Source organism: Furipterus horrens, unplaced genomic scaffold, assembly GCF_987537825.1.
Source record: "Furipterus horrens unplaced genomic scaffold, mFurHor1.1.pri manual_scaffold_3, whole genome shotgun sequence".
Lineage (NCBI taxonomy): Eukaryota > Metazoa > Chordata > Mammalia > Chiroptera > Furipteridae > Furipterus > Furipterus horrens.
Window position 1 is genome coordinate 146,382,640 of NW_028327173.1, and position 72,089 is coordinate 146,454,728.

Below are 72,089 nucleotides of genomic sequence, written 5' to 3' on the forward strand. Positions count from 1 at the left end.
AGCAGAAAAAGAGAGCAAGCAAGGGATTGAGAAACTATTTGAAGAAATAATGAAAGAAAACTTCCCTAATCTGGTGAAGGAAAAAGTCACACAAGTCGAGGAAGCTCAGAGAGTCCCAAACAAGTTGAACCCAAAGAGGCCTACACCTAGACACATCATAATTAAAATGACAAGTCTTAAAGACAAGGAGAGAATTCTAAAAGCCATAAGAGAAAAGCAGGGAGTTACAAGGGAGCATCAGACTGGCTACAGTAAGAGACAAAGGACACTACTTAATGATAAAGGGTATCTGATCACTAAACAGAAACATTTGAGGCCAGAAGGCAGTGATTTGAAGTATTCTAGGTGATGAAAAGGGAGGACCTACAACCAAGGCTACTTTACACAGCAAGACTATCATTTAAAAATCAAAGAAGAAATAAGGAGCTTTCCAGACAAGTAAAAGCTAAAGGAGTTCATTAACACCAAACCATTGCCACAACAAATGTTAAATGGCTTGCTTTAAGAAGAAGAAGAAAAAGAGAAAGAATAAAGGAAAAAAACAGAGGAAAACAGTCTAACAATAAAATAGCACTGCATACTTGTCTATCAATAATCACCTTAAATGTAAATGGCTTAAATGCTCAGACCAAAAGACATAGAGTAGCTGAATGGGTAAGAAAACAAGACCCATATATATGCTGTTTCCCAGAGACACATCTCAGATCAAAAGATATACATAAACTAAAATAAAGAGTTGGAAAAAGGACTTCCGGCCAAGATGGAGGCATAGACCGACACGCTCTATCTCCCTCCACAACTAAGAAGACTATGACTACCACAAAACCAAAAATAACAAGAAGTTCCAGAAAATAAAGCTACATGAAAGTCCAACATATGAAGTCATAAACAAGTGGTGCTCATCTGGACGGGTAGGAAGGGCAAAACCACAGCTGAAAGATCTAACTGTGCTGGAGGCGGCAGCCGCAGCAGCGAACAGTGGGATCCGGTAGGCAGACACCCGTATTTGGGGGCAGGAGAGAAGCGCCTGGGAGCTGGCCCTGGCTGCAGACAGACCCATCGGCTTGTGATTCCAACACTGGGGAAGGCAGACCCCATTGTCTCAGACTGTGAGGCCTGGAGGAGGAGGCTCCCAGTCTCTCAACGGAGAGTAACAGCAGAAATCCACCTTGGACCCCCGCCCCCATGCGAAGCGCCACAGTGTGGTGAGAAAGCTCACCAGGTTGTGATGAGCACATGGGGCTCTGCCCAATATAACATAGGAGGTGTGACCGAGCCTCGCACAAGAAGGAAAGATAAACAAAATGGTCAGAATGGTAGAATTAATGATTGAAATATCAATCACACAGCTAACGAAAAAACAAATAAAAGCCTTGACCAATGAACAAATAGAGAATCTTTCTGAGGCTCAGTTCAGAGCAATAGTTATAAGACAGCTTACAGACCTAACAGCGGGGCTGAATCAAGACAGGGAAGGAATGAAGGCTAGTCCTGCTGAAATGAACAAAAATACATACAAGACAAGTGGTGAGGAAGGGAAAGCCATAGATCAAATCAACAAATCAGAATATAGGGAGGGAACAGTCAACCAGTGCAGAGAGAGGAAACAAAAAATGAGGAATATAAAGAGAGGCTCAGAAACCTCTGGGACAGCTATAAGCGAATGAACATTCAAATTATAGGATTGCCAGAGGGTGAAGAAGAATAACTAGAAATTGAAAAATTATTTGAAAAAACAATGAAGCAGCACTTCCCTAACTTGGGGAAGGAAAGGAACTTACAGGTCCAGGAAGCTCAGAGAGTTCCAGATAGTCTGGACCCAGGGAGGACCACACCAAGACACATTATCATCAAAATGTCAAAAATTAAAGATAAAGAGAAAATATTAAAAGCAGCAAGAGAGAAGAGAAGAATTATGTACGAAGGGGTCCCAATTAGACTATCAGCAGATTTCTCAAAGGAGACTTTACAGGCAAGAAGGGTCTGGCAAGAAATATTCAAAGTAATAAAAATCAAAAACCTACAACCACAATTACTCTATCCAGCGAAGCTTTCATTCAGGATAGAAGGACGGAGAAAGTGTTTCCAGGACAAAGTAAAACTGAAGGAGTTCGTTAGATCCAAATCCCTGTTATACGAGATGTTAAAGGGACTGGTTTAGAAGAAGGAGGATCAAAACTATGAACATTAAAATGAAAACTGTATCACAACAACCAACAGCAGAAGCTAGGGAACTGAAACAAAGGCAAACTAAGTAGGCAACAAGAGTGGGAAAAGAATTATAGTTATGGGGAACATAGTGGGAGGAGGTCAGCGGGGAGGGGGAAAGAAGGAAAGGGAGGGAGATGGTACAGGAATTAAGAAGCATAGTAGGAGGGAGTGGAGTAGACAGGAAGATGTTGGGAAGAACTATATGAATAACAAATGGGCATGGACTAAGGGTGGGGACAACTGGAGGGGAGGAGCAGGGGGAAAAGAAATTGGGACAACTGTAACAGCATAATCAATAATAAAAATAAAAATAAAATAAGTAAAAGAAAAATAGCCCAAAAATAAAAATAAAAATAAAAGTGTATCTGCCTTTTGACCCAGTGATCCCTCGTCTGGGAATATATCCAAAGGAACCCAACACACTAATTCAAAAGAACATAAGCTTCCCTCTGCTCATTGCAGTGTTACTTACAGTCTTCAAGATATGGAATCAGCCCAAATGTCCATCAACAGATGAGTGGATAAAACAACTATGCGACATTTACACAATGGAATTCTACTCAGCTATAAAAATGAAGATAATTTTACCCTTTGCATCTGGAGAACATTATGCTAAGTGAAATAAGCCAGTCAGAGAAAGACAAATACCATATGATTTCACTCATGTGTGGAATCTAATGAACAAACTGAACTACCAACCAAAACAGAGACAGATTCATCGATGGAGAGCAGATGACAGCTATTGGTGGGGGGTGGAGGGTGGGGGATGGAGGGATTTAGCAAAAAAAATAAAAGGACTCATGGATATGCATGACAGTGTGGTGATTGCTAGGAGGAGGGGGGTACAGAAAACTAAATGGTAATGGAAAAAATATGATAAAGGTTAAATTTAAAATATCTAAAAATAAAATTTTAAAAAAAATTTTTTAAAGAAAAATTGTGACTCATAAAACCCATAGATATTTATGTTGTACCTGCTGCAAATAATCTCCTTCCCTCTGGGGTAATAACTGAGCCCATAAATAGATCCTAAACTTCTACTCATTCACCAAAAATAAATTGTTAGTATTTTCACAATATCATAGCAAGACACAGCAATAGCCTTATTGGGTCATTTTATTTTTGCCTTCTTCCCATGTCCTGCTTTATTTGAATCTCAATCTAATTTGAAGGCCCATATGATAACAGATCCACACCTATGTATCCATGGTTTCCTAAATCCTGAGTAACCTGGATCTTTACTCTGATACCAGTCAACTTTGGAGGTGGTTTTTTGCTTTTGTTTTTTCATGAGCAGAAACTTTGATTCACCAGCTTCTTTTCTTGCACTGATATAAAAATCTGTTCCAGTGAACTCTGAGATAACAAGATTGGTGTCCACAGGGTGTGTTGTCTATGGAGCCATGGATATTTTTACATAACAGTCTTCTAAATTGAGAGCTGAGGGCATAACCCCCTGAGGGCAAGAGTAGTCTTGATTTACTCAATCAAGAATTCCACATAGCATCATGTTTAATACAAATTTTATTTGAACAATTTGTAATTACTAACTCATTATGACTTGGAAGTAATATTTCCATCCATTTTTTTCAATCAACCAATGGGGTAATTTTTGATATACAAGTTGGGATTCACGTCTGGTAAAGATTTTAGATACCTTGGAAGCTTCATTCTTCCCAATTCTCTGGTGCCGATATAAACTAAGTGATCAAGTTTAAAGCTTGTGAAACATTGAGCATCATCACAAGTGAATGTGGGTACTTAATTTAATTCAAGAATGGAAAGCTGTCGTTGTGGTCCCAGTCCCTACCAGCTCTGAGAGAATTTGGACGAATCTGCACTACCCTTGCCTACAAAAAAAATAGATCTGTTTCTCTTGCTTTCACACCTGTGGCTTTTGATTGAGCAAGTCTTAGATGTGCACTCACTATGTGTTTGATAAGGGCTTACAGAGTGACCAAGCACTGATCAGAAATCCTCCTAAAGTTTAAAAGATGGAATATATTCAATAACTAAATAGAACTAGAAGTAATATATAGTAATTATTATTTTAACAATTGTAATTATATGAATAATAATTAAATATTATTATAGCAATAATAAAGTAAAATAGTGATTAGGCCAGATACAGTAAGCTATTTTCAAAGTGTGCTTTGTGGCATTCTATTGCATTTTTCTTTATTTTTGCAAAAAAAAAAAAATAGACAAACCAGATATGCAGGAATTAACCTGTGAACCAAAGACAGGTGGAGAAATCCACACAAAGCAACCAGCTAAGACCTAGAGATCTTTCCTTCCATTTCCAACAACATGAATAGACCTTGAGAGCATTCTGCTAAGTGAAGTAAGTCAGATACAGAAAGACAAATACCATATGATTGATCTCACTTACATGTGGACTTAAAAAAAATGAGCTCAGATACAGAGAACAGGTTGTGGGGGCAGAATGACAAAATGAATGAAAGGGGTCAAAAGATACAATCTTCCAGTTATAAAATAAATAAGTCATGGGTATGTAATGTACAGCATGATGACTATAGTTAAAAATACTATTCTGTATTTTTGAAAATTGTTGAGAGAGTAGATCTTAAAAGTTCTTGTCACAAGAAAAAAATTGTAACTATGTATGGTGATCAATGTTAACTAAATTCATGTGGTGATCATTTTGCAGTATATACACATATAGAATCATTATGTTGCTTACCTGTTCTGAACTGACCAGTGCACTTCTTGCTAGTCTTAGGAGTTTTGGCAGATTTTCACATTATGATCATAGATGCACCATGTTAGAATTGAAAGGGGCCGTACCCTAGAGATCACCCAGTTCAACCCTGCTCTATTTGCACAGATGAAATTGTGGCTTAAAAGGGGTAAGGAATTGAACCAAGAATATAACCTCTTGATGCAAGTGACAGACTAGAATCTGAGTCAGATCCAGTGCTTTCCCAACTACTTCTTACATAAGTATATTCTTAACTTTTATCTGTTTCTATCTTAGTCTAAACATCACATAAGTAAAAAGTCATAAATTAGTAGGAGACCATATTTACTTTGTTCCTTTTTCCCATCTAGTTCACCAATAGAACTTTTCGTTCATCCTGATGACACCAGTTAGTCTCTGCACAGCCCTGCAACAAACACCCACTTTACTACCATATCGCAATGGCCATACCAAGGGTCCGTTCCTCTACTTTACATAGAATAATATTATTTCTATCAATTAGCTCTGAGTGGCATTGCAGTCATCACTACTACTACTTTCTGGGCTCAATAGAGCACCATCTGTGTCCCTCAAATGTAACAACAGTGGCTTCCAGCCAAGTGTACAACTAAGATTTTTGCCAAAAATACATTCCCCATGGAGTCAAATGACAAAAGTGCATAATAGAGAACTAGCATTCTGGCTGTGGCAGAGAGAAAATCCTCTCAACTTCAAAGAGGCTCAAAGGCTCACACAGGGAAAACTGTTCTGTCCTGCTATCTGGGTCAAGGGACAGCCCGAAGGAGATAGCATGCTTCCCTTGGAAAGAGGGCAGCCCTTACCATTGAGGCCTTTGAAACCTGGCACTGCAGAACCTCAGGGCAACCCCAGCCTGCTGCCCTGAGGCTTCTCAGTCACCTCGGTTGTCATTGACTGTCTAGGACATTCTTCTCCTGCTCATCCCATCCACACATGATCTTCCTTTCCCTGGGCTTGCCTTGTCCCAGTGGCATCAGTGGGGCTTTATTGAAAGAGACACAAAAAACAATAATGTCTCAGCTCTCACCTGAACTAGGAAAAATTCACCTGTCTTCCTCCATCCCCTCACGGTCCATTTTCTCCTATCCACCCCAGTGCTGCCGCCAGGAGCATAGAAAATGCAGATTGGACCATTTGATCCATCTGATTAAAAGCTGAGGTTAGAGTAGCCCTGACAGCAGACTGAGTCCAAACTCCTTCTCAAGACATTCAAGGGCCTTAACAACCTACCTTTCTGGCAATATCTTCACTTAAGACATTGTACATTTTTATTATCTATGATTTTCCTTTTATTATACAACTTACCTAGAACCCATCTTCACACCACACTGCCCACCTGAGAAACTCCCAATGATTCTTTGAGAAATAGCTCAAATGCAACTCAGCTCTCTGATGCCTTCCTCAACTACCTCAGGCCAAATTAACTGGTCCTTCCTCTGTGCCCCTGTATGTTGCAGTCATGCTGACTTTCCCAAGTCAATAAGAGGCAAAGTCAGATCTTCTGACTCCAAATCCTAAGGTCTTTCTGCTATGCCATACTACCAATGGAATCATGCCTTAAGTCTGAATCCCTAGTGGCTGGCCAGCAAATATGCATTGAATGAATGAATGAATAAATGAATGAATGACAATATATAGGTACCCTCTGCTACCCTCCCCACACTCCCTTCACCAAACTACCATTTACAGAAGATGCATCCAACTATGTATCATGCAATAATGCCCCAATTTAAGGATACCACAACCATGCATCATGTAACTATATAGGTCCACCAAAGGAAGCTCATGATGCTTGTTTGGCCAGTGAGAGGGGCGAGGGAAAAAGGAGAGCAATATGTAAAGCAGGGAGAAGCCTGACCCAAAGAAGCATTTCCTTTTTAATTCTCTAACACACCCCTTAAATAGCCTCAGAGCATGTCAGCCCTCCAGGGGCCAGGGGCCAAGTATAAGCTGAAAGCATCACATGCTGTTTGGGAGAAAGAAGTCAGAGTGTCCACAGCAATATAAATACAGAGAGAGATAGGACAAGCTGGCCCTATGGAGAAATGCCAAGCCCAAGAAAGTCAAAAGCTTTGAGTTACGGATCTACTCTCTGCCAAAGAAAAATAAAGTAGGAGATAAAAAATAAACTTCTTGATTTTGCCTATTCACAAAAAAACTCTGCAAGAAGCAGCAAATAAAATTCGCTCAACTAACTGGGTGCTGAGTAAAATGTTGAGACATCAGCCCTTAAAGGAAGAATGAATAAGTAATTCAACATGGGCTTTCCTGTCCTAGGCTGGGAGTCTGAAATCATCCAGTTTGCCAGCAGTGCTCTGTCTGCCAACCCACCTGCAAAGAAAGACACCATTTAAAACTTCACACTCACCCAACAAGACTGTCATATAAAACCCACACGCACAGGCTCCCCTCAAAGCCTGGTTAGGAAGAAGGAAAACGGAAAAAGCAAAGGAAATATTCTGGCAGGTCTTCTGAAGTTTAGGAATTCCACAAGCAAAGACATTGCCAAGATCTACTTGATAAGACATGTAGAGTTAATAAAGTGAGTGTTTGTAGAAATTCTATATTGTTGAAAACCATCTCATAGTTTGCAAAAGGCTGTGTAATTTGAATGTGGGATAATCATGGTGTATTGGAGATTGATATTACAGAGTCTAGGGCTATTCTCACATCTGCACATTTGCAAGGGCCAATCTAACAAGGACATCAAATGATACAGCCTGAAGAGCAGTGTCAGAGCTGGCTTTCATAGACCCTACTGCCACTTTTATTATAAACTATGTAGCACTGGACTGAGGGGTATCTTTTTTTTTTTAAGGACCCACACAACACCAAGTACACTGTTAATACTGAAGTTTGCAGTTGAGTTTGTTTCTTTTCACTGTTTGAGAAAAAAGAATATTGATGCTTACCTTGTTCTTTTATACCCAAAACAGACTACAAATTAAAGATGTACTGACACCTTGCTTGTCCATTTTCATTTAACAAGAAAAAGTGGCACACAGAAAAGGGAAGATCAAATGGATCCTCAATGCCATTAAAAGGAAAACACTATCCCCTGCTCTAATATTATCACATTCCCAGGGAGCACTTCAAATCTTTGCCCTTCTGAGTTCTCAAATCACCGTGGATTAATACAACCCAGGCAGGAACTGCATTTCTTCATCAAATAGTTATTGAGGACTTCTACTAGCTAGAGATGATGCTTTATGTTCAGGATGCAAAGATCAATAGGAAACGTCTCCTATCTCAAGGTTAATTTCATCCAGGTTGACGAGCTACTGCTTTCACTCTGGCCCCTAAGATCTCTGGCTACTGCTCATCCCTCTCTACCCTTACATGGCCTGATCCATCACCACCATGTTAATGCTTCTTGAACCTGTAAATCCGGCCCTGACTTCTAACCTCTCTCAGCATGTACAAACCAAATCATCTGCAGATAGATGTCTTCCATTGCTTCAAGCCTGAATTGATCCCAGGGACATTTCTTTCCCAAATTGCTCACCCATCCAATTACCCCCTTCCCTTAAATACCAGCTCCATTATTTTAGTTTTCCAGACTTTACTTCCTACCTCTTCTTAAGCTCTTTATTTTTATCCTGTCACTAGGTCCTAGCATCTGTCCTTTAGAGTGGCTTTTAGGTCTACTTCAGCTTTCATCACCTTGTAAAGTAATTGGCTCTCTGCTCCTTTTAATTCATTTTTGTGTAACCCTGTAAGATATTTTCTCTAAAAGCATTCATCATTCCTTTCCTGTCCATGAAACTCAGTGGCTCTCTTGACTGTCTTGTCAAACACAGGACACTTCCAAAACTTTCTATAGCCTGCTCTTGCCCTGGCTATATCATGTTATTTCCAACCACTCCATATCCCCAGACTTCTATTCTCATCAGGCTAGTTCCCATTTTGATGCCTGCACTCACACTGGCCTCCATCTCACCAAATCACAGCCATCATCCATGGACATGACTCATTTAAAAGTATTCACCAAGTACATGCTATGCTGGACACTAGGAAACAGCAGAGAACAAAACAGGCACATTTTTTTTTGCCCTTGTGGTTTTTATGTCTCTACTGTTCAACAATTAGCTAACTCCTGGGCAAAAGTTTGATCCTTTTCTCAAACTGTATTCCTTAAAATATATTCTTAATTATTTTTTAAAGCAATGAAACTATTGTAAATTTAATGTATATTTTCTAATCTAACAAAAATGGATTTCCAAAAATAGGTAATATAAAGGAAATGATAGGATATACTTCTTCACAGTCTCATCACCCCCACCCATGAAGCCTTATAAAATGAACCTATTTCTAAGATTCTTTTGTTACAAAATGTTCCTTCTTTAAAAATCTACAGCCCTTAGTCTTAGGAAGTTCAGTGCTTGGTTATGTTCTTTTTTGTGTGCTAGTTTTTCACCACTGGGCACTGGTACTCCAAATAGACACACAGCTTTGCCTGGTGTTTCTTTCATAGCCTTTGCAATAATAAGCAGCCAGTAAGCCTCATAAATATACCAGTGCAAATGAAACAATATCCAGATTTAACTGTTCACATTGAAAAATGGATCTATATTATTTAAAACGTCAGCTTCAATAATCCCAAAATTAATTATAGAAAGCTTTAGCTTCAACATCCATCAATATCTTCAACTAGAAGAAAATCTGACTCTTTTGATATTGGTCTCTTCAAGCCTTTCCTGCATAGAATCATGAGGACAGGAAAAAAGAAAAGGGCAGAAAAGCAAAGGGTAATTACTATGTGCACTAAAGTATATAGAGTCACTTCTTTCTAGCTCTAAATAATATTTTTATCATTTGGGCCTCAAATAAACTTGTCACCAGGCATCTTGTGGGCTTTTAGAGCCAAAACCTTCAGAAGTTTTTGACATAACTCTTAGTTTCTGACACAACTATTTTTAGTAGAATAACATTGCCTTTGCATCTGTGACATTTCCCAGAATGACGGTAAATCTAAGATCAGACAGAAGGAAAATTTACTTTATTTTGCCTTAAAGTTTTGTTCAATGAGAGGGTCAATGGCCAGCCATGTTAAGTATGTGCAAGTCCCAGGAAAAAAGCTGGGGCAATTCAAAAGGAGTCTGTTCATGCTATGCTCTTCCTTGGGACAGCAACTTAACTGTAATACTTGGACCAAAAGAGAAAAAATGGCTTGAATTTTCATTTCTAACTTGGTCTCTAAGAAATGGAAAGCTGTCTGGCCCACTCTAAATGAAACAGAACATTAAGAAAAGCAGGTCTCACCTTGACATTTGCCTCTATGTTTCTTATCCTTTCTCATAGCTACCAAGTACACTCCAGAAGAGACTTAAAAGCCCACAACTAAAGCCAAAATGGAGTGAAAGCTCTGGCAATTCTTAACTATACAACATCTTGTGACTAATTAAGTTTTTCTCATATTTTTTATTACTTGCTGCTATTTAGCATTTGAATACCCATCATTCTATAATTCTGAAGAGTGTTTGTCAACTACTAAATAAGCCATAGTGCAAGCTGGTTTTAAATATTTCCCCAATAGTCCAAAATTGGAACCATGAGATTTTTCAACAAATGTTATCTACAACCTAGAGATATATTTTAATATCATAGTAGTCAAATAATAAAATTATTGGACTTTGCCCTTCCCCAACCATATCTGAAGTGTTATTTTTAAACATATCCATGAGTTGCCTATAATGATATCACTGATAACCTGGCTCAAAACTATGAGCTGAGTCTATAAGTAATGTCTTAGAAATATTGCCATGACTGGTGTGGCTCAGTGGATTGAGCACCAGCCTGCGAACCAGAGGGTCGCCGGTTTGATTCCCAGTCAAGGCACATGCCTAGATTGCAGGCCAGGTCCCCAGTTGGGGGTGCACAAGAGGCAACCACACATTGATGTTTCTCTCCATTTTCCTCTCCCTTCACCTCTCTCTAAAAATAAATAAATAAAATATTTTAAAGAAAAGAAATATTGAAATGGGAAAAAAAATGAAACACTGAATCAGTGGGCTCCAGGAAAGGATCTAAGGATAAGGTGACGCAGGGTCAAGGGGCTGTTATGGACCATGGACAAGCTGAAATCATGGGAATCCTGGCCAGTGGAAAGAAGAAAATGAACTTGAAATGCACAGAGAAAAGCAAAGACACCATAAATTAAAGACCACTGAGCCTTTGTTTCATGAGACCTGACTGTACTTCACTGCCTACTTTGGATTCCAAATAAAATGTTCTTCATCTTTATAATAAATCCTCCTTTCCATGGATTAAAATGAGTGGGTCTCTGTTTCTGAAAAACAAAGAGCTGAAACCTTAATTCATTGGTGAAGCTATAGAAAGACCTGCACACCCTTTGTAATCATGAAGATGTTTCCCGAACCTGTATGATGATAAAAATTATTCATGTTAACAATACAGATTACCTGGCACCTTCCCTGCAGAGTTTGACTCCAAAGTTCTGACTCAGGCCCAAGAATATGCAGATAATTCTTACAATAAGGAAAGTTTGAGTCACACTTGATTAGGAGAATTCTGAGATCCTTTCCATTACCAGGTCAACAAATAAGCACTAACCCTTCTTCATAAACAGCAATAGTTTAAGTGCACAGATGTGGAACCAAAGACATATTCTTTGCCCTTAAGAAAAAGAAACTTTTCTGGAACACAGTAGACTAGGTCAATCAATAACGGAAGGCTTTAGAGACCGAGGAGCAAAGCCAAAATATGTGAGTGCACGCATTTGTGTGTGAGCACTCTTTGATCTAATTTTAGAGATTAGAACAAATTCTCTGAAAAAACATTTGAGCTATGTCTGCATTATATAATTAAATCCACACAACATGGTAAATGTATGCATTCCACCTCCTCAGCACACAGAGCTGAACATTACATAGTTATCTGTTGCAGGGTTTATTTAAAGAGGACCAAGAAGAAAATTGTGCAAACATGGTAGTTAAAAAATTTGAAAGTCAAAATTCTAAGAGGGGTACAGACATTAATTAATTAATTAATTAGAATTCTGCAAAGTTGCTACGAAATTACTAAATCCAAATTCCAGAGATGGTGTGATCCATATCTACAAGAAATGCCTTGAGGGGATTTGGAAGAATGGACAAAGGCTTCAGGTGGATTTGGGCCTTCCCTTTGCTCAGTTTGTAGTTCTAACAGGAGCTACAAATAACTTCCATGACTCTTGCTTAGAGACCTATCTCTCTTCCGAAAGTAATCTAACCTGCTTAGAAGATAGGCCTTCAACCACCAAAGAACCTAAGATAGGCAGTGTTCCGACACAGTTAAAAGCTTAATACTTGAATCAGATGGTTATAGATTAACTAAAACCTTAGTTGGGTGACAGGCAAGACCTGTTTTCTCTGGGTGTCTATTTTCTAATCTGTAAAGTGGGACTAAAACCAGATACCTTTTAGAAGTACTGGGAGAATTAGATCAGATACTATAAGGACATTTAACACAGTATTCGACACATAGTCAAACAACAATAAATGTAGCTATATGCATATTTATGAGATTGTGCCAGAGGTTTCTATGATGATCAATCAAGCCCATCCTCTCATTGTGCAGATGAAGAAACTGAGGTGGCCAGGACAATAATTTGCCAACTACAAATTGGCAGAATTTGGGGGGAAATGCATGTTTAGCCTATCCAGTTAGCATTCTAAAAAGGCCATTCAAATGTATTTGTTTGATAACACTAATTTCAAAAGGAATTAAATCAGAATTACATTCATTTAAGATGTTCTCTAGAAATTGATTGGAGCCTGTCAGATTTTTTCAGAATACTTTTTAAAGGATGTTTTCAGCTTTATGTGTTAGGAATAGCAAACTGCAGATAGGTCCTCTTTGAAACCTTTACTTTTTGTAAACAAAATCTGTTTCTTAAAAACCAACTGAACATGGGCATGTAAAGTTCAGCATAGGAATATAGTCAATAACATCATGATAACTATGTATGGTTCTAAGTGGGTACTTGAATTATCAGGGGGATCACTTTGTAAACTGTATAACTCTCTAAGCACTATGCTACACATCTGAAACTACAATAAAATAATATTGAATGTCAAAAAAAAATAAAACAGAAGTGTACCAAAACAAAAAAAAAAGGACTAAAAATATCATTTAAACATGGGTGACAAGGTAGACAACAGCTTACTGTGGGCGTGGCAGTTAATTAATGTGGTCAGAGAAGAACTCACTGGACAAGGGGCATGTTGTGAAGGAGACGGCAATGCAAACCCATGGGCAGATGGAACAGCAAGTGCAAAGTCCCTGAAGTCAGAAATGCTGAATTTCAAGAATTGGGAAGTATTCCATGGAGATCAGAACGTGCTATAAAGTGTAGGAAAGTGGTTGGAAGGAGGGGTTGTTACAACATCACCAGAGTATGAGAACAGTTTGACACAGCATCTGTACGTGTAAGTGTTTAATAAATGACAATATCACAAATATGCTTTGGAAAGTCAGAGCCAATATGTATAAAATATCAGATATACCTCCGAGCAGACAGTAGACCCTCAATAAAGTATGGTGGTCATTATATAATGAAAGTAATCTACGTAAAATTGTTAATGAACTGCTCAGCACATAGTAAACATTTAAAACCACCTTTTAAAAAATGGAATATTTCCCAGGCTACTGTGGCTCAGTGGATTGAGTGCCTGCCTGCCAACCAAAGTGTCACCAGTTTGATTCCCAGTCAGGGCACATGCCTGGGTTGCAGGCCAGGTCCCCAGTTGAGGGCACGCAAGAGGCAACCACACATTGCTGTTTCTCTCCCTCTTTCTCTCTCACTTCTCCTCTCTTTAAAAATAAAATCTTTTTTAAAAGAACATCATTAGCACTGTTATGTAAAATATTAACACAGTCAATGTTTAATATACATTTGCATATTTGTTAAATGAATGAACAAACAGTAGCATGGTCTACTGGTTAGTAGACTGAGTAGTGGAAAACCTGGGTTCTGTTTTTGCCTATTCCTCACACTTAATTACTGAGTGTTACTACAGTGGCAAAGAGATTTTTTTTCATAAAAAAGTAGCTACTCTTTATTGAGGAACTATGAGTAGCAGGGCCAGAATATGAAGAGATAGCTGTGTGACTAAAGTTGGTACATTTGTTTCATGCTTGGTAGCTAAACCCAACATTTCTTTTTTGATAATATAAAGTCATCCACACTTTATACTTGTTTAATTAAGAAACATAGTTCACGAAGCCCTACACTGAACCTCACTTTCAAGTCAAGCCTCAGATGAGCTCACACGAAGAGAGAGCCCAGAGAAGGGAACCACCGCCAACTGACCCGCCACGACGTCACCTGCCGCCACACCCCACCCCTGGCCGCACGATTGGCATCTTCTCACTTACTGCCCACAACAACTTTGAAGGCGAGTATTATCGTTGCTTTTGCTTGAGGAAACCAATAACCAAAGACATGAAATAGTTTGCCTGAAACTATGCAGTCAGTAGGTGGCAAGGCAGGAATTCAAGGCCAGGCCTCTTGCCTGCTCCATCTTGGTGCCCTGAAAGGCAACCGTGGGCCGCGGCACAATCAGAGAGGCTTGTAACACACAAGCCTCACGTTCATGCCCTGGCAGGATTTCCACCCAGGAGCCTGGCTGCCAGAGGCCACACAGTGAGAAGGAAAAGCCTGCCCCCCTGGTATGAGTCAAAGACAAACCCAGCACATTTTCAAATTTCACATTACATGGTGAAAAGTACTTTAGTGACGTTAGCCCTACAATACTTCAAGCTCCCCCTTCTCCAGCAAACATAGACACAAGCTTCCAATGTCTCCCTAGAGAGAAAATAAACCTCTTGCTCTTGTTTCTTCCAAAGGAAACTCAATTTTTCTTTTTTGGAAAATAAAATTAATCTCTTTCATCAAAAGATTGGATTAAACCAATATCCTTTATCCTTTCCAGGTTTCTTTTTAGTTAGGCACCCTCCCAAGTAAAACCTGGAGAACATGGCCTCCCCCAAAGCACTATCAGGGATCCCAAACACTACCCTTGCTCCAAGTGGGGTCTATGCAGTTTCATCCAGCAGGCCCGCTCTGGTGCGGGTGAGCCAGGGACACATCATGGATGGAAAGGACAAACCAGTAGCTCTTACAATCTCACCTGAGGCCGGATGAAAAGAGCGCAGGAGACACAAGGACTCCAAAACCATAGCTTAAGACTTTCACTCCAAAGTCCTTTCCAAAGGCTCAACTGTCCACTTGGTTAGATGTAGTGGCCACCAGAGGAGACCTAGAAGATTTTCACCCATTAGGAGTGAGAAAAGCCAAGAAAGACATGATAAGCCAGGCACGATCTGCCTAGAAGGTTTTATTCTCACTCAGGCTCATGACAAAGTCATAAATATCATTTGCAACTCTTTTCTCAAAGGAGACAAATATCATGCCAATCTTATAAATAAAATGAGGCTGACAAAGTGACAGGCTCAACACTTTGTGGGAATTTCCTCAGGAAATTAGAGAAAGAACTTATGTTGAACCAAGTCATTTGCTCTGGAGCCAGGAACTCTGATTGAAATCTGAGGATAACCACTTAGACCTCAGGCTACTCACCTGTGAAACAGGACTAATAAGAACACCTACCTCGTAAAGACATCGCTCGGATCAAATGAGATGATCTGGTAAGAGGGTATAATAGTCAGGGTCTTATCAGGAAACAGAAACCAGACAATATGGTAATATGAACAATATGGTAACTATTCATAGAGGACTAGCTACTAAAGAGAACTCTAAATCTGAGTAGGAGAACTTAAAGGGGTCCTGAGACCCATTCCAATATGACTGGAGGTGAGGGTTTCTTCTGCGCCAATAAGCAATTTCATTCTTAGTCTCCAGCTGAGTGTCCTAAAATTCAACTAAATTCTGACACAGTCTACCTGGAGATAACATTAGATTCCACAGGTTCAGGCCTCAGTCCTACAAGACCAGCCCCCTCCACAAACAGTTCAGTTGCCAACTGCCAGTCCAGATTGTCATCTGTGCTTCTGGTTGACCAACTATAAATCAGAGGTTCCCACAACTCCCTATTTGAGTTTGATTAATTTGCAAAAGCAGCTCCCAGAACTCAGAGAAACATTTTACTTACTAGATCACTCATTTATTATGAAATGATGTAACTCAGAAACAGCCAAGTGAAGAAATGCAAGGGCAAAGTGTGGGGAAAGGGCACAGAGTTTCCAAGCCCCCACTCTCCATGAATTTCCTTATGTTCACCAACCTGGAAGCTCTCTGAACCCTGTTTGGGGGTTTTTATGGAGACTTCGTTAGACAGGTATGACTGATTAAATCATTGGCCACTGGCAGTTGTTTCAACTTCGAGTCCCTCTCCTCTCCCCAGAAATCAAGCGGTAAGAGCTAGAAGTTCCACGTCTCTGTTCAAAGTTAGTTCCCCCAACAACCAGCCCCATCCTTAGGTGCTTTCCAAAAGTCACCTTATTAACAAAAACCCAGCTGGGGTGGAGAGGGGTTTGTTGTGAATAAGAAGACACCCATCTCACCTTAAAGGCTCTGAAATAGTTTCAGGAACTGAGAGAAAAAGACCAAATATAATGACAGAAGATATATCCATTGCCCTTACTGCTCAGGGTTTGGAAAGCTATGAGCCAGGACTGTAGGCCAAGACCAAATATAAATGAGAAATACATTTTGATCATTTGAATATATGACCAAAATATATTAAAAATCACAATAGTGTAGAACCCAAGGAAGGAAAAATGTTGGAGGAGAACCCCCAAAGCTGGGGTTCAGACTTCATTTGAGGGCATGGCTGCAGCCCACAGATGGTGGGGAAGCCTTGACAGGTGTCAGAAAACCTCTCCCCTGCAGAGATATTGCCAGTCAGGGACCACAGCTAGGAGATGAGCACCAGTGGGTGTCCAGGAGCTACAGTGTCCTTGAGGAGCAAGCCAAAATCTGCACACCAGGACCAGGGAAGAAAGCCTTTGGGTTCCCTCCACTGCTCTCTGGCAGCAGGAAATTAAGTAATATTCTTGTCTCACAAGCAGGACTATAAGAATGCATTTGGAACTGAGGGATAATAAATTGATAACTGCCACAGAGGCCTAGTCATCATCATCATCATTAGCATTATCATAGCCATCATTACATTATCACTTCTACAGAGTGTGGACAGTAGAGGCAGGTCAAGGATACGACAACAGGTATCCACTTCAACTTGTGAACTGGGCTCCTCGTCTACACTTGGACACAGGTGCAGGTGGTTTGCAAAATAGCACCAGGTGCTGCGGGAAGCCTGGAACCTCGCTCTGTACAGCAGGATCTGTCTCTTCTCTCCCTGCTAAACTCACACACCTCCAGGAAATCTTCCACGGTAACTTGAGTCACCAGCTGTCCTTTCATAGGATTTGCCCAAACCCAGAACTGTGTAAGCAGCATCAATTTTTTTTTTAATCTTCACCTGAGGATATGTTTATTTATTTTAGAGAGAGGAAGTAGGAGAAAGAGAGAGAGAGAGAGACCAGTTGCCTCCTATACACACCCCAGCCAGGGATTGAACCTGCAATCTTATGGTGCATGGAACGACACTCCAACCAGCTGAGCACCTGGCCAGGAAAGCAACATTACTTTTAATTATAGACCCAGAAGAGCATTGGCAAAAAAAGAATCAGCAAAACTGAAATCTCAGACCCCCACTTTCCCACCACAGGGTTCTTCGTAGCCACTACAGATAACGCAGAAAGATGAGTAAGGCAGCTTTAACCCATCATTCCCAAACACAAAGTAATAGGGCATTGACTCACCTTGCAACTAGTGAATTTCAATTAGACACAAAGGAAAGTGTTCACAATTGTGTGAAGATCATATTAGGTTTGATAGCATCTTGGAACAGCTGCAAAGACTTCCTTTTAAAATAAGATACATTCTGATGGCTCGGCGTCATCCAGTGTGTAACCCCTCAAGGTACTTTTCTCCCTAGCTCCTACAGGGAGGTGACGATGTGTGCCATAGCTTGCATAAAACTGAAAGAGGGATTGTGGAGGAAAGGCCCTGAGGCTTTCCTATTTCCATTCCCAGCCTGTGCCAAGGACAGGCCTGGGAGGCAGCAGCTCCAGGGGCCCCAAGTGGGAAGCCATTTCAGGCCAAGCAGTAACCCACCATCAATGGATAAACAGTCCAAGGACCAGAATAAATGGGAAATGATGACATTCTCAAATAAAGTCGTGGGTCTTGTGTCCAGGAATTTCCCTTGGGGTAGAAAACAAGGGGGCTCCTATTTGGCTGTGTGATTGGCAGGAAAAGAATAGCACATTTTAGCTCAGTGTGGATAGCTGCGCTCCAGGCTGGGCTGGGCTGGGCCCCAGCAGTTTTCCATCTACATTTTTGAGGAGCTTCCAATTTCTTCCAAATGAACATTTCCCAAATATCCTGCCTGAAAACTGTTCCTCTCCACTCCAGACATGCTTTCCTTTCTCAACGTGCTGCCTGCCCCCCAGAGAGCTGCCAAGACCTGTAGTACCCAGTGAGCCTGGGGGCACCTGTCTTAAAGCGAAATTCCTTGGAGCTTTTCAGAATTACAAGGCTTTAGAGCAAGGTGGGCTGAGTCTTCCAGAGCCCATGCCTTGTACTTACAAATGAACACATCTCATCCAATCAGCTTACTTTCCAGATGTGGCGCCCAAGGCTCAGTGTGGTGACGGGGCTTGTCTGAGACCCTGCAGCGAGCTAAAAACAATGAGAGAGGATCTGGCATGTCCTTCTGCCTCACCTCAGTTCCCGGCTTTCCCCACCCCACCTGTTTGCAGATACCTAACAAAGGATCCAGAGATTAGTGCCTGACTAATGTTGGTTTCTGCAAGTCTGCTCTGAGTCCAACCATGAGAAATTACTTCAGTTGGATAGGGGACACGGAGGGGCAGTGTTAGGGCTATGGCCAGGGTTAAGACAAGGGCTAGGGTTTGGATGAGGATGAAGAGAGTAGTCCAAAAAAATAGATTAACTTCTTCTCCCAATGTATATACAATTTCCATTTCTACCTGGCCTGCCCTAAGACCATTATTCCTTGCATATTAATACTATGAACAAAATTAGCAAATTGGAATAAGTTGACAGGTTCTAAAGGAAGAGCTCATGTCTTAATCATCTGCAGTCTCATAGTACCAAAGCCAATGTGTATCTGTTATCTATGTCTATGTTGCAAGCTACTTCAAAATACTTAAAATAAGGACTACTTGTTTGCATGAACTTGCACGTAGGTCAGTTTAGGCAAAGCTCAGCAGGCGCAGCTCATCTGTGCCCCATGAGGTGTTGGCTGAGGCAGCTCAGCTAGGGCTGAAGAATCTAAGATGGTCTCACTCACATGTCTGTGGCCTTGGAGTTAGCTGTTAGCTGGGTTCCCCACATCTCTTCTATGTGGCCTCTCTCTCCAGCAGGATGGCCAAGACTGCTTTACATGGTGGCTGCATCCCAAGAGGAAAGCTAGAAGCTGCAAGCCCTCTTGAAGGTCTGGGCTCAGGATTGCCAGAACATCAATCACTTCCTTCCCATTCTATTGGTCAAGGCAAGTCGCAAGGCCAGCTGGATTCAATGAGAGGCTCTGCCTCTTGATGGGAAAGTGGCAAAGTCACGTTGCAAAGGGTATGGACCTAGAAAAGTGGAGTCCCTTGGGGGCATTTTTACAATTTGCTCCACAGTGTTTGTCACAGGGAAGGACAGTCTGAGGTAATGAAGAGAGAACTAGAACAGAGAGTTGATGGTGAGACCTGGGTCTATTCTCTGCCTCTTGCTACAAGCGTGGCCTCAGGCAAATCACCTCCTGAGCTTCCTATGGTAAGGCACTTTCTTCTTTAATACAGAGATACAGTGACTTTGTTGGAGCAAATAAATAAGTGAAATAAAAACACATTGAGACTATGGAGTATGATGCATTTCTAACAATTTTGAATCCATGTATTAAAGCTGTATTATTTTATTTATACCCTTCCTCTTTCTAAAAAGCATGTGAGGCAAAAAGTGAGCAGCTGACCAAGAGACACTTTTAAAAGTCATGAAGAGCTGTCTCCTCTAACAAGCTTAACTTTCATGCCCAGCTTTGCCACTCTAGCAGAGAATCACATCTCTGACTTCGAGTGTCTTCATCAGTAAAATTACACTTTTGTCAGGGTTATGGGCTTTTTTTCTTGATTTTTATGAGGATTATCATAAAATACCTAGCACAATAAGCACTAAAATTCTTTTTATCACCATTATTTAAACATTTTTTTAATCCTCACTCAAGGACATTTTTTCATTGCTTTTATAGAGAGGGGAAGGGTGGTGGAATGAGAGAGAGAGAGAGAAAGAGAGAGAGAGAGAAGCATCAATTGGTCGCCTCCCTTATGCACCCAGACAGGGTACTGAGCGCACAGCCTAGGTGTAGGCCCTGACTGGAATCACACCCGCAACTTTTGGTGTATGGGATGACACTCCAAGCAGCTGAGCCACCTGGCCAGGGATGTTAGTCAAACAATAGTGTAACAAACAAATCTGAAACTCAGAACTTGAGCAGTCAGAATTTCTAGACAAATACTAGTCTGTGCCTGAGTGGCTTTTTAAACTTTATTTTTGAAACAAAACCAAAACTAAAACTTTTCCTTTTTGAAGTTGGAGTCATCTTTTCTTTAAAAAACAAAAGCCCTATTACCTAAGACAGTTTCTGTGCCTGAAAACCCTGGCTGGAGGTGAGAAATCCCCTCAGAAGGAACAGAGTGGCAGACCCCTCACCTCAGGCTGCAGGTGGCCCAGGACTGTCTTCTCGGGGCCCATGGGGCTGGACAGGGACCCAGACACCATGCTTGACATCATTTATTTCACCCCAAGAATTGATCTTTCTGGCCTTTATTCTCCAGCCACTTGCCCAGCACCACTCACAGGTGCCACAGTGTCGTATCCAGCTACTTAAGCCCAGGTCTCCAGTGATGCTGTCCAGCACCTCAGTCAGAAAAGATACAGTGGGGACTCTGCCACTTCCGTCACTTGACCTGGGCGTAGATGCTCTGTTGTGTTTAGTGCAATTTGCTGGTGTTTGGATGGGCTGAAACAGTCTTCCCAGTTCACACTGTGTTCAAATCCCCACACCTCCTCCAGCCGAGTTTTCTTTTCCCTCTGCATGGACCAGACCTGGGCTTGTGACCAGCACCAAAGCCAGCTGGACCCGGCTGCTCACACAGACCCTTGTGGACGGCCCTGAGGCCCAGGGTCCTGGGAAAAGGAGAGAGGTCAAGAAGATGACTAATGAAAAAGGGGGGAGTCATGACAGTCTTGGCTTCCTCCAGCCAAGAAGTGCCTAATCCTGAATGGAACTGAGGGGATGGGCTCCTGAATAAAACATGTGCCAAATATAAGTGGCTTCTGTCTGACCTCTATGTTTCAGTGTACTCGTACTTCCAAGCAGTTCATGCTACTGGAACCACACAGAAGTGGAGAGGGGGCTGGCTTCCCAGGACAGGGGTTGGCCAAAAGAACCTAAGAGTGTCTTGCTCTGACACTTACTGATCATGTGACTTTGAACAAGTCTATTCCCCTTTTCTTCTTTTTTTTTTTTTTTTCTTTCTCTTTTTTTTTTTTTTTTAGCGTGATAATTTTTTTTTCAGATTTAATGTGTTTTATTGATTAAATTATTACATTTGTGCCAATTTCCCTTCCCTCTGCTCCACTCCACCCGGTGGCCCCCCTCCCTCCAGTTGTCCCCCCCTTTTAGATTATGTCCATTAGTTGTGCATACAGTTCCTCCCAACCTCTCTCCATCTATTCCATTCCCTCCTACCTTGATCCCCAATTCCTATATCATCTCCCTCCCTTTCCCCATTCCCCCTCCCTGTTGACCTCCGCCCAATATGCTTCCCGTACCCACAGTTCCTCTTCCACTCTCGTTGCCTATTTAGTTTGCCTTTGTTTCATCTCCCTAGCTTCTGTTTTTTTTTTAAACCAGTCCCTTTAACATCTCATATAACAGTGGTTTGGATCTAATGAACTCTTTCAGTTTTATTTTGTCCTGGAAACATTTTCTCTGTCCTTCTATTCTGAATGACAATTTCGCTGGATAGAGTATTCGTGGTTGTAGGTTTTGGATTTTCATTACTTTGAATATTACTTGCCAGTCTCTTCTTGCCTGTAGGGTTTCCCTTGAGAAGTCAGCTGATAGTCTAATTGGGACCCCTTTGTACATAATTCTTTTCTTCTCTCTTGCTGCTTTTAAGATTCTCTCTTTATCTTTAATTTTTGACATTTTGATTATAATGTGTCTTGGAGTGGTTCTCCCTGGGTCCAGTCTCTTGGGAACTCTCCTTGCTTCCTGGACCTGCAGGTCTATTCCCTTCCCCAAGTCTGGGAAGTTCTCCTTTATTATATTTTCACTCAATTTTTCAAGTTCTAGTTCATCTTCCTCATTCTCTGGCAAACCAATGATTCTTATGTTGGGCCTTTTATAACTGTCCCAGAGGTTTCTGATCCTTTCATTGTTGCTTCCCATTTCCTCTCGCTGCATTGGTTGACTGCTTGTTCCTTCTCCATATTCCAGTTTGTTGAAATGAACTCTGGATTTTATTTCCTTTCCTTCTGTCTCATATGTGGTTTTGTTCCTTTCGTTATGAAAGTTTTTCGCTTCTTTCATATCTTTTTCCTGCTCTTTTGTGAATTCTGTAAGCCACCTGATAACAATGGCCCAGAACTGAGCCTCTGACAGGTTTCTTATCTGTTCATCTGTCAGGTTCTCTATCTGCTGCCTGGTGAGTTGTGTTACCGGTATTTCTAAAGTTGCCTGCCTCATTTTGACAGATGCGTTTTGTTTTCTTGGGCCAGCTGTAGGGGGCAGTGCCTGTGTACGCGTCACAAATTAGCGACCGGCGCCTGCCTGTCCGCGACCTATTTCGCAGCCCTGTGGTGCTTTCTTTGGGGGCGGGGGTCCAAGATGGATTCACACAGTTATTCAGCTAGGAGACCGGGATCCGTCCTCCCGCCCCCCTGGGCCTCACTGTTCAAGGCGATGCGGCGGCCGCTCTCCCCAGCGCCGCAGCCGGGATTCCTCGCCGCCCCGCTCCAGGTGCGACCGCAAACAGCACTGCCCTCTTTAACTCTTACCTGCCCAAATGGCACCGCTGGTTTATAACTTCATATGTTGGGCTTCCGTGTAGTTTTATTTTCTGGAATTTCTAGTTATCCTTTGTTTTGAAGTAGTTGTATTCCTCTCTAGTTGTAGAGGGAGACCTAGCGTGTTCGTCTAAGCCTCCATCTTGGCCGGAAGTCCCCCCTTTTCTTCTTTATCTGTAAAATGGGAGTCTAATAGATCAGAGGTTCTTAATCTAGGGTGTGTGGACCAACCATGATCCCCTGAAATGGGGTTCTAAACTCCTATTGATAAGTATTCTCGATATAAATAAATGCAGTCCAAATGCAGTCTAAGTGACTCAATCTATAATAACTTAGGAACTTTTGCCATCTCATTCTAAAAACACATTCTGAGTCTTTCCAAATCTGGGTGGGGCTTCCCCACTTACAAACTCTCATCCCAGATTGTTCAGCCAGCTTGAGCTTCTCTTGTTCAACATCCAAGCTCAGGGAAAACTGTAGGGCATCAGCTTTGAAAGAAACATAAGGTCAGCATTAAGTTGCTGCAGGAATTGTGAAGAATTCCAATAAAATTACATAGTATGAGAATCTGGCTCATGTCGTCACAAATACACGATTCTTGCTGAGATAAACTGTGACCGTGGAATTCCTATTAGGGAAACAGAATGTTCCTGTCAGAAAATTTATCCATTCCTTCCTCAGAGAAAGCCTAAACCAAATAACCACCCACAAGAAGTTAACATAAATAAAATAGTAACATCATGAGCTTAATCCCCTGCAGGACCCTTCTAAACCCAAGCCAGTCAGCACTGGTTTAAGTCAAGAAACATTTTTTAAGAAAAAAATGTGTCATGCCAATGTAACAGAATAGAATGTCATGCAGGCAGCTCCTGCGATCATGTAGTGACACAAGACAGGCAATTATGGGAGGAAAAAGAGCTGCAGAGCCCACCCGACAAAAAATCCACACCGACAATAAGAGGTAAAGGGGGTGCTTTCCTCAGACTGACCCTCTAGGCTTCTTTCATAATTTACTGGCCATGAGCTGAGGAAGCTATGAGACTAAGTTACTGATGTTCTGCCATTGTCAAAATGCTAGCTTTGGGTGAGGAACCCAAATGCTAAGCAAGCATAGTTCCCACTCTGGACCAGAGCAGCTCCTGCCTCTTCAGCGAAAATAGGTTTGGGATGCCCTGAATGCCGGGACACTCATTCACTAATTCATTCCACAAACATAGCCCATTACCTGCCAGTTCTGTCCAGGCAAGGGGATTACAGAGACAAGCTGTCATCCTTGTGTTCAGGAACTCAGAGTCCAGGGACCAGCAGAGATGCCTGACTACTCAGCAGTCCTGGAAGAGATGAAGGCCATTTACATCAGAAGCTGAAAAGCAGCCACTGGGTTTTTCAAAATTGATTTTTCTTAATTTATTGAATTTGTTGGGGTGACATTGGTTAATAAAATAATAAAGGTTTTAGGGTACTTAATTAATGAATAAAAGCCTGGCTCTCAGGCTGGACCCCAAGTCACCAATCCCTATCACTGGCTGGCAAGAATAATGAAAAGCAAGTTAACTTCGTTTTTTGTTTTTTTAATTGCCAAAATGAAACACGAGTGGGAAAGAAAATTTACCTGCCCCTCCCAAAAAAAAAGCATTCAGAAATCCTGCATTCAAAAAACAAAGGGTCTGTGATTAACTAGGTTATATCTCCCTTAAAAATTGATTGTACTAAAGAACAAAATTTTTCTCTTATGTTCTCACCCTAGAAAAGCGGGCCTGGTGCAGTAGAAGTGTAGAAGCTCAGAGGAAGTGGGAAAATAACTTCAGGTAATAAATAGCTAATATTTACTAGAGGCTTATGTGCTTGGTTCTGTTCTAAGCAGTTATATATGTTGACCTCATTTAATCCTCACACACCCCTATTAGGGGGGTACTGTTATTAGTCTTATTTTGCAGCAGAGGAAACAGGCCCAGAAAGGTTAGGTAACATGCCCAAGGTCACACAGCTAATCAAAGGCAGAGCCTTGAATTGAACTGAGCCGGTGCAGTGGGCCCTGGTTGTCTAGCTTTCCCTGAAGCTTCTTGGCAGCAAAACCTGGTAACAGCAGAAGCTTTAGACCAGACAGCCTGAGCTTGACTCCTGATTCTGCTATTCATTGGTGTGTGATTTTTGGTAAGTTATTTAACTTCTCAAGTCACAGGGTCCTCATTTGTCAAAAGGCACTAGCAACCTCTTTCAATATTGTTTTGAAGATATGAGGATTAAGCGAGATAAAGATAAAACCCATGCAGAATTCCATACTTAAGAGAGAGTAGTTTCACCTGTCTGAATTTTACATTTCATACCCATAAGTTTCAACAGTTTGACCAAGAAGTTGCATGCTGTTAAGACCTGTATCAAAGCAGTGAAGATTCACACATTAACAAGTCTGATTCATCCATACTCTGTGATAAAAAACAAAGCAGATTTTTTTATTTTCCAAAGTTTCTGCTAAATTTATAATGACTTATTTTGAAATACCAGGAATTGCAGTCATTAATTCTAACCAAGGAAACTAACAACCAGCATCACTACAATTGTAGATGAATTTGAGGAGCTATGGTTTGTGCAGGATGACTGAGCGCTTGTATTCAGATCAGAAGTCCCATCCTAGTTCAAACAATGGCTAACCACCATGGGGGTGAAAAGGAGGTCACACTGGACCGATCATGTATGCATACATGCACACAGCAGAAAATGTTATTACCTAGAATTTTCACAGGACTAGATAGAACTGGGAACAACTACATAGAAGTCCTAAAGACTACCTAGTCTAATACCCATCTAATGCTCAAAACAATGAGATGAAATGGGAGCTGAGGACCCTTTCACTTTACTATACCATAATTCTTTATTAAAGCATATTCTTTACTTACACACATTTTCAGTGCTCAGTCACCCATCATGACTGATGTTCAGTCAATATCAAACCAATGATTTCTGAGACTTTGCAAACAGAATAGGGGTATTTAATTGGGTTCTACACAATTCAGAGTATTGAAACTCTGAAATAATACACAAAATCGGTGTGTACATTCTACTGGCGAGCAGGCAGACAATTTCCATTAGCTCCTCAAGGGATCTGTATATAGAACAAAAAATACACATTATAAGAACCATGTTACTACAGGTACAATGGCCAGAATACACTGGTGTAGGCCCCTTGTTGAAATCAGCATATGATGCTTATGTGGAAAATAAAATAAGCTCTGAGAGATATGCAAATAATAAACTTCCCCAGCCTAATACAGAAAATATTTGGAGTTTACTGCTGAGTTGGTTGCTTGAACACAGATGTGCAACATTCATGTACCAACAGGAAAAAGCAGTGTTCTCCTGCATATTTCCTGGCTTCTGTGTTTCTAACATGAGTATCAACAGCTCACTCTGTCTGATTGCTCTTCCACCCATTTAAAGCACATTACTTCTTGTCTAACTACAGAGATATTAAATACCAGAAATACAGTAATAAAAAGTACAAGACCCTTGGTGTCAGACACACATGGGATCAAATTCAAATTCATAATTATTACCCAGATGCCTTGGACAAGCCACTTATCCTCTCTGAGCCTGAGCTTCCTCACCTAAAAAGTGTAGGTATTAATGCCAACCACATAGGGTGCTCTGAGAACTAACAAAATAATAATGTCCAGAACATACTTAAAACATTACCAAGGAAGTAGTCAACACTCAGTAAATGCTGAAATGAAGCTAGGAAAGAAATGTTCTTATCTACTAAAAAATCACTGAGAGCAGATTTAGACTTAAAAATATTATTTAGCAAGAATTACTAGCACCTCTTGAAGTCTGAGGGGAAGGATTTCAACAGATATCACAGTCTTGTGGGCGATACAGACATCTATTCATTCAACAAGTATCTGTTAAGGATTACTCTTTGCCAGAGACATGGTGATGAATAAGCAAACGTTAATCTAATAACAATAAAAACAAATTTAAGAATGATTGTGATGACTGTGCAAAGGGAAGATTACTGACCCCTGAGATTTAATAGTAGGGAGGTGTCATGGAGGCATGGAGGGAGGGATGCTTGGCTTGAGATCTGAAGGATGAGTGAGTGGGCTCTGATTAGGACCGGGGGAAGGGAAGGAATTCCAGACCAATGATTTCAGTGGTGAAGAAGAGGAGAGATATAGGAGGGAGATATAAGACAATAGGAAGAGAGGAGCAGTCAAATTAGGGTGTTATCATTATTTTTACTGGAAGTTTTGAATTGAGTACTGAAGCAATGGATAAAACATTCCAAACATGGTGCGAAACGATCTAAGGAGGGGTTCTGAGGACAGTTACTTTTTTTTTTTAAACCCTTCACTCATACTGGGAAAATAAACAGGTCCGGGGTTGTTGGAGGCCAGATGAGGGATCCTGGAGAAAGCATTTGGTGTGCTGTGAGCCCTACCATATTCCATGGGGTTGGGGGAAGCAAGTGGGCTTTGTCCTCCCTTCAATCCTAGGGAAAGGAGCTTTCCCAAGTCAACTTGGAAGGCTTCATCGGAGGCCCCTCGTGTTCAGGGGATAGCGAAGACCGGCGTCTTAGCCAGCTGAGTGGTGGGTCAGCTGAGTGGCAGGCCAGCTAAGTGGTGGGCCAGCTGCTCTGATGAAACAGCAAATGCATGGCTGCTGCTGCAGGAGGTCAACCTGTGCTCATGAGAAGATCCTGAGAAGCCCCATTTATTCTTGCTTTTGTTTCCCTCGCTCAAAGGGATGTATCCAAAAAGACATTACTCAGACTGATGTCAAACAGTTTACCATGTCTTTCTCTAGGAGTTTTATGGATTCAGGCCTCACATTTAAGTCTTTAACTCATTTTGAGTTTATTTTTGTATATTTATTTTGTATCCTGCTACTTTACTTAATTCTTTTATTAATTCTATTAATTTGTTAATAAATACTTTAGGGTATTGTATGTATAGTATCATGTCATCTGCAAATATTGACAGCTTTACTTCTTCCTTTACAATTTGGATGTCTTTTATTTCTTCAGGGCCTCATCCCTGAGGACCAAAAGCTCCCTGTGACCACAGACCAAACCCACCTTTGTAGCTACTCCTGGCAGGGTTGTTGATTAGCTGCTGCATTGCATTCTGGTGCAGGTTGAATACATATTTGTATAAACACATGTTCCCAAAAAGCCAAATTGGCTGCCAGCTTTTACATTCAGGTTGCCAAAATTTGGGTTAAATCTCTGATTCAATGAACGTTTTCTTTAAACTTGATCATTTAAAAAAGAGAAAAACTATTTTTAAAAATTGTTTTGTATCTGAGCCAGAATTCAAACCCTGATCTGTCTGATTTTTATGGCCAATGATCCCAAACACCAGACCATTCAGCTTTTATGGTCATATTCTCAAACAATTTTTTTATTTGCTTATAATTTGTGAGCAAAAATCTTCTCCCAACTACCCTTCATTATCACCGTCCCCCTCCCCCACACACACAGAAACAACCACACACCACCGATGGTCCTCTTTCTCCCCACCCAGGGAGACAATTCAATGCCTCATCATGTTGCTCAGAGCCCAGACTCACTCTCGTGATGAGGAGCTTCCTCCTGCCTTCTGTTTCCTGTCTCTTTTATGGACTCTTTTCCCTTTACCCAGTCCTTAACTGTGTGGGGTTCCTAGAATTCCATCTCTGACTGAACCTTCTTCCCACCGTACATGTGTCCCACTCTCTCATGGCTTCCACTCACATCTATTTGCTGACACCTCCTAGATCCGTGGCTCCAGGCAAGATCTCTTTCCTGAGCTTCAGGTCCTGCATCATCCACTGCTTTCTCTCCCCCGGTTGCCTCAGTTTATTCACTGGACAGTGAGGTCCTCAAAGATGAGCACCATGTCTTATTTGCTTTAAGACTTGCACTACAGGAAGCATTTCTCATATTTTCTAATATAATGCCTAAATAAGTAAGTGAGTTAATAGATTCAACTAAGTCTGTTGAATAAATAACAAATTAAGGTGAGAAGAAAAAAAGACCTTTAAAAGGAGTAGTCATTGACAAAGTAGGCTTCGCCTTTTCACCTAGAAAAGAATGTGCTGGAAAATAGCTGAAGGAAAGCTGCATTCCCTAAGATAAACAGAGGTGCTAGAAATTGGCACGGTCAAATACGTTCGACAAACAATGGATTTTAAAAACTTAAGCAAGATTTTTGATCCTCTAGTTAATGTGCACTTCAAATGTCAAAAAATATATACTTCTCAGAATTTTTCAACGTATTTGACTACATTTCTCTTTGGGCTTGTTTGTTTAATGCACACCAGTTGTTCTGAAGATTGAGATTCTATGGATAATCAATTGGGGGAAATGATGCTCCAGAACATCAGATTTTAGACTGGTCTCTTCTTACAGGAAAATAACTCAATAAAACAACTTCAAACCTCATCCGGTGGTAGTATTCAGGAACTTATGACCTCTTCTAAGAACAACCAGTAGATCTACGTAGACCACTTGGACAAAAAATCAACTTTAGTCTTGACCTGGTGTGGACCACATCCTGGAGGGTGGGTAGGAGTCATGGCTCTGCTCAGGGCTGCATGGGTTCACTATCAGGCCACCACCATTAGCCCATTTTTTATGTTGAATACTACTTTTCTCCTGCATCCCCATGCAGAGTGGCATCTCAGTCATGAAGCCCACACACACTGGCTCTCAACTGGGAGCCACTTCTCATGCTACAGCAGCTGCAGGAAGTGTTGAGTGACATCACCTCTCCCTAAGCCAAGAGGCCTCCACAAGGTCAGGCCTGGAGCAGCCATCTTGAGACAGAAAACATGCAAATCATCTGCCTCTTTTCACCCTGGAGAGTGAGCTCACAACTCAGGGTATCCCAGCTCTATATGTATGCCAGTTGATTATTGTCCTGACACTCTGACACTGCAGGTGCTTCATTCATGGGACACCACCCAGTCTATACCAGATGGGAACAAGGAAGATGGACATCCACCTCTAGACCTTCCCTTCTTGAAGTTATATGGCCTTTGGGGGAAGACTCGCCCATTTTCTTGGACTGAATTGCGTGGATGTTGGGCCAACCATAATGGGATAGTTACTGGAGAAGGGTGGGGATGGAGAAGAGCTTCTCTAGAGATTTCTCTACAAATAAAAATTCTTGGCAATTGCCTCTCACTTCTATCATCAACTGTTATTCTCTGGGTCTTGTAAAATCCTTCATTGTTGGTCACATAAGGAGATACAGTGGAAGAGCTGAAGAAAAGCTGATTGGCTCACTGAAAGATAAGCAGAGCTCTGTAGAAGCATAGAGAGAAGCTCCTGCAATGATTAGGAAAACTTGACACTTAATCTGGGGTCCTCCAGGCCCTGCCCTCCTTTTCCCAAAGTCAAGAGGCAAAGAATGTCCAAAATCAGCCTATATTTTTGTTCCATGAAAAACAAGCTTTTCTGTTATTGTTGTTCAATAGCTGGTACCATTGGCCTGACTGTACCCTGCTTCCTCTTCACAGATAGGAAATGGGCAAGAATAGAACCAATGTATTTCTTTGAACCCCTCAGAAGAAAAATTTCTAGTTTGATGTCCTTGTTTTAATTATCTGTAATTTCCTCACTTGAATATCTGAGATGAGACTAAGCCTTTACAGAAGGTGTATATTTATCCACCTGATGAGTTTTCAGGGACCCCCACATGGGTACCATAGAAAGATGTACCCTTTAAAGGAAGAAGACCCTTCAAACTTTGAATACCAGAACCTAATCAAATAACTGAGGTGGCTTGTTAAGAAAAGGAAGGGGACAATGAGAGAAAGGAGGCAGAGTGGAAAGAGGGAAGGAAGAATGGGAAGGATGGAGGGAGGGAAGGTGAAACCTTAGGCTAGTCAAGAGCCCATTGGGTTTTATAAATAAGTCATGGAAATAATAAAACCTGTTCTTCTAAAAATGAAAGAGAATGAAAAAGGCTTTCCTCTTTTCTCCTGATCTGTGTCCTGGCCCAGTAGCCTCAAACTGAGGAGAATCGGGCAACTATCTGGGCTTCAGCCTTCAGTCCCGATGGCTGTGTGTCCTCAGTTGCTCTCCAAGTGTGGCTGCTCTGCGGGCCCCTGAAGGGTCTGCTGTGGGTGGTCAAACCATTCCTACTGCTGCTGGTCAGGAGTGGCCCTCAAGAAGATGGTTCACTCCAATGTTAATCTTTTCAGAGTTTAATGAATGATCCTCAGAAGAATGGAGGGGGACCTGAGTTTTAAATCCTGACTCCAAATACTACATGCCATGAATTTGTTTTTTTCTCTTGGGGCTTAGCATGTCCTTCAGGAAACTGCAGAGGAAAGTGACCTCCTGGTAAAGGTTCCTGCACATGTGGGACCCAGTCCCTGCATGGCACACAAATGTCTGTACCAGAGTAGAGGACAATGCCTGGACCTGAACACAAAAGCTATTTCTACCTGTTGTCAACAGCAGGTCATGACAGAACTGGGAAGGGCTGGGTGAGAGTCTGAATGCCTCATCCTCAAACTAAATGGAGCCAGCATTGCTTCGTCTGCACCCTCTGTCTCCATCTGTAACCATCACACTCAGCCCTCCACCAAGCTCATCTATGATGCAGTCGTCCCAAAGCAAGTTCAGCCTGTGGCCTCCTCTTGTAAAGATTCCAGCTTTCCCCTACACTTTCCATAACTGAAGCAGCACAAAACAGTCCCATTCCCAGGAATTCATTCAGCTCCTGACTTGAAAAGGAACTTGAGCCGCCATTGCCACAATGGAGTGAGTGAGGCATATGCTTTGGAGTCAGAGGACAGGGTCTGCATTTACTCACTGGTGACCTTGGGAAAGTAAACTCCTCTGAGACTCAGCCTCCCCGTGTTTGATGTAGTGATCACAGTAACAGTGTTGTCATGAAGATTAAACTGAATCGTCTCCTTAAAAGTAGAATGTATTTTACCCAACACTGTTTAGCCTGTAGTAAGCACTGAGTAAATATTTATTGAGTACATGCAAAATGCTTTGCACAGTGTTTCACACATGGAAGCCTGCAGTAAGTGGATAGTATTATCTTCCTGACCATTATTTTCTACCTTGCCCCACACGGAGAGGCTTATTTTGGCCACTGTGTCCATCAGAGTCCTGGCAGGAAACAGATGGTACATTCCAGTTGAGGAGAACTTCATGAAGGGACATTTGGAGCAGGATGGGCAGGACTAAAAGAACCAACAGGGAATGGTTAAACACTTCCAAGCTAACAACAACAGAAAGGTGTCACCTCTCCTAGACCTGAAGGGTCAAGAAGGGAGCTGCTACCAGAATGCTAAAAGAGAGCCATAGCTGAGACGGCAGCTCCAGAGAAGCCAAATCCTTCAGTGGGAGAGTGGAGCTTGGAGGAAGAGGGGAGAATGAAAACCCCACCCATTCTCTCCCCACACCTTCTGATCTGATGACACCTCCCAATGGCCAAACCCAATGCTCCCTGATGAGGTCCATGTGGGTCAGCTTTCACAGAGCCAAGTGGAAAAGCGTGAGGCTGTATCCGGTGGTGTGAATGGAGAAAATCCAGGACAGCCATAAAATCTTCAAAAGGTTTATGTTCTTACACATCTTTTCTAATCTACATCGGTTTATCAGCAGATTTATACTACAAAACACAAGATCCTTCCCAAAAAAAATTGAGGCCAATAGGACAGTTTAAAATTTCACTTTGTATTTCTTCCTGTTGGGGGGGATCTAAACACCTGGGGCCAATCTGCTCTGTAGAGTTGATTCCACAACTGTCTCACAACTTTGCTGCCCTTTTTCATACTATAAATTTCTACATGTAAAGTCTAACAATGGTCATATGCACTGTCTGTGCTTTAAAAAGAAGAGAGAGTTGAGTCTAGACATGAATAAGCTATAGGATATTTTTTTAATGTTTGCAATGCTTGGGTAATTTTTAATAAAAATAACTCCATTTACTATGTGTAATATTTCAAATCTACCCACATCTACATATTATCTTCATACTGCATAATATATTTGTAACAAGTCTACAGCTTACCCAAGAATTGAAGGACTAAATTACTTTACTTTTGAAGGGCTGCTATATCTGTGCAGGGCATAAGCCATGTGATCTTGGCAGTACTTTTCTAGTACTGCACAGTTAGGCAGGTGGACATCCTGCTAACTGGCATCCAGCCCCTCTACCCAACAGCTGCCAAGAAGCCCAAGGCCTTCACTGGACATGAAACATGGTGCTGATATCTGAACACACATTCCTCTTAAAAGGCAACTTCACCCGCTAGCATATGCAAAGATGTGTACACTGAGGCAATAACCATATTAAAATGAAAGCACACCCACAGTGAGACGTGGTCAGTTCTTCAGAGGCCCTGCTTCAATCTGGTTACCGGGCCCTGAGAAAATGCCAGTATTTAGAAATGAATAATGGCCATGAAGGTAATAAGGATAACCAAGAATTATGCAGCATCAATTTTGTTCTAGAGACTACACGAAGTGCTTCACACAAGTTATCTCAATCCCCAAATAAGCATGCATTGTAGATTTTATTTTATGGAGGTGAGAAACAAATCCAAGTGCTATTGTTCACTTGTCCAAGATAACAAAGCTGGTGAGTGGGAGAGCTGAGATTAGAATTTAAGTAATCTCACTCCAGGTTGTACTTTTAAGTATTCTGCCTTTGATTATATCCCTTAAATACTTACAGGGGGAATAAATGGAAAACATGCACTTCTTAAGTTGAGTGGCTTTCTCAGAGAATGAGATGAGTGAATCTTTTCCTTTACTTTTTTGCTCTGTTCCTGATTTTATTTAGGAATCAACGGTATTATAATTTCATAATAAAAATAAAAATTTTATGTCAAAAGAATGTTTAGGGGGATGATTCTATAATGGAAGGTTGAGTACCCTGTGCCAGTTCCTCCCTTGGGTTACTACTACAAACCCTGTGCATATGGAAGGCCAAAATGAGACCCAGTCATATATGACCAATGGATTTTCAGTATGCGCCAAGGCCGTTCAAATGGTTCTGGATTGACTGGATACACATGTAGGGAAAAAATAAAGATTTACCCTTAGCTCTAACCATACACAAAATGTAACTTGAAATAGGTCATAGACTTCTACATAAAACCTAAAATTATAAAACTTTTAAAAGATGAAAGAGAAAAGCTTTGTGACCTTGGAGCAGGCAGGTTTTCTCAGATAGAAAATGAATAGAGACCATTTGAAAAGTATATTCAGATCAGTGCTATTTCATCAGAATTAAAAACTTTTATTCTTTGAAAACTACCAAGAAAACATACAGGCAAGCCACTACCTAGGAGAAAATATTCAAAGTACTTGTACCCAGAATCAATAAAGAATTCTTACATCTCAGTAAGAACAAGACAAACAACCTATTTTTCCTTAATGGGCAAAAAAATTGAACAGCTACCTCAAAAAGAGGAAATGCGTAGGGCTAAAAACACATAAAAAGGTGCTCAATATTATTTATTAATCATCAGGGAATTGTGAATTTAAACAACAACAAAATATCACTATGCATAAACTAGGGCTAACCATACCAAGTAATGGTAACTAGAACTTTCATAAACTACTGGTGGTGATATAAAATAGTACAATTATTTTTTAAAGTTTGGCAGTTTTTTTAAAGGTTAAACAAAAACCTACCATACAACCCAGCTATTTCACACCTAGGTATTTACCCAAGATAAATGAAAACATATGTCCACATGAAGACTTATATATGAATGTTTGTAGCAGTTTTGTGTATAATAAGCAAAAACTGGAAACAACCCAAATGTCTAACAACAGGTAAGAATAGATAAACAAATTATGGTATAACTATCCAATGAAATATTACTCAGCAATAAAATGGACAAAAGTATTGATATATGCAACAATAAGGATGAGTCTCAAAATAATTAAGCTGTGTAAAGGAAGACAAACTCCTCTCAAAAAAGAATACATACATACATACATATTATTTCACTCATATAAAATTCTAAAAAATGCAAACTAATATACAGTGACAAAAAATAGGTTAGTGGTTGCCTGGAAATGTGGGTACAAGGAGGGAGGAATTACAAAGGGACATGAGGGAGTTTTTGCAAGTGATGGAAATGTTTGTTGTCTTGACTATAGTGATAGTTTTATGAGTATAGTTAGTTGACCCCTGAACAACATGAGTTTGCACTGTGTGGGTCCCCTTGTATGTGGATATTTTTCAATAAATAATATAAATGTATTTTTCTTATGATTTTCTTAACATTTTCTTTTATCTAGTTTACTTTAAGACTACATATGTATATACATATATAATACATGTAACATAAAAAATATGTGTTAATCAATTGTTTATGTTATTGAGAATGTTTCCAAGTCAACTTTAGGTTATTAGTAGTTAAGTTTTCAATAGTCAAAATTTATCATGGATTTTCAATAGTGCAAGGGCTCAGTGCCCCTAACCCCTGCATTGTTTGATGGTCAAGTATATATACATGTCAAAGTTCATCAAATCATGTTAAATATTTGCAGTTTGTTATACACCTGCAAGTTGCTAAAAACAAACAAACAAACAAAAAAACACTTTTCCTGCTGAGCTCCAGGTCTCAGGAACTAGCTCGCAACATAGCCTCAGCACCAGCATACTGGTTTGCTCTTCCTCCTACAGCAGCCTCTGGGCTCACTTACCATGGCCGCTCTGACCCACCATTCTAGGCAGCCCCTTTCAACTTGCTCCTTGCCATACAACTTGGTCTTTCATTTGCATAGCCCTATGACTTTTTTCCAAAGGTTTTACTGCAGTGTAGTCACATGCATGCATTTAACTTTTGAGTTCAACTATAGACACAAGGCAATAAAGAAAACCAATTACAGTATTTACAATGTACACAGGGCAGGTGATTCCAACAGCCTTTCCACTCCATGAGTCTGAGATGGGAGCATGGCTGTACTTTTCCTCCAGATTGCCCACTTGTGTCTCATTTTAGAACAGCATCATATGGAGTGAAATTCTAATCTTTAAGACACCCAGTCTTGTACAATACAGCCTAAAGCAAACCAGCTGACTTTTCTCACACTCAGCTGAAGAAACAATGGCCTGTCCCAGAACTAGAGAAAATGCAAATTGTGTAGGAATCTCCAAGGTCATGAGGATACTCGTGCCATCCTTGGTTTTCATCATAGGGCTGACTCCAGACCCTCCTGTAAGAGGTAACTTTTCTGTTACCTTTTTCAGAACAACCCCATAAAGTGGTTGGAGCAAGTTTTATTATCCACATTTGACAGATGAGGAAATGGAGCCTGCATGAGGTTGCGACTTGCTAGTGACACAGCTAATAAGGGACAGCCTCATTCCAAGAACCCACATCTTCAGACAGCACATCTAAGACTCCTTAAACCATATCACCACCTCCACATGCTGCCATTTTGCTTATCAGACAAAAGCATTACTTATGGCCTAGATTTGCCCTGACTCTGAAAGAGAATTCTCACAGCAAGTCGAAATTATTTTCACAATGTGAGCAGAAGTTCCTGTGAATAACTCCTGGCTCTTTCTTAAGTTCCTCTTCCCTCTTAATTAAGAAGGAAATTATGTTAAGCCAAACAGGGTAGCCTTGTGACTCTTACCTGCCAATCATAATAAAAATTTACTTTGATTCACACCCAAGCTGTCAGTTATCTAAGCTTTCTGAAGAAGGGACACAGATGACGCCAAATTATAATTATATGATTCCACATACTCAGAGGAACCAACATCCTGGGCAAGTCTCCAATTTACTCAGAGGCAAAGGAAAGAAAGGGTCTGGCATGGACCTAAACCTACCATGTGCCAGGCACTCCCCAAACATCAACATATAGTATTCCTTCACTTATCCCAGGTATTATATTCTAGATCCCCCCAATATAGGTGAAAATCCGCAAAGTTGTAACCTTACATTTATTTTTATATTTATATATATTTTAAGGCTTTATAAACCATTCCCACACACTTATAAACCGTTCCCAGTCCCTTATTAACCTTTCCCACTCCCTTATTAACCTTTTCCACACTTTCATAAACACTACTTATGTTCTTAAACATATTCTACACTCTTAAACCTGTGTAACTTTAACAACATACATATACAGTACTGCAAAATCCCACAATATAGCGAAAAATCTGCAATAAGTAATTAAATATAATACTTTTTTAAATCCCGTGATACAGTGAGGCCGCGATAAGTGAACTACAATATAGAGAGAGGCCACTGTATATTCTTGTCATCTGTACACGTTCTAGCTGCAATATATATTTTTGTCATCTGTACACAAGGGCTGAAGGATTTCATCTAGAATATGGAGAATTATCTTTCTTTTAAGGGTCTTAGAAAAAGCATTTCTGGACTCCTGGCCAGGATGGAGGCATAGACAGACACACTGCATCTCCCTCCACAACTAAGAAGGAACACAACTACCTCAAAACTAGAGACAACCAGAAGTTCCAGAAAGTTAAACTGCATGGAAGTCCAACAAACAAAGATATAAAGAAGAAATACTCATCCAGACAGGTAGGAGAGACGGAGCTGGGGCAGAGAGGACACAGTGTGCTGGTGGCAGCAGCAGCGGCAGTGGCAGGCCAGCAGAAAACACAGTTGCACATTTTAAAAAGTCAGGAGGGGCACCTGGGGAGCGTTCCCAGCTCCTCACGAGACCGAACAGCTCACAGTCCCAGCACCAGGGAAAATCAAGCCTCATTGCTTTTGACTGTGCAAACCAGTGGGAGTTGGGGCAGAGGCAGAAACTGCCAGTCTCTCAGCAGAGTCTGCTTGTTTAAAGCCCCCTCCACCCCCCACCAGTTCTAGAATGTCTTGCAGACCCATCCACTCTGGGAACAACAGCTAGGGCAACAGCTAGAGAGGCACCAGTCCTATACAGAAGTGGGAGAAGTGTCTGGAAAAGGGGTGAGTGCTGGACAAGCGGCATTGTTCCTTCTCAGATCCCTCCCCCACAGATAGCATCACAACATGGTGAAACAGATTGCCCTGTATTGACGAATCCCTAAGGCTCCACCCCTTAAACATAACAGGAGCAACAGCTCTACCTAAGACACAGAGTAAACACATACAAGATACTTCAGGCCAAGATGGAGGCCTAGACTGACATGCTCCATCTCCCTCCACAACTAAGAAGGAATACAACTACCACAAAACCAGAAATAACCAGAAGTTCCAGGAAATAAATGGAAGTCCAACGTATGAAGTCATAAAGAAGTGGTGCTCATCCAGATGGGTAGGAGGGACGAAGCCAGGGTGGAGAGATTAAGCTGTGCTGGCAGCAGCAACAGCAGCGACAGCTGTGGGACGGCTGTAAGCACCGTCACCCATGCTTAAGGAGAGGCGAGAAGTGCCTGGGGAACACCCCTGACTGCAGACCAGACCCATCAGCTTGCGATTCCAATGCTGGGGAAGACAGACCTGCATTGCCTTGGACTGTGAGGCCCAGAGGGGTGGGGACGGAGGTGGAGGCTCCCAGTCTCTCAGTGGAAAGTGAACAGCAGGAATCCGTCTTGGACCCCCATCCCCACGAAAACGCCACAGTGTGGTGAGAAGGGTCACCCAGTTGTAACGAGTGCACAGGGCTCTGCCCCCTATAATGTAGGAGCCCAGCCCAGGAAGGAAAGGTAAACACAAAACTGTCAGGATGGCACAGATCATGATAGAGATCCTGGTGACGCAGCTGACCAGACAGCAAATATCTATTCTAACGAAGCAGCAGATAGGAAATCTTTCTGAGGCACAGTTTAGAGCTTTGGTTATAAAAATGCTTACAGACATAACAGCAGATCTTAAACAAGATGGGGAAGGAATGAAGGCTAGTCCTGCTGAAATGAACAAAAACACATATGAAACTAGTGGTGAGGAAAAGAAAACCAGGGGTCAAATCAACAAATCGGAACATAGAGAAGGAACAAACAGTCAACCAGTGCAGAAAGAGGAAATGAGAAGTGAGGAAAATGAGGAGAGGCTCAGAAACCTCTGGGACAGCTATAAGCGAATGAACATTTGAATTATAAGATTGCCAGAGCGCAAAGAAGAAGAACTAGAAATTGAAAAATTATGTGAAAAAATAATGAAGCAGAACTTCCCTAACTTGGGGAAGGAAATAGACTTACAGGTACAGGAAGCACAGAGAGTTCCAAATAAATTGGATCCAGGGAGAACCACACCAAGACACATCATAATCAAAATGTCAAAAATTAAGGATAAAGAGAGAATCTTAAAAGCAGCAAGAGAGAAGAAGAGAATTACATACAAAGGGGTCCCAATTAGACTTATCAGCTGATTTCTCAAAGGAGACCCTGCAGGCAAGAAGGGACTGGCAAGAAATATTCAACGTAATGAAAAGCAGAAACCTACAACTGCAATTACTCTATCCAGCGAAGCTGTCATTCAGAATAGAAGGGCAGAGAAAGTGCTTCCAGGACAAAGTAAAACTGAAGGAGTTCATCAGATCCAAACCATTGTTATATGAAATGTTAAAGGGACTTGTTTAGGAGAAAGAGGATCAAAACTGTGAACGTTAAAATGAAAACTGTATTACAACAACCAACAACAGAAGCTAGGGAATCGAAATAAAGGCAAACTAACTTAAGCAATGAGAGTGGAAAAAGAATTATAGGTATGCGGAACATATTGGGGGGAGGTAAGCTGGTAAGGGGAAGGGGGGAAAAGGAGGGAGACAGTACAGGAATAAAGCATAGTAGGAAGGAGTGGAGTAGACAGGAAGATGTTGAGAAGATCTATATGCACAACCAATGGGCATGGACTAAGGGGGGATAACTGGGTGGAGGGGAACATTGTCATCGGCGGTGGCAGCCGTCCATCTCGAGAGACGATGGTGTAGCTTCTTAAGAGTCTATCTGCACCGCCGAGAATGGCTGTGCAGTCCGACTCGGGAGTGACACGGTATCTGTCTCCTCCCGTGTTAAATCGACATCTTGCGATGACGCTGGAGTGTCCTCTCCAGTGAAGCTGAAGCTACAGAGCCTGGGCAGGATGATATGGAGGGTCTGCTGTTGCCCATGCAGCAGACCCCCCCTCTCTTCGCAGCTGAAGGGTCCAAGGGAAAGACGGAGTCAATACAGCTTGGCTTCAGGTGCGCCGCAGGAGTTGCCGGTGTTGACTACAACGTCAAACCGCCTTAGGGACTCCGGCTCCGGATTTTCTGTCGGGGTTTACTCCCTTAGCCTTTCCCCTGAAGAGGTATGCCGCAAGGCAGCGGAGGATTTTTGGAGTCAGAATTTTCCTTCTCTGATGTGCCCTAACTGGAAGATCGAACCAGCAACACTTAGCTCGCAGGCCAATGCTCAATACACTGAGCCAAACCAGCCAGGGTATACTGTAACAACATAATCAATAAAATATACTTTAAAAAAAGAATAAAATAAAAATAAAAATAAATAAAAAAGTTCAGTTGTCTTCTTTAAAGGTTTGGGATTACTTAACTTGTCTGAATGCTGTTTCAGGGAGTTTCTTTTTATTATTAAGGGAAAATGGAAAAACAAATTGGGAATAACTAGAGCAGTAAGTTTATAGTTGGTAGTAAAAGTAATCTGATAATTTATGCATTTTATATTTTTCTCTAGGACAATGAGTTCTATTTACAGGTGCACTCTAGGGGACTCTATTATTTCTAGAGTCCGCCAACTAGAGTATTAACATGATCAATACAATATAATACAATTCAAGACAACTGTAACAGCATAATCAATAAAGCATATTTTTTAAAAAAGAAAAAGGCATTTCTGCATGGAGAAGTGGAAAATCCATATAAAATGACCTATAAAGATAATTTTTACTCTAAAAGTAAAAACAAACTGTCCCCAGTCCATTGACTAACATATGGGTTGCCACTAAAAATCATTTTGCAAGGAGTGGCAAAAGTGACAGGGATTCTGACTACTTCCCCAATCTCCAGTGACCAGGCCACAGCATCAAACAAATTTAAGTTTAATAAGTGTCACTGTCCCAGGTGTGAAACAAGAAACCATCTCATGTCTGAGCCATATGAGGAGCTGAGACTGGTTACCCCCATTAGGAGGCATACACTGGAGGGGAGGGAAAATATGCCCTAAGAGTTATACTTTTAGTGGAGAAATGTTTTCTGTTCCAAATTAGTTTCCATTCTGTAAGGAAACACAGGAATTTCGCACAGCCAAGTCATACACATAGCCTCACAAATCTGTGAGCAATCTCAATTACCCTGAGCTGAGACTGAAGAGTTCCCATCAGCTCTAATATTTGGGGCTATAATACTTATGCTCACTCATTCATTCATGAAATTCAGCTGCAGCATAGAGAAAGGCTCCAAGAATCAGGGGAAATCAGAACGCTCTGCTAGGTGGGTGATCAGAAATATGATACAATGCGATGATTAAGAGAATACAGAGCATAGAATGCTAATGTCCTTTGCTTGTAAATGGGGTAATTTGTTTACAAGGACTTGTCCAACAGGCACCAGGTCTAAGACTTGGTCTGTAGATTGTTTGGTTGCATCTTGTCTTTTGAAATAAAGGGATCATTCTGCCTGTACCTTCAATTTCCGTTTTTCTGGCCCAGTAGCAAACCAGGACCATAATAAACAGGCCACTGATGCTCTGAGATAAAGGAAAGAAAACAAATTTTCTCTCTCCTATCATGTTCCTTTCCTTAAGGAAAGAAAGAAAGAGAGGAAGGCTGAGAACTAAACACAGAAAACTCCAACAACACTTATCTTGCCAGCCCCTGCCAAGGATCACTGGTTTTAAAAATGCTCCTCAGGCCTGAGTTCAGGACGCCTTGTATGCAACCCTGATCTGTACAAAGCTGCTGTTGTTTTTTGTTTTTTTTTTTCTCCCAGATGTTTTCCAGCTGTCTGAAAGGGGCATGGCAAAATGCAAAACATTCAGTGGCCTTGACCAGGTAGAAGAAGCAGAGAGAAAGACAGATCAACATTGTTTCTCTCTCAAGTGTTTTTTTTTTTTTTTTTTTTAAGCCTTTCCCTCAGGCATGGACTGCTGGATTTCTCACAGAGCCTCAAATGCAGGACCTTTGGAGATGGTTCTGAATAGGTGAGCAGGGACAAGTGGCACCAGGTTTGAATTACTGAAGACCATGCAGTCACTGGTAGACGTAGTTCAAGGTCAGCTTCATTTTACCAAATGCACTACATTCACCAAAACCTAAAGCATTTAACGTGTAGATGGAGAAAGTGAGGCCCAAATACAGCTCAGTGTTCCTTCTAGTGTCAGTCTGAGAGTGAAGACAAGACTCCATGATTTCTGGGCTGCCAAGACAGGCTAACTCTTGGGCATCCTGACCCAGAAACAAATTGAGGGGAGAAATAACCTATACAGGGTTTCTTGGTATTTGAGAGATAAACTATTCGTGATCCATTCCTAAGACCCATTTCTAGTCATTTGTTATTTGTTAAGGCAAGAATTTTAATACTGCTTCCTACTCAGATGTATATCAAAATGGGGCTCTAGGAGAGAGTGAGACTGTCTCACCCTGACACAGCTCTACTACTTTTCATTCATCATCACCTGACAAATGGACTTGTAATGGGCAGTCAGGGGCTCATGAGTGTTGAAAAGTTGCTGGATCAAATACTTTCATTAAGTATCACTATACTCCACTTAGGAATTCACTTCTGCCTCATGTCTAGGACTGAACTAGACTGCTTTGCCACTTACAAGGTAGGAAAGCCAGCAGGTATGTCTCTGCAGCACCTCCTACCAGCTACCAACAAATCAGAGCTCCTAGCCAAGTGTCCTCCTGTCACCAATGGGCAAGAGTGATAAGCGGTTGCTGTTCCACGGTAGCATTGTCCTTTGTCTAAGCTTTATCTATCTGATGTCTCATAATATTCACTTAAAATAAGTATTTTATCAAATAAGACAGGCAACTGAACTCAAGACCTGTGTGTGTGTTTCTTCTATTCAATTTAGATCTCTAATGTCTTGAGGAAAAAAGATAATTTTTTGTAATACAAGTTGTATTTGGATTGTGGGAGTATTATTTATAAGTTTATGTCATCAATACATTTATTTCTGAGTCCTTGAGCCCCAAATACCTGGGAAACTTGGCCTCCATTTGAAAATTCACCATAGTATGACCTAAGTGTGTGGAGTTTGTCTTATAAGAAAATTCCTTCATTTGATGAAATTATTTAAATGTTACAAAGGTCACAATAGTGGGGAAAGAGGAGAAGTACTTACAAATTTTCTTTGTGAGTGATATGAGTTTATTGCCTTTTAACTCTTGCTGAGTTAAAAAATATACTCTTTCAGCAAAGTATTTGTTGTTCCAAATTCTTTTGGTTCAATATTCACCTCTATGTCTGTTTTTAATGCCTAAATGAAGACATTTTGATTCATGGGCCAGTGAATATTATAGATTGAATGCTAAATCACGAAGAAAGAAATTTTACTATTAAAAAGATGTCATGTCCAGTTTTTTAAGTTCTTAATATTTACATGTGTTTGGAAGCAAGAAATGGACTTGCAGTCTGATTCCAGAACCCAGACACAAAATCATTCCTCCTAGTACATGCTTGTCACAGGACAGGTTGCTATTTAAAAGTTAATACCTGTCCCCATTTATTCTTGCTCATCACACAAGACAATTATTTCAGAATCTTTATCAACAATAGAAAATAGTGATTGTGGACTTCCAGCCAAGATGGAGGCTTAGACTGACATGCTCGGTCTTCCTCCACAACTAAGTAGGAATACAACTACCTCAAAACCAAAGATAACCAGAAATTCCAGAAAATAAAACTACATGGAAGCCCAACGTATAAAGTTATAAACCAGCGGTGCTCGTCCAGACAGGTAGGAGGGGCAAAAATCGGAGCAGAAAGGTCGGATGGTGCTGTTTCTGGTAGCAGCAGGGATAGCAGCAGGACTGCGAGAAACACCAGGGGAGCAATCCCAGCTGCAGTCGAGACCCATCAGCTCTCGATTACAACACTGGGGAAGGCAAACCCCCCATTGCCTCGGACTGTGAGGACCAGAGGGCATGGGGACAGAGTAAGAGGATCCCGGTCTCTCAGTGGAGAGTGAACAGCAGGAATCCATCTTGGACCCCCACCCCTACACAAAGCGCCACAGTGCAGCAAAAAAGGTCACCAAACACCGCCGGTTGCCAGGTAGTGATGAGTGCATGGGGCTCTGCCCCCAATAGCCCACCCAGGAAGCAAAGCTAAACACAAAACTGTCAGGATGAAGCAGACCACAATTGAAATCCCAGTGACACAGCTCACCAGGCAGCAGATGCGGGACCTGAGGGATGAACAAATAGGAAATCTTTCTGAGGCTCAGTTCAGGGCTATAGTCATAAGGTGGCTTACACAATTAACAAAAGATTTGGAACAAGACGCGGAAGGAATGAAAGCCAGTCATACTGAAACAAATGAAAACACATATGAGACAAGTGGTGAAGAAATAAACTCCAGAGATCAAATCAACAAATCGGAACATAGGGAAGGAACAAACAGTCAACCAGTGCAGAAAGAGGAAACAAAAAGTAAGGAAAATGAGGAGAGACTCAGAAACCTCTGGGACAGCTATAAGCAAACGAACATTTGAATTATAAGACTGCCAGAGCGCAAAGAAGAAGAACTAGAAATTGAAAAATTATGTGAAAAAATAATGAAGCAGAACTTCCCAAACTTGGGGAAGGAAATAGACTTACAGGTACAGGAAGAACAGAGAGTTCCAGAAAAACGACCCAGAGAGAACCACACCAAGACACATTATAATCAAAAGGTCAAAGATTAAAGATAAAGAGAGAACCTTAAAAGCAGCAAGAGAGAAGAAGAGAATTACATACAAAGGGATCCCAATTAGACCATCAGCTGATTTCTCAAAGGAGACCCTGCAGGCAAGAAGGGACTGGCAAGAAATATTCAACGTGGAGAAACAAGATGGCAGAGGAGTAAGTGGAAGCTACACTAACTTCCTCCCAGAACTAGTCTGGATTTACAACGTAATTTTGGAGAAGTCATCTGGAATAACCAACTGAACACCAGCTGGAGAGAAGTCTTATAACCACGGAGAGACAGAAAAGGCCGCTAATCACAGATTGAATAGATTAACAACTAAGAAGCCAGACAAAGGCAGTAGATCCCTGGAAGTCTCCAACAGGCTGCCTAGGCCCAGACTGGTACAGGATCTGACGCCACCAGGGGCAGATCCAGGAAGTGCAGATCATTCTAAGAAGCACCAACAAACAATAGGAGTCACAAAAATGGGGAAACCGAGAAACAACCCCCCATCAAAAGGAAAGGTAGAGTCCCCAGAAAGAGTGCTAAATGAAATAGAGGGGAGCCAACTATCAGATATGGAATTGAAAGCACGGATTATGGAGAAGCTCAATGAGCTCAGCGGAAACTACAAAGAACTCCAGAAAAACTATAGTGAACTCCAGAAGAACTATAAGGAACTTACTGAGAATTATACCAGCATCAAAAAGGACATGGAAGCTATCAATAAGAGCCAGGAGGAAATGAAGAATACGATCTCTGAATTGAGGAACACAGTAGAAGGAATTAAAAACAGGCTAGAGGAAGCAGAAAATCGGATCAGCGAGCTGAAGGACAACGTAGACAAAAACTCACAGACAGTGCAACAAAATGAAAAAAGGCTGAACAAGACTGAAGAGGCTCTAAGACAGCTGCAGGACAACATGAAACGTAATAATATCCGTATCATAGGAATTCCAGAAGGAGAAGAAGAAGAGCAAGGGATAGAAAGCCTCTTTGAAAAACTAATGACAGAAAACCTCCCTAACATGAAGAGAGAAAGAATCATGCAAGTCCAGGAAGCACAGAGGGTCCCAATGAAGATGAACCCCAACAGGCCCACTTCAAGACACATCATAATTAAAATGCCAACATTCAAAGACAAAGAGAGAATCCTAAAAGCAGCAAGAGAGAAACAACTAATAACATACAAGGGAGCTCCAATAAGGCTATCATCAGATTTCTCAGCAGAAACACTACAAGCCAGAAGGGAATGGCAAAATATATTCCAAGTAATGAAAAACAAAGGCCTACAACCAAGAATATTCTACCCAGCAAGGCTCTCATTCAAAATGGAAGGTGAAATAAGGAGTTTCCAAGACAAAAGAAGGTTAAAAGAATACATCTCCACCAAACCAGTATTGCAAGAGATGCTAAAGGGTCTGCTTTAAGAAGATGAAGAAATAGAGAGACAGAGAGGAACACGAGTACAAAGGGGGAAAATGACAATGAATAAGTACTGAAAGAAAGAAGGAACTTCTACCATTTGCAACAACATGACTGGAACTAGAGAGAATTATGCTTAGCGAAATAAGCCAGGCAACAAAAGAAAATTACCTTATGCTATCACCTGTTACAGGAAACTAATGAACAGCACAAACAAATGAGCAAAATTGAACCAGAGGTATGTAAACGAGGAATAAACTAAGAGTAACAAGGGGGGAGATGGGAGGGAAAGAAGTGGTAAGAAGGGGAAGGGTCTAGTCAAAGAACATGTATAAATGACCCATGGACATGGACAACTGGGTGGGGACTGAATGTGGGAGAAGGGAGAGACAGGGTGCAGAGAAGCAAGAGGGGGAAAAAAGTGAGACAACTAATGGAAAAACAAACAAACAAAAATTTTTAGTGGGGGGAAAAAATAAAAATATAAAGAATAGAAATGCAAGTTCAGTGAATATTAGAAGGACAAGGATTTTCCTTCACACTGTATATATTTTCTCCCTATCTGATCCCTCCAGAATTTGGCATTCTAAAGAAGTAAGTAATGACCTAAGTTTCTTTGCATAAAACTAATAAGACCAGTTGTTAATAATGATTTTTTTGACTAAGACTTTGACTGGAATGTCATGCCTAAAGGAAACATGCTTGGGCTTTGGTTGTTACCAAAAAGCCCTGAGCAACTGGGACTGACTTTCAAAGGTAATAAAAGTCCATGAGATAAAAGGCCTGGTACCTTGGATGGATGAGCGGTCCATAGCAATCTTTCCAGGGAAGGAGCGAAGGTTGTTTTCCTGAAAGATGGCTAGAAGGGACCTTAAGGCACAATGGAAAACCAGGAGGACCTGGAAAAGACAGGTGTTTACAGGCAAGGCTGAATGCCAGGTATGTGGTTCTGCTTCTGTGCCCTGAAGGGCAGACTGAAGGTCACCCTAAATGTTCCTTGCGTAAGTTCCAGCAAAGCAGAACTAAAGATCATAAGTGATCATTTGCTGCTCTTGTTGTGTTTATGAAAATGAACAGGATAAATTAAAAATGAACTTAATGCAGTCCCTTTAATGACAAGGAGGGTAATCTTAGGGAGAAAAATCAAGATTCAAGGAAGATCACAATGCCCAGTGGTAAACTATAAAGTAGTGCAGCTAACCGTCTTTAAAGTTTCTTTTCATTTAAAATTTGTTTTCATTTGAAAGTTAAACTATGTCTGTGGCATTATCAAAGATGTTTAATTTACAGGCAAGAAGAATGTCAAATGCCTTGCAACTGGATGTCTTTCCTATAAGACAGTCCTACAGATCTATAAACTTGTGTGGGGGTTATGTTACATAAATTAACATGTGTTTTCTGTTTTCAAAGGGCATAAGCCTACGATCTCATTACCTGAGTGATTGTCTGTACGTATAGACCTCACTTAATCCTGTCTGCATTGCTGCCTCCTGAGACTCACTGGTTTGGCTGAACTAAGTGGCTGGGTTGGTGAAGAATGGGGTGGTCTGTGGGCTTCACTTTAAAACTGGTTTCTCTTTTCTATCCTAATGGCTTGGACAGAAAGAGCCCAGAGGCCTGAGAGGGGGGAAACCTAAAATATTTCCCTCAGTCCAAACTAAGTATAATGGGCAAAAGGGTTTTGGACAGGTGAGATGTACCTGGCATACCTTCCTCCAAAGAAGCCCTCCTTTTCCCTAATGTGGGACATTGAAAAATTAATACCTGTCTTTTGTCATCTAGTGGTTACGGATTGAATGATGTCCTTTAACCCTGTTGCCCCCAGAATACAACAAGGATGCCAGCCTGTTAAACCAAGCATGCCGTTGTCCAGAGACAGCCAACCAACCTGGAGTCTGCACGATCCTTCCCCATGCGGGAAGGCCACCCTCCCCTCCACATCCCCACTCTTATTAGGGATTTCTTGACCCAAGGGTAGGTAGGACGACAACCATGTCCAGCTTGAAGCAGCTAGAGGAGCTCGAGACCTTCGTCCATTGTCCTTTATAAGATTGTAAAGGGTCTTAAGTCTGAGAGGGAGGGATTGTTATTTTTTATTGTTAAAATATTTAACTAATTAATTAATTATTTTTTTAAAAAAAGAAGAAGAATATATGAAAGGGTGAGCCATGGGCATGGACTTAGGGAGGGGATTGTCGGGGAAGGGGGGTGCTGGGCGGAGGGGCGCAAAGGGGAAAAAATTGGAACTATTGTAACAATATAATCAATAAAATATACTTAAAAAAAAAAAAAGAAATATTCAACGTAATGAAAAGCAGAAACCTACAACCGCAATTACTCTATCCGGCAAAACTGTCATTAAGAATAGAAGGGCAGAGAAAGTGCTTCCAGGACAAAGTAAAACTGAAGGAGTTCATCAGATCCAGACCACTGTTATATGAAATGTTAAAGGGATTGGTTTAGAAGAAGGAGGATCAAAACTATGAACATTAAAATGAAAACTGCATCACAACAACCAACGACAGAAGCTAGGGAATCGAAACAAAGGCAAACTAAGTAGGCAACGAGAATGGAAAAAGAACTATAGGTATGGGGAACATATTGGGGGGAGGTCAGCAGGGAGGGGGAAGGGGGAAGAGAGGGAGATGGTACAGGAACTAGAAGCATAGTAGGAGGGAGTGGAGTAGACAGGAAGATGTTGAGAAGAACTATATGCACAAGCAATGGGCATGGACTAAAAGGGGGAGACTACTGAAGAGATGGAGGTCACTGGGTAGAGGGGAGCAGAGGGAAAAGAAATTGGGACAACTGTAACAGCATAATCAATAAAACATATTAATAAAAAAAGAAATCAAACAAATATTTACATATTTATTTTAAATTACATTCAATCTCATATGTTAATAAAATTACTTTTAAAATCTAAAAATAAAATAGTGATTGTGCTTCCAGGTTTGCAGGACCTGGGTGCAAAGGTAAAAGGACAGGCCTGCAGACCTGATAATAAGAGCTGTCCAAATAGACAACCGCAGTGCTAGGTGGCCTAGGCCAAGGGCACATGTGAGGCATAGGCAGAGATCTTCCAAGGTGGGCTGAGGCCTTCCGGGAGGCTTTTTGGAGAAAGTCATGTGTCCTTAGAGAGGGAGAGGGGCACTGACAAAGGACAGCACAGCAGAGGAGACACGTGTCTGGGGTGGTGGTTTGACAATTGGACAAAGGCGATGGTTGGGATGCCCACGGTGACCTGAGGAAACAAAGCAGACCATCAAGCGGGATGAAAGAATCTGCAAAGGACAGACCTGGGAGGAAAAGGCACAAAGGCAAGTGAAGGCACAGCCTGCAGAAGTCTCGAAAGCTCGGCTTGTGTGCAGCAAGTACAAACCAGATGCTTCTTTATTAAACTGTCATCAACCTGCTATCAGCATTAATTCAGGAAATCTTAGTGGACTGTTTCATTTCTTTGGTTTTTTTGATTCTGGTGTTTTTACTGTCCATAGGCTTTACCTTTAGGCCCCTAAAATTTGAGTTCAATATGGTCAGCAATAAGGAAAAAAAATAGAAGGGATTACAGGCTGTGTAGCTGCTACTGCAGAATAGAGTAGGCATTCCAAAGCCTTAATCACATAATGAAGCAGCAACACTACTCCCAGAAACAGGTCAATAAAAGACACAGTAATTGAATACATACTTTTCTTGACCACATGAGGCACCGATCTAATTCTGCTCTGTTTTAAGTTGGTGTTTTTCCTGACAGTCTACTTTTTTTCACTGATCACCTTATTCTAATCCTGAGAGAACTATCTGGTGGATTAGGCACCTCTGTTCTTTTGGTGTGAAAATAGCCTACTTATACTCCCAGAGAATTTTATAATTTGAAAAATGCTTAGCTGTTTCCCATTTGATGAGCGCTACAGTCAGTCTCATCAGGTTTGGGTCTCAACCCCCCAGATCTCTGGGAACTATGCAAGGTCTTGATCAAAATCCTACCTTTTTTTCTACAAAGACTATGGTTTACTATGTTGCCATTAATTTCTTTAAATTTTGAGAGTTTTGCAGGGGGTTTTCCAGACCACTTTTCATACCATACCTACCCCAAGGAAGAAAATGTTATACCTTGTTTTCTGTGGCTGCCAACTGTTCAGAGCTAATGTTTACTACTCTTAATGTTGTCTTTTTAATCCTCCACAACACCTGTAGAATATAGGAACTGGTATCCAGATGGGACAGATGGGACCAAGCTCAAATTAACTAGCAACTGACAACGTGGGAATTCCAAAGCCTGCAATTACACTAGCAGGAAACTGCCCCTACAGAGGTGAGAAACAGTGAAACAGGGACTCTCAACGCATAATTTCTGGCTCCCTGCCTCAGAATCACAGAGGATTCCTGTTAGAACTTCAGCTTCCTGATCCAGAATGTTTGAAGATGAAACGTAGGCCAGGGCATCTCCATCTTTACAGTCTCTCCAGAAGACTTTTGCCAGGACTAAGATCTGGGAAATACTGGCAGGAAGTAAGGTCAGGGAATGGAGTATCTTGACCCAAGGAACCTGAGGGCAAATATATGGAAGCAGTGGGAAGAAATGTAGGTTACAGCCAGGTGCTGGGGTTCCTTCATGAGGAGGGAAAGGGACTAGTAAGAGGCAGCCTTGAGGTTTTCATGTGTTTTAGTAAAAGAGACTACCTTTGGTTCTGGAAAAAGATCACTAAACTGGGAGTCGATTGACCTGTCAATCAACAAACTCAGCTGCCTCATCTCACTCGCTCTGCAGAGGAAGGAGACCCAACGTGGATGGTAGATCTGGGTCCTGTTCCCGGTTATGCCTCTAACTTACTCTGTGACCCCGGCTAATCACTTGACATCTGGAACCTCATTTCAGTGTCAGTAAAATCAAGCAGTGGGGCCACATAATTGCTAAGATGTCATCTGGTGCCAAGTTTGTGTTTCTGACTTCCCCAGCTCTTCCTCTTTTAGTCTGAAAGTCTCTATCAATGGTTTTAGGTTTCCTTTCTCCTCCAGAAAAATTGAGCAGGAATGTTTTGAAAGGCTCAGAAGCCACAGAAATACTATAAAGAAAAGTAGCTGAAGCCCAGATCTTGGTGGGGAGAGCTGGGCTCCAGCAGAATGAGCACCACCGTGGATGGCCATATGTGGCTACAGTCACCACATCCAAAGGCAGCCGGCGTCTGGCAGCTGTCCCTGGGGAGAGAATTTCCAAAGTCCATATTTCAATAATGCCCTGACTTTGAGAAAGCCCTAAGCACCCTTTATAATAGGTAGGCTGATGTGTGTCACATTGTCACTTAGTATCCCATTGGTTGGCTGTAGAAAGCTGGAGAAGCTTTGCTTTGGACCTGGGGGCAAGTAGAGGACTGGGGCCTGTGGTCCTGCCAGTCAGGTTTCAGAATGGGGGAGGCCTGATCTGGTCAAGGCAGACCCTGGATTAAGTGGAAAGGCATTGCAAGCCAAAACAATGATAATTGTCATTTCATGGAGAGGCCTGGAACCATATACCCTCCTTGAAATGGAAGGGGAAATTTCCTTCCTAGACCCTCCTAAATTACTTTGTTCAGCACATATGAAAGGCATACATCTCCAGCCAATCTCAACCCTCAAAGCTGCCAGAGTGTAAAGAAATTAATGGTGCCCTGGCTGGTGGGGCTAGTGGACTGAGCACAAGCCTGCAAACCAAAAGGATGCCGGTTCAATTCCCAGTCAGGGCACATGCCTGGCTTGTGGCTGGGTCACCAGTTGGGCTGTGTGAGAAGCAACCACACATGGATGTTTCACTCCCCTCTCTTCCTCTCCCCCTTCCACAGCTCAGTATCAGGAGTACCCACTGCCAAAAGGAGAGCTGACTACTGGAATTTGGAGAACCACTTGACTCACTCAGGGTGAAAAATCAGTTCCTGCTACGTGCATCTGCCAAGACTTCAGAACAAAGTAATACACACTGGGCAGCTGAAAAAAAAACATAAATTTATCACTTCACAGTTCTGGAAGCTCAAGTCCAAGATCAAGGTGTCATCGGCTGGGGTGGTTCCTTCAGGCTGTGAGGGAAGGAGCTATTCCCAGACTTTCACCTTGACTTGTGGTGAGTGTCTTCCTCTCAGTTTTCACATCACCTTCCCTCACAAGTATCCCTGTGTCCAAATTTCCTACTCTTTTTACCCACGCTCTCATAAGGACACCAACCATATTGGGTTAGGGCCCATGTTGATGACTTCACGGTAATTTGATTACCTCTGCAAAGACCCTGTCTTCAAATTAGATCATGTTCTGAGCTCTGGGGATTAGAACCTCCACATATCTTTTGCTTTGGGGTATTACAACTAAACCCATTACATCTGTCTTTTTAAAAATAGCTTCATAATTCCAAAAGACTTTAATGTCTTTTCATGGACATAGCACACAGGTGGGGTAGGGGTTGAGAGAAGGGATTAAATTAGAGTAGATTAGGCTCCAGAAAAGTCCACTTAGGGGAGACGATCCTGTGTAACCCACTGAGGGGAAGAGAAGGTGCTGGGTTCCCAACAGTGTGATGTAGCAAATAGCTAAACCAATGGGCTTTATCAGTGAGTGGCCCTGAAATGCTGGAAGGGCCAGCTGTAGTGGGCAGGCTCGGCACAGGCACCCAGGGACTAGACCCCACCACCACCTGGACCCACACGTGCATCAGAGATCCCCTCCCCACCCCTGAAGCCCCGCACCACCCCCTTGGAGAGAAGAAAAGATAAGAGTAGAAATCTGAAAGACTGACTGTTTATGCAAAACAAATATTTCCCCAAAGGTTGCTGCTTTAAACTGAAACTTTTCAACCAGAAGAGTCTCAGATGCTTTAATTGGCAAGTTGAAACACTAGAAAGTGGTTTTCTTTTCTATCCATCTGGTAGGGTGTTGGAGCTAGATTAAATTCATTACAGAAAATCAGAAATTACATTATCTTTGCATCAACAATTAATAAGATAAAACTGTCAACCCCCATTCTTACTACAGAAAGAAAAGGAGTTATAGAAACCAAGTGAGGAAATGTTCTGGGTGAGCAGTGAAATATATAACCCTTGAACAGGGGATGAAATAAAAAATGAGATGAACACCCTTGATTGCTGGATGAGTGTTGGGGACTGGGAACACCTGCACAGATGTCAGACTATTTTGATGTACATAAGATACCTTCACTATTGCCAAAACCTACCCTAAATAAGGTCTCAATTATGTGGCTGGACATACCAGCTGAACTCCCCCATCACCATCCCTCTCGCAAGCACTCTCCTGTGAAGCCCCAAGTCCACTGTGAGTGTCCTTCTTAACCTCTCCTCTTGCCTCTAGATTTTAGCCATTCCCCTTTAATCTGTGCCTTCACTATTCTAAGAGCATAATCCTAAAGCACTCAAAAACAACCACGTGTTGAAAGCTTCCTCCAAATGACAGTCCATTGTTCTGGAAGGGAGCTGTCTATTGACAAGAGAGCTAAGCAGGCAACAGCTTTTGGTGAAGTGATAACATCAGAACTTGATGGTGGAGCTCATGCCAAATTTCAGCAGAGAGCCCCAGGGGCCTGAGCTGACTATGTATTTGCTTTGGCACCGGTGTCCTCAACCCAGAGAGCACCATTTATGGAAAAGCAAACAGAAGCCAGTGGACAAGTGAGACAGGAGAACAAGGAGGCAGCTGCAGGTCTCTGAGTTGGGAACTAAAGACAGTGCCCAAGGGTACACACCTCCATGGCACTCACCTCCAAGGGCACTCACCTCCATGGACACTCACCTCCAAGGGCACTCACTCAAAGGACACTCATCTCTATGGACACTCACCTCCATGGACATTCACCTCCAAGGGCACTCACCTCCAAGGCAGTACAGCAGGACAAAAACCAACTTTCTACCCTGTTTATTCCTGATATTTTTTCTCCCATTCTAACTGAAGCCTGAAAACAACCCTTCCCTAGTTCTGTGTCTGTGTTGTTCCTTATAACTTGCGTGTTGGGCCTCCCCTGTTTACAGATGTGGCTGGCAGGTCTGTAGTGGCTGCCTCTCACTCCTGCCTCTTCCGGGATACACCTCTTTTCTCTTCAGGTGAGGCTTTGCTGCTCAGTTCAGTGTCAAGCTGGCAGGATTCCTAGTAGGAATGACTATTATCATCTGCAGCTGTGGAATCTTCCATGGCTTTCTTCAAGGTTTCTATTGAGTAGGCAATTATCTTTTATGTTCTAGGGCCTTGAAGACCCAGACCTCAGCAGCAGCAGAGGCATTTTCTCTCCTCTTTTCTCTTCCCTTCCCTTCCTTTCTCTTCTCTTCTTTTATTTTCTCTTCTCCTCCTCTCTCTCTCATTTGGGGTCTACCCTCCCTTCAGGACCCAGAAGAGGACTGAGTCCCCCATGAAACTCTCATAGCTCTTTCCACTTCTGCCTCTCCTTTGTCACTTAGCAGTAAGCCCCTCAGCTTATTGTTAATAAATGACCCTTTAGCACCTTGCTACTCAAATTGTGGTCCCCAGACCAGCAGCCTCAGCATAACCTGGGAGTTTTTTAGAAATATAGGCTCCTCCTGAGACCTACAGAATCAGAATCTGCATTCCAAGACTCTCAGGTGATGGTTATACAGAGTAAAGTTTGAGAAGAACTGATTTATTAGACTTATTGTCAACCTGGGTATAAACGGAATCACCTGGGGACTTTTAGCAACTAATGACACCCAGGTCCCACCTCTCAAAATTCTGATTTAATTGGCATGGAATATGACGTAGGCACTGAGGAACTGAAAAGCTCCTCAGATTATTCTAATGGAAGTGCATCCCAAAAGTCACTGCTTTAGCACATCTCCAACTGGAATTTTGTTCATTCAATACCAAGTTATTGAGCAAAACAATAGCCAGCTCTCTTTAAGTTAAAATTGATTTTAAACCCATGTTCAGTGCTGACAATTCTAATGAGTCCCAAGTTTATATCTTATATCTTCCACAGAGCTGGCAAATCTTGTAAAGGCAGCAGACACAGGCCCTGCCTAGGAACCAACAGCTTTTCAACCACAGCCTGGAATCCTCTTAGAGAGCATAGCAAGGACCTGTCATTTCATATCTGGACAGGGACAGATGGATTTCAGGCACAAATCAGGTAGATGACTGGCCTGAAGGCTAATTATTGTTCCTGGTTAAAAATGTATAACTCCTCACAGGAGGCTGAGCTCTTTTCCTTCCTTTGGAGCAAATCCCAGTGGGTGAAGCCTTTGGATAAACACCCTAATACCAACAGGCTCTAATCACATGAGCACAGTCCAACCTGGGCACTGTCCAAGAATGACAACTCCAACTGGCAAGAGGCAGGGATAGCCAGCCGCCATCTATGGAGGAGCAAGCCCGGAGAAGCTGGCCAAAGGGACTCAACTTACATCACAGAAACGTCCAGGAGGAGGACAGAGAGGCTCAGCTCAAGGCTTTCTGAACATGAGACATTACTGGGCTAAAGGATTCCTCCCATTTCTCAAGGAATGGACTGCCTGATTAGGTCTCCCCAGATTATTGGACTTTAGTAGAAAAACTGGCTTACACTATGATCTGAATTGTATAACTTATTTACAAAGATAATTTGACAGCCCTAAAATGGATATCCAAGGACAATGGTAGACTATGTCCATAGTAATCTTTTTTAAAAATAAAGACACTCATTCATATGCCAGGCACATGGGTAAAAGAAGAGAGGCAGTGCCTCAATGCAGCTACGTGACCTCAGAGAGGTCACCTCCCTGATCTGGACCTCACTTTCCCCATATGTAAACTAAAAGGATTCAATAGGATGATTTCTAACTTCCTGTTTACACATTCTATGTCCTCTTTAAAAGCTAAGGTTTTATTTCAAATCTTGCAATAACTGCTACAGTCCCAAAGTTTCATGACACAGTTCCTCATCACTGGAGCTTGGTCCACATTCCCATCTTCTAGGAAGGTGTAGAAAGTTCCAGGGAGGCTATAAAAGGGGATTGTACAGGCAGGATGGGGTACTGACCAGAGGTCTTCTTGTCTTGTTCCATTTCATTAAGCAGCAAAGGTGAATGAACTCTTGGACCCCACTCCATCAGGCTATTGCCTCTACTGCCCCACCAAAAATGCTCTTTCAAGGTCACTGATAACTTTGCATTGTCAGGCCCAGTGGCACAGCATATCTTCATCTTACTACACCTGTCAGTATCATTCTTCCCTCATCCTTGACATCCTTTCTCCCTCTGGCTACCAGGACACAGACACACACACGCACACGCATGCCTGGTTTTCCTCCTTCCTCTCTCACTGCTCCTCCTGGTCTCCTTCGCTGCTCCTCCCTCCCCAATAACTTGATGTTACAGTGCCCCCAGTATTTTGAGTTCTTCTCTTTCCTATCTATATCCATTCCCATGGTGATCTCGTCAATCCTGTGACTCTAACACCATTAGATATTCCCAATATTATATTTCCAGTTTGATCTCTCCCTGCTGCAGGATGCCAAGGAAGCCTGAATGGTTGGAAATCCTCTAGATGAAAGGACTACGGTAGGGATAGAAACTACCTTGAGGCTGAGGTATTTTTAAAACAGATTTTATTGATTGTGCTACTAAAGCTGTCCCATTTTTTCCCCTTTGGCCCACTCCACCTGGTACCCCCCTTTTCTCCATTAACTCTCCCCATTAGTTTATGTCCATGGGTCATGCATATAAGTTCTTTGGCGTATCCATTTCCCGTACTATTCTTGACATCCCTCTGTCTATTTTGTACCTACCAATTATGCTTCTTAATCCCTGCACCTTTTCCCTCATTCTACCCCTTCCTCTCCCCATAGATAACCCTTCAAATGACCTCCATATCTATGATTCTGTTCCTGTTATTTCCTTGTTTGTTTTTGTTTTTTAAATTTGGTTGTTGATAGTTGAGAGTTTGTTGTAATTTTAATGTTCATAGTTTTGATCTTCTTTTTCTTAAGTCCTTTTAACATCTCATGTATTAATGGCTTGGTGATGATGAACTCCTTTAGCTTTACCTTGTCTGGGAATACTTTATCAGCCATTCTAAATGACAGCTTTGCTGATAGAATAATCTTGGTTGTAGATCCTTGCTTTTCATCACATTGAATACCTTTTGTCAGTCCCTTCTCGCCTGCAAAGTTTCTTTTGAGAAATCAGCTAATAGTCTTATGGGAACTCCTTTGTAAGTAACCCTCTGCTTTTCTCTTGCTGTTTTTAAGATTTTCCCTTAATCTTTATTTAACCTTTGGCATTTTAATGATGATGTGTGTTGATGTGGTCTTCTTTGGGTCCAACTTGTTTCGGACTCTCTGTGCTTCCTGGACTTGTATATCTATTTCCTTCACCAAATTAGGGAAGTTTTCTTACATTATTTTTTTAAATAAGTTTTCAACTTCTTGCTCTTCCTCTTCTCCTTCTGGCACCCCTAAGATTTGGATTTGGGTATGATTAAAGTTGCCCCAGAGGTTCCTAAGCCTATCCTCATTTTTTAAAGTTATTTTTTCTTCCTGCTGTTCTGGTTAAATTCTTTTTCCTTCCTTGCATTCCAAACCATTGGTCTGATTCTCAGCTTCATTCTCTCTACTGTTGGTTCCTGTAAGTTTCTTTATTTCACTAAGTGTAAGCTTCATTTCTTCCCTTGTTTTTTTGCTGTACTCAGTGAGTTCTTTGAGCATCCTGATCACCAGTGTTTTGAACTCTTCATCTGATAGGTTGGTTATCTCTATTTCATTTAGTTCTTTTTCTGTGGTTTTGTTCTGTTCCTTCATTTGGGCCATATTTCTTTGTCTCCTCTATTTGGCAGCCTCCCTGTGTTCGTTTCTGTGTATTAGGTAGAGCTGCTTTGACTCCCCATCTTAGAAAAGGCACCTGTAATTGTGTGCAGTGAAGACTTAGGTAATCACCAGAGGAGGGCAACCCAACTCTCCACTTTGTGGCTTTGTGTGAGGGGAGGGCTCACAGAGAGGACAATCCCACTGCCTGGCTTCTGGAAGTTTTCCCAGAACTCATCCCATTTTCAGTCACTTCACCCACTTCCTGTATGCTGCTGCCCTGGTAGTGAATCCCAGAGTGGGTGGGTTTGTCCACATTCTAAGTCCATGTGGGCCCTTTAAATTGATTCTCCTGAAATTCAGGCAATTTCTTCTGCAGCCCCAACCCCCACTGGTTTTTACAGCCAGAAGTTATGGGGACTTATCTTCCTGACACTGGAGCCTTGGGCTGTGTGGTCTGGCCTGGGGCTGGGATCACTTGCTCCCAACATATTCCTCCAAATTTTTATCCATCACACATGCATATGGGACCACCTGTTCCTCTGCCACTGCCTCTCAGTGCCACACCACATCTCCTTGTGTGGCACTCTATCTCTGCAACTCTATCCCTCCTACCCATCTGGATGAACGTGACTTCTTTAAATCCTTGGTTGTCAGACTTCCGTACAGCTTGATTTTCTGACAATTCTGGTTGTTATTTGTTTTGAGATATAGTTGTAATTCTCTCTGTGTTGTGCAAGGAGGTGAAACATGTCTATCTATGCCTCTACCTTGACTGGAAGTCCTAGCTGAGTTTTTAAGCCTTTCTTTGAAGAATAAGATGGATACTTGCTGCTCACTAAATAGGCAGCATATTTTTCAAAAGTCATGGAAACTTCAAAGGAACAAAGCAATACTCTACAGACAGCTGGTAGTGTCTCAGTCACATTTAATCATTAATTTGTTCTGGGAGCAAAAAGAACATGCTCATGAAGCTCAGGAAAACATTCTTTTGGGAGGAGACCTTACCCTGTGTTACTTATGACACAGCACCATGAAGGGTAGGATGCCTACCAACCACGTTTGCCAAATGAGTGAATGAATGAGACAAAGACGGCATAGTTCTATGCTGATAAATTACCAAAAAGCCTATTAAGAGGCAATGATAGATATTCAGCGATTGAATTTTGAGCACCAGCTGTATGCAAGAATCATGGTAGGTTCTGCAGGGGATGCACAGCTAAGGTCACATCTTTCCCTGGACAATTTGTCACTGAGACTATAAAATCTGTACCCACAGGCCTACATGTTCCAGGATGAATGGACCAGGCTGTCACACTCTGAGAAACCAAAACTAACCCTTATCCCAAGCCACCCTCTAAGTCCTCTGAGCTCCTTCACCACTTCCCAGGCCTGTTTGTCCCTACTTGTCTGAACACATATGATTTTTTTCTTTTTAATTTACAGCCTTTGAAAAACAAGTACAAGAGTAAGCACAGAGCAAAGAGTTTAGTCTGGGCTGTTTCTCAGATGCCCCATTTGAGAAAGAGTGTCTAGCTCTTCCCTTTCTTCTCAGAACTGAAGGACAGGAACAGATCTCTCAAGAAGGAGAGACAACACTCTCAAGAACATTAACCTTGGATTTGATAGCACCCCAAGAAAGCCCCAAAGCTATCACCTTTGGGTGAGTGTCTGAAACATGGAATTCAGTTAACAGGATTTCAATCAACAGCCTCCTAATGCTCTCTTGCCTGCCAAGCCACACTGTACAGAAAAGTAAAGAACAAGCCATGCATTGAGGCACGAGTTCCCTCCAGTCGGTGATGAGCAATGTCTGCCCACACAGTCTGCAGTATTATCAGCAGGAACTAACAGAGGGGTCTGTTGTCTCTTCTCCAGGCAGGCATCACAGGGGAGCTTCCCACCTCTGACCAGGAGGCTGAACCAGGCCTTGGCAGAAGTCCCAGGAGAGGCCAGGCCTCCCTCACCTCCTGCTTCCTGTGTTAAGATCCCATTGGAATGAAAGATTGTAAAGGCTCTTTCATAATGGGACTGGCAAAGCTTGCCTTTATTTTTTTTTTTTTTTCATAATCTCTACATTTCATTGTCCTTTTAAAATCACAAAAGTGAGTAGGAAAAGTCAGGAGTTATTGTGTTTATCTGCTGTCCTGTTTAGCAACCAGGCTGCTGCACTTCCAGTTTCCCCCACGCCTCTATGTTTCCAATTTATGACTAAAGCTGCAGAAACCTCAGCCTGTTTTCAATTACCCTGTTGTATGTTGCGTGGTTGCATCCCTTTCTGAGTGGAAAGGAAACAATAGCTGATGCGTTCCAACTCTAGTGTGGCCCTTGGTCCCACTGAAAGCAGCTGACATACATTCCAGCATGAGGTGGGTCCCTCCAGAGGGTGACTGAGGGTAGTGTGGGACCAGAGACAAGAGAGCAAACTAAAGAGGCATCCCACAGGGCTGGGATCCCTGCTTACAGGTGGGGAGCAGGGGTGTCTGATATACCACCATGAGGACCAAGGCCAGGCCCTGGGTAGCTGAAGAGCAGGAGACACCAGAGGAGCAAAGACTTTAGGTCATACCAAAGTGACAGGGTTAAAGTTAACCGGTGGGTAGTCAAATACTTAGTATGTATAAAAAAAAATTAAAATTAAAATTTAAAAAAAACCTGGAAGCTTGTAAAAATGCAGATTCCTGGGCTCAACCCCAGAGATTCTGATTCAGCATGCCTGGGGTGGGGATCAATCAGGAGTCTGCATTTTGACAGTTTCCCACTTGGTTCTAATATAGGTGGCCACTGGTTTAGCATTTTGAGAAGCACTGATGAAGAATGAGTTTGGTCAGACTAACACATTGTCCAAAGTAATTTGTGTAGAGGGTATGTGCTTGTTCACAGTCCTGAGGACAAATCAAAGGTCGAAGCCTGGAGGAATAGATGCTAACACATTCATAGCTTGTGGGTTAGGTCAGGAGGCCCAAAGAAAGCACAGATCCAAAGGCCCAAAGCAACCTTTGGTGTGAATGAGCCTCAGAGGAACATCTGGAAGCCAGTGGTAGGCAGCAGGCACACGTCAGGTAAACCCTAGACATGCAGTTCAAATCACATATAAGAAAACAAGGTCGGTACCTAAGCAAGTGGCCTGGCCCTTTCAAATCTAAAATTAATTAGTAGAACTCACAATATTAAAATAAATAATACTACTGATAATCTGAGCCATGGGAGAATCCATGTGGGTGCCAAATACAAATATATCTAGAGTCCTTCTTATAAAAATATAGTCCCGCAGATGTCCCTCTGCCCTAACTCACAGGCTCAGATTAATCAAGCAAAGAGGCTAACATAGATTTTTCAAGCCCTGTATCTCCCTAATCATACATTTGCTCAGTTTCCATGATAGTAAGCATCTATGGCCAGTCAGTGGTCACCAGCCACAGTCCAACCCTTGGCAGTTTAAGGATTTGTAGCTTAAAGCCATTCTTCACTTCCCCATGAGTCCCTCACTTATCAAGATTTGCAGAGTGTTGGTCTGGGGTCCTCTGCTGTTTCCTTCACCTTTCATAAGGAGTCATCCACAGCAGCTCCTTCCTCAATGGCTATCGGTGAATACTCTGGGAGAAGGCTCACAGGCCTATGGGTCTGTTTCCTTTATGTGAGGATGAGAGACCCCTGCAGACATTTTTCCTTAGGGCTAGGCCAGGGTTTGGCCCAATCCCACCACATTCCAGATTCCTAAGGCTTGGCTGAACACCTTAAGGGAACAGGAAGCCTTCTAGGCATAAGAGAACCACCATTTTCACTCCAAAATGGTATTGTCTTTCCTGGTAAACTATTCTGACAATTTGTGTTTTGTAAATAGGGCAACATGTTACATCTCCCAGAAACATATTAATTCAAAGTGGACTGGGGTAAAAAGACTTCCAAAGCCAGTCTTTTGAGTTCTTGAATTTTTGTCTCCCATAAACAATTTGAGGAAGCCAAGTATCCCCTTTTCCTAGAGAGAAAAGTGTCTGCCATTTTGGCAAACCAGATGTGATGTGATCTCAGAGAGAGGAGAATGTTGCCTTGTCTTTAGTTAAAGGCAACAGGGTTAAACATGGAGTAGCAGAAAAAAAGACTCTGCTTTGCTGAGCTGAATGGACATCCCAATATCCCAAAGAATGAACTTTAACTTTCTCAACAGAAGGGCAACCACAAGAACCTTGGCAACTCATGGAAAAAGTTTCCTCATGAATGTGTGACCTTTATAGCATTTTATCTTCAAACAGAGTTAGCACAGGGCCTGAAAGGTGGGTGTCTTTTCCTGTTTTAATATCAGACTCAGAACATAAGGTAGTTTTGCTTCTGTCTTTAGCACTGTCCTTGCTTTGCTCTCCAAGGCCTGCAGCCAGCTGAGCATTTTTGGCCAGACAGAAACATTCCCCAATCCCAAGAATGCCCAGGAACCAACAGACCTAGGTGGTTCCTAAACTTATTTCCTGTGTTCAGATTCTGGGGTGGAATCCCAGTTTGGCCCTGTTACAGAGACTGGAAGGTACGAAAGGTGAGAAATTCTCTAAAATATATCCAAGTTTTCTGTTTACTGGACAGACAACAAACCAATAACTGTTCAGAGATGCTAGCCCGCTGGCAGTGATTTTCCAAGAATTTCAAAATAAATATGCATGGACTGAGGGAAAGGGGTACCCGGACTGGAGTAAGAAGTGAGGAAAGTAAAAAATTATTTATAACTGCCCTTGACAATTTAAGTTTCAAGTGGACAGCACAGCTAAAATGTATCTTGCTACTACAGTAGAGAAATTAGCCAAAAGTGGTGTCAAAATTAGAGAATGGTAATTTCACCTGAGAAGCCAACTCTAGGCAAAGGGTGGGCATTGGTGCTGAGACATTGCCCCAGCCACCTGCCACGTTATGTCCTATTTTTGTTTTCACCAGGACTGTGTGTAGGTGAGTGTGTGTATGTGTACATGTGAGTGAGAGAGAGAAGCAGGTCATCCTATTGGAGGAGAGGTTAAGGGTTGAGGAAGGCTTCTGTTCTCCCTGATTTACTTTAGAGGAAGTCATAATCTGCAGTACATACATAGAAAAACAGGAAGTCAAACTTTTGAGAAAGCAGAATAGGACAATGATGAATGAAAGAACATGACATAGAAGTAAAGGACAAAAAGAAAACTTCTGCTTTCTTACAGATACACATTGACCTGAGCCTCATTCCTATGAAAGGGTAATGCTTCTTCCTTACTTGAAGACAATGCAGGGGTCTCTGCCAGCTGAAACATGATCTCCTGGCCACCAGGGGGTCAAGTTGTAACCTAACCTGGACAGGAAAGTGCTAGGTCTGCAATGAGAAGGAAGAGACCAAATCCCAAAGGGACTACAGGTCCCAGACAACAAGTACCAGCAGAGATTGGTAAACACTAAATGGGACTGGATCCTCAGAGGGCTACATCCAGGGCAGTGCAATATAAATTTGAATAAGGGAGAGATCATTGCTACGAAGGCACACTCTTTGCTGCAGGATTGATCAACCCTGGTGAGCACCCAAGCAGATGGTGTTAGCATGCTGCTAAAATGGCTGTTGGAAACAAGGAAAAAGCAGTGGCTGACAATAAATAAAACAGAAAACCCAGACTACCATGCTATGTTATGGAAAAAGAGATCAAAAGGCTCAAAGAGTTTGGCATAAGGTGGGGCATACAATGGAAGCTGGAAAACCTACCGACAGATTCTGCAGGAGGCCAGGAGGACACTGCACTCTCCAGAGTGAGCAACATACCAGTGAGAGCAGTAGCAGCATCAAGAAACTCAGGGGTGGCTGTCCTCTGTAGGCCGGCTGACCATAGCAGATGCTGTTACAGAACGAAGCTCCCTGAGAGCAGTGGAGATGAAGGGAAATAATAAACATAAGGGCCAAATGGCAGCACTTTACTGTCAGAAACAAGATGAGTGCAATAATTATACTGAGCAGCAAAATTGAAATGGCAGCCAGAGTGCCTGACTCAGGGAGCTCTGGAATAGGGTATTCCTAAGGGCAAGATAGAGGCGCAGTCAACAAGAATATTTCTCAATCTGAATAGTCAAAGGAAATCAAGACTTGGTAATCAGGAGGCTAAGGGCGCCCACCCAATAAAAGTTGTGATCTCTTGCCCAGTTTCCAGAACTAAACCACTTTTTAGATCTTCCACCTTTTGACTGAGGAGAGGCCAAATTGCCAGAAGAAAAGACCTTGCAATTTCACAGTAAGTGTGTAAGGTAATGATTACCTAAGTCTTCTCTAAAAGGTCCTGTGGCCACTTACTTGAGTAACCATAAGCTGAGGAAAGGGGGATGTCCCAAAACTTCAAAAACTGATAGATAGAATCCAAGGTGACATGGGTACCAGGGGAAATGAAGCAGCAGCATGCTTCCCTTGCCAGAGTGAGGACATATGGGGCCAGATAATAGAGTCAGGCAGGAGAAAGGCGGATCACAAGTAAGCTACATGAGCCGGTGATCCAAATCCTATGTCGGTCACCTCTGTTGCACCACCTATGGTCCATTTGATGAAGGAGGAGGAAAGCCAAGCTTAATTCACAGGTGGGTCTGCTTAATGTATGTATGCAACCCAGAAATGGACTTTAGAGTTTTCAGTCCCACTCAGGAGTGGCCCTGAGAGACAGCAGTGAGGGGAGATCCTTTCAATGGACTTCAGGTGATGCACATGGTCACCCACTTTCTGAAATCCATAAAGACTTAAGGAAAGTGGTAAATGATTTGGCTGGTTGGTTAGTGGCCTGAAAAGAAAGAGATTTAAAGATGAGAGACAAGAAGTTCTGAAATAGAAGAATATGGAACTGTGTGTGAAGCGTGAAGATTTTTGTATCCATGTAAATGCCCACCAAAGAGCACACCACAGAAGAGGCATTTTAGAGTCAAGCAAACAGAATGGTTTGGCCAGTTGATGTCAGACAGACTCTCTCATTAGCCACCCCAGTGTTCATATGATGCGCATATGAACAGAGTAATCATGGTGGCAGGGAGAGGGGCTCTGCATGAAGCCAGCTTATAAAAAAAGCTGACCTATCTACTGCCGCTGCTAAATGTTCAGACTACCAGGAACAGGGACCACTGCCAAGCCTCTGATGCAGATGCATTCTTCAAAGAGACCACCAGCTACTTTATGGTGCCGTAATTACATTGAACCCCTTTCTACATGGAAGGGCCAGCAATCTACCTTGAATGAACCAACACAAACTTGGCGTATGGATTTCCCTTTCTTGCCCATAGAGCCTCATCCAGCATCACTATGTGAGGGCTCACCTCATGTTTAATTCACTAACACAGAAGCCCACATGATGTCACAGCATTCCAAGGAACTCACTTTAGACAAAGCAGGAACAGTAGTGAGCACATGGCCAGAAGTTCTTGACATTATAGGAGGAAGCATTCAACTTTTTGAAGGTTCTACTAAAGCACCACATTAGAGATGATGCTCAAGAATGGGGTGGCATCCTTCAGGATGCAGTGCACACTCTTAACCAAGGAATATCACATGGTACTCTATCCTCTGTATATAGAATACATGGTTCAGGATAGAAGTAGGGGTAATCCCATTTACCATCCCACCCAATGACCTACCCAGGGAATTCATGTCTTCCATCTCTGGGCTCTGTAGAGCCAGATGGTCTGTTACCAATAACAGAAATACTTTTACCAGGAGTACTAAAAAAACACCTCATTAAACTTAGAGCTATGGCTGCTACCGAGGCACTTTGGACTCCTTATGCCAAGAGATCAACAGGCAAGGAAAGGCATCGCCATCCTTTCAGGGGCTGTTGACCCTGGGCATCAGAAGAAGGTTGGGCTGTTATAACAATGGGGACAGAGAAGACTATGTTTGACACTCAAAAGCTCCTCTGGGTGTAATGGTGAATGGGTAAGAGAAGTAGTCATGGATTGAGAAGAGTATGACAGCCAAGCGCTCAGATCCTTCAGTGATGAGAATCTGGGTCACCCACCAGGCAAGCCCTCTGAGCCAGAAGAACTGCAGCCCAGAGGAGAGGAATCCATAATGGGTTGTAGTGAAAGGAATTGATGAGTGTCAGGCATCCCTGAGAACAGCTGCATCAGTGAGAGCTACAGTGTGTCACATTAAACTTCTTCTTGTACATTTTCCTAGGGAAAAAAATATGATCAGAATTCTACAGGATCTACTCCCAGACAGGATTAAGTTTTTATAACAAATAAGCAGGTCCTAGAGGTACAAGCGGTGATCCAGTGGATGCTGTGACACACCACCAGATTACGCCCTTACATGCTGAGAACTCATGGCCCCGGCTTCCAGGACTGTTAGCTGCTGACAGCTAGCAGTTGGATCCTTCTCCAGGAATTGCCCTTGGCCAAGGGAGATGCATCCCTTAAGGTCATGCCTGCTTGCTGAAAACAATCTGCAGCTAGTGGGGGGTGAATGTAAAGGCACAAAGGCTCAGCTCCTTTATCTCGGTTTGGAACAAATCTAAAGGGACCTCCAAACTCCAGAGCTCCCTAGGATCAGCTGAGGCCCTGGCTGCAATGCATCATAGTTCAACTTCTTCTCTGCCCATCATTTTTCTGACTCTCTCATGGGGCTTGTGAGCACTCCCTAGTAAGCTTCCTGCAACATAAATCTCTGCCTCAGAGTCTGTTTCTTTGGCGCATGATCTGAAGCACTATATACATAAAAATCCTAAAGAACATTCATACAAATTTACTTCACATCTAAGACAGGCTAAGAAAATAATGAGAGATGATATCAGATTTTTTAATTTACTGTTGTGACATTATAATTTTAATATACAAATAATCTAAATATTCAACAAGAGGGAGGTAAGCAAAATAATAGTATAGAATTCTTTAAGGCCATAACAATTCAGTTTTTGAAGAATATACAGTGATATAGGAAAGTGTTTACAATATAAATTTAAGTGAAAATAGCATATAAAACTATAAGTGGTTTACAAACATATTACTTAAAGTTCTATCATGTGTAAGAAAAATTAGATGGCCCAATGGTAAATATGAGGAAAATCCAAGAAAACAGTCAAGTTTTGTTTAACTGAGTAAAACTTTATCTCAGAGCCCGACTAATATTTAGATAAAATAAATGATATTTCCTCAGCACTGGATATTCCAAGAATAGCATAAACACTTGGCAAGCTTGATGTAGAGTGGAATTTGGTATTAACTTAAAATTTTAAGGTACCTTTCAGCCCTCTGGAATTCCACTCCACCGTGAACAGTGTCTCAGCGATGTGTGGTTTTAGTCTTCTCTTCTTTGTTTTCCCTTGGTTTGCTTTGCTTTTGCTGGTTTTTCTTAGTTAACAACTTAACCCTTGAAGAATTCTGATGTCTTTGGTTTACCTGAACAATTAAGTAAGAAGGAAATTGCTTGATCATTCTCACCTCAAAACTCTGCAGTCCTCAGATGCTTATCACAGCATTAGATGAAAAGAATTTGAGTTTTTAAAAAACTCACTTAGGGTGACAACATCCAGAGTAGGAACAGTCAATAAAAAGGAGTAGCCCAGCTCTGATACTAAGGAGGAGGGGGTGCTTTTTCAAAATAAGGTTTATGTTTGGATGAACGAATGGTGATGCTCAGTTACGTTCGTGCCTAGCCAGCTCTCCCTTAGCGCAGCCAGGCCGCACCAAAGCAGCCCAGAGGGTCTGACCCCACTTCATCGCCAAGCCTCTGACACGTTCAAGGTCCAGATAAAAATCAAATGTTCTCAGTTTCCCAGTTCCTCACCCCCACCCCTAAATAGTTCAAATGCCTACAATGGATCATGTGAAGGTATTTTAAGGAGTGAAATTTAAGGCAGACACACCATCCACAGCCATTCTCCACATTCCTGGGACTGCAGCCGTGCCATGGAAGGAGAGGTGGCCCTCCCTCCAGGGAGGAGTGTCAGCCGCTGTTGGTCCCTGCCCTGCCCTTTCCAACCCAGGATATCCCAGCCTGGCCATGGGTGAGGGGTCCCTCAAAGCAAATGCAATGCATGCTTTTGTGTTCTCAATAAGTCACCAAGGTGTGCTGACAGCCGTTTCTTCCCCCTTCACCTCATTTTTCTCTATAATGTGAGTAAAATATAAGATTATATCAAGGGGAATTGGTGGGAGAACTAAAAGAGACAAGGGGACCCTAAAGCAACTGCATGGTAAAACAAGAAAACTGAAGAATGAGGTTCATACAATGGATCTAATGCCTCTGCATTCTGTCTGTAGAACTGGAGAAAAGTCTTTGAGATAGAACCATCAACTGAAAAAAAGTTCATGTGGAACCAGAGCACTTGTGTTTATTCAACCAATATTTTTAAAACACTGGCTCTACATCAGGCACTGTACTGGATGCTGGAGATATACAGACTTAAACTGTGCCTTCATGGAAATTATGTTCCAGCAGCTCCGAGATTTCTCCGAAGATTGTCCTGTAACACCTGGTGGGCTGTGGGCTCATGCATCCTGGTAGTGCTGAGAAAGGGGAAGACTAGCCAGAAACATCCTGAGAAAAAATTACATGGGACAACCCAAGAAACTCTGGAGAGCTGCACCTGCTTCCCTGTCCTCCTCTGCCAAGCAGGAAGACAAGACTGAATTGGAGAGAGCAGATGTTGAGAACGCCAAAGAAGCACTGATCGCTCAGCTTAAGCAGCAGCACTGGGTGTCACTGCAGCCCTGGGCAAAGCTGGAAAGCGGGCAATGTTGATCTTGCAACTGTCCCAACTTCGGCCTCATTATCAATCTCCCAGACACTACATGCACTTAAGCTGCCTTAAATCTACCTCAAACCCTCCAATAAGCCCAGACATGCCATCAGACTGGTGTCTGATTAAAAATGCAAATGAGGTTTCACCTCAGGGATGCCTCCACGGCCGCTAGCCAATCCTCCACCGAGAAAGGCAGAGGGGGTATAATGGAAAAAGCATGGGTTTGGGGCCAGACAGACCTGGTTCTCCACCCAAGTTCCACCACTCACTACTTTGTGACCGCAGGCAAGTTGCTTCACCTCTTTGAAGCCTCAGTGTTCTCAGCCATTAAATGTAGATAATAATGCCTGCCCAAATACATTCTGGGAAAGATTAAAATACAAACAAGCTCTTCATTTCTTATGCCATCTTGCCTTACCTTGTTAGGGGAACCTCCAAAGCTCAGCAAATATACAATAAAATAGGCATTGTCAGCAACCCCCAGGTGAACAGGGAGTCTCTCCCGTGCCAGCTTCTGTTGGGCGCCTTGGCCGGGAGCAGGGAGAGGGGTCCTGGGCGAAGTGCCAAGATGCAGGGAATCGCTTGGCAGGAGTCAGGCCTCTGGGCAAAATGAGTGGGGAAGCCACCAATACCATAATCCCCCTAAGAAAGAGGGAAAAGCCCATTCTTCACTGCTTCAAAGAGCTCTGGCTTCTCAATAATCCGTCCTAGAAATGACGAAGAGAAGAGTGGTTAGACTTGCTGTATTTAGCCGGGCGACCTCATTGGATCGGCAGCCTGTTACCAGGCATTACCTGAGGGCCAGCCTACACCACTACTTCCTGTATAAAGAAAAGGCCCTGACCCACATCCAGCCTTGCCTCCCGCTACTCTGTCAGGCAGCCCGAGATTGGTTCCAACTCAGCCTGACGCTCCCCACACCACAATGAGCTTTTGCTTTCCTGCCTCTGTGCCATTCATCCCGCTCTTCCCTCCACCTAGATAGCCCTCCTTTCATGTTTGCCCTTCAACCTTCCCCACATACCCACATTCCAGCTCAAATGGACCCTTCCATAGTCAGGGAAAAGCAATAGAAGCCAGTGCCCAGGATCTGTGTCCACAGCCCAGGGGTCAACTGGGGCCAGTCGGGTTGATAGCCTGGACACTGCAGACCTGGGACCCCCTTTGGAACATGGCTCTCAACCAGGCTGCCTTTAGAATCAATTCAAGAGCTTTAAAAAACATACAGAACCCAGATTCCACCCCAAGCCTACTAAGTCAAGACACCTTATGATCAGGGAGTGCCTGGGCATCTATATTTTTAAAGGCCCCATCATGGATTTTGAGGTGCAGCCCTAACGAAAAAATGCTGCTCTCAGGTACGGACTTTCCTACATAACAGAAATTGGATACTATGGCATTACTTCAAAGACTCTACAAATAGAGCTAATGGAAAATAACACAAAAAGCAGTAGTTGGACAACCTGACAAATCAAAGGGGCCAAATAATAAGTACTTTGGGATGTTCAAAAACCTGGGTAAGAAACCAGTGAAAGGTTTCATTATTTCTCAGAATTTATTGGCAAGTTCAGGGGTGAAAGGAGTGGAAACTAAAATGTCTTGAACTCAAGCAGCACCTGTAGGCCTGTAATTAACAAAGCTAGGATAGTTGTGGGTAAAAACATGATTTGTAAACATATGTAGGACAGTGGAACTCTCAACAACTAAGCAAGAAGTCTTTCTTAAGGGCAAAGAATGCAAAACAACATGATATCTTGGTTTTTGTTTTGGAAAGGGTAATCATATGATAGAAGAAATAGCAGATGTTGCATTTTCAGGCTTGAGTTGCAGCATTTTGGAGAGCAACTCATAAAATTTTAATTGCTGAAATGGTTCAAATTGGCTGGAGGAGCAAGTCACATGGGTTGAATACTAACAAAAGATTATAAAGGAAAAGTGAGGCTGTCTGGCAAGTCTTCAGCAAGAAGAGGTGCTAAGTAAGCAAGGTACCCTTGGGTTAGTGCTTGCTCACTTTAGATTTAATTATGCATTTTAATTAACAAAGTGGAAGAGAAAACAAAAGACGCCCCACCCGAAGAAATCTAGAGACTTGCAGGGGGAGATGTTGGCAAAGCCTAGGGAGCAAAACAGATTGAGATGGATGAGCCCACAAGGTTTGACCTATGGACAAACAGAAAGCTGAGAGTATTTATAAGAAGGCAAACTAGCTCATTAGAGGGACATTAATCAGAAAGCCTCATACTGAAGAAACAAAAGCACCCAGACCACAAATATGTCTAAACTACCCGTAAGAGTGGACAACGCCCTGGGGAGGAGGCTGGGCTGTGCAGGACCCAGCAAGCCTGCCCCATCCCTCCCAGTACCATCCAGCCTTCAGGTGAAAATCAGCCCAAGAATGCTCAGTACGTGGATCACCAGCTGTAGATCATTTCCCTCTAGCACAATAAAATGTTACAAGAAATGTCTATTAGCCAAAGAATTCACATCAAGATCTTTTCCCCAACCGCTGCCATGCTTTGATCAGCATGTGCAAGTAGCCAAAATTGAAAAAAGCCTCCATACTTCTAGAGCAGCCTGATCTAAGAAGACAAAAAAAGGAGTTTGGGTTGGCTGGTCATGGGGAGAAAGGACTTTGCAGTAGCCACTGTACACTGAGTGACTGCTGAGGGCCTAGCCCCGTATGAGAGCCAGAATTCCTATGGTTGCAATTAACTACGATGGCAGAGTTGCGGGGCAGTAGTTAATACTGAGGACCCGGAGAAGTTAAGCCGCTCGTGTAGACACACATCTAGTGACGGCAATCCTCTGTATTTGAATTCGTGTTCCTCCGTCTGTCGCACAATCACCCACCCTTCTCTTCAAGGGGGCTCCTCCCGCGTTTTCTTCCTACCCTCAACTCTGCTACTAGAGCCCTGAAAACGCTGTTAAGACAGTAGTAGCACACAGACCTTTGCACTGTGGCCCAGGCAGTAAGCAAGCCTCTCCCTTACATATACATAGATGGTTTCCACCAATCTAATTTCCCCTCTGGCTCAGTAGGGGTCCCTTCTGTGGGTGTGCCCCTACTCCTTGGAAATGCTTCATGCAGAACTCTTCGGTTCTGGCTTCTAGGGAGTCAACCCACTGGGTCAAGAATCAGGCAGACGGGACCGAGAAAGTTCCATACTGTAGTCAGGCATTTCAAGACATGGCAGAAAATGCAGCAACCCTTGAGAAGGGCAGATAGAGAGCAGTTAAGAGTGCAGATGCTAAAGCTAGAGTGTTCGGGTGTAAATCTTGGCTCTAGCACTTTCTTTATGAGTTTCAGTAACTCTCTCTGACTCAGTTTCCTCATAAGTAAAATGGATGGCAGTGAGCAGTTG